The sequence below is a fragment of the Choloepus didactylus genome, chromosome 6, assembly GCF_015220235.1.
Source record: "Choloepus didactylus isolate mChoDid1 chromosome 6, mChoDid1.pri, whole genome shotgun sequence".
In the NCBI taxonomy this organism is placed as follows: domain Eukaryota; kingdom Metazoa; phylum Chordata; class Mammalia; order Pilosa; family Megalonychidae; genus Choloepus; species Choloepus didactylus.
In genome coordinates this window covers 17,478,633-17,550,721 of record NC_051312.1, presented here as the reverse complement: position 1 = coordinate 17,550,721, position 72,089 = coordinate 17,478,633, and the positions used below count along the sequence as shown (strand labels likewise).

The 72,089-nt window shown below is 36.7% G+C and overlaps 2 pseudogenes; both read right to left on the bottom strand.

The window, feature by feature from the left end:
* Window positions 1-37,807: 37,807 nt before the first annotated feature.
* LOC119538850 lies at window positions 37,808-38,746 on the bottom strand (annotated as a pseudogene).
* A 12,247-nt stretch (window positions 38,747-50,993) lies between these two features.
* On the bottom strand, window positions 50,994-51,933 carry LOC119538304 (annotated as a pseudogene).
* Window positions 51,934-72,089: the final 20,156 nt, after the last annotated feature.

Genomic DNA, 72,089 nt, shown 5'->3' with positions numbered 1-72,089 from the left:
TGAGTGTTTCCATGGAGATGTGAGCCACCCCTCTGTTGGTAGTAACTCTGGATGATTTCCATGGAGGTGTGACCCCACCCATTCAGTGTGGGCCTTGATTAGTTTATGAGAGCACTACATAAGCTCAGACAGAAGGAGCAAGCTTGCTACAGCCAAGAGGATTGCTTTGAAGAATGCACAGGAACTGAGAGAGGAGCTTCAGCTTGCAGAGTCATTTTGGGGATGGCCATTGATAGCATACTTTTGCTCTGCAGAAGCTAAGAGAGAACAAAGACCCCAAGAGCAACTGAGAGTGGCATTTTGAAGAGGAGCTGTGGCCTAGAGAGGAATGTCCTAGGAGAAAGCCATTTTGAAACCAGAACTTGGAGCAGACCCCAGCCACATGCCTTCCCAGTGAACAGAGGTTTTCTGTACACCATTGGCCATCCTCCAGTGAAGGGACCCATTGTTGATGCATTACCTTGGACACTTTATGGCCTTCAGACTGTAACTGTGTAACCAAATAACCCCCTTTTATAAAAGCTGATCCATTTCTGGTGTTTTACATTCTGGCAGCATTAGCAAACTGGAACCCCTGGTAATTTCCCTGTTGGAAATTAAGGGAGCATAATATTAGAAAAAAGCAGAAAAGGTGATCAAGGAATTGACAAAAATGCAGGGAAGCAACCTAGTACCTGATGACTGACTGATGCCAGTGACAATCAGGAAAAACCTGGAGGATATGTGAACATTTCTTAAAACTTCTCAGTGGAAGTTAGCAAGGAGAACCTAGGAAAATATTAGATATATAGATTCTTGCCAATAGGGGCTTGTGCCATTAAATTTGAATATTAAAATAAATGGTAGCCAAATCTTATAGCCACAGGCTGGCAAAATTAAGGACTTATGGGTTCTATTTAAAATATTTCAAATTTAAATCCAGAAAAATATCTAATAAGAATTACCCTATTAAGCAAACTATGCAAGAATGTAAAATTTGTATGATGACACAGAAGCTGGACCAGATGACAACACAGGGAGTTAGTTAGTCCTCTACAACTAGTAATTTAGTTAGTCCTCTACAACTAGTAAATATCCAGGAACAACTAGTAAATAGTCTGGAACAACTGTTGGGGGGCATCCATGACTGGACACGCATTGTACATTAGCCTGGAATGGGTGGTACAGCTGAGATCACAGCATAGAACTGTAAGTAAAGTTCCCAAACTGCAGAGCTAGTGACCTTCCCCCACTGGCATGGCAGACTGAGCTGAAACACTTCCCTGTGGAAAAAAGTATAAGGTTAGCTGTAGTAAGGGAAAGTAACTCAACCAACTCCAACTGCAGTTTTAATTAACAAATTTGGACTACTGAATACAAGCTGCAAGCACGAAAAAACCAAGAACAAGCAGGAAAGGAACTTGAGGTTCCTCCCAGCAGAGAGGAGGCGGGGCTGTCAGAAAAAAATAAATAAATAAAAACAGAGGCTTTTGGAGGAAACTGAGCTCAGAATACTGGACAACAGCTGTGTCCCAAGAAAAGGGGGATAGAGAACTGGGTACCAACACTGGCTGACCAGAAAAACTGGGGAGCTGGGGACTGGCTCTGAAAATAGGGGTTCTTTCTTTTCCCTTTTCTTTTTCTCTCATTCTAAATAGCTCATTAGAGAAAGCTTCAGGCATTTTCAATTGCCAGCATTGACCCAGACCAGTGTGGAGTTAACAGAGTCAGAGAGACAAAGGAGGAATTCAAATGTAGAAGATAACCCCCTAAAGGGTGTATCTTCTCTAAGAAAAGGGGGATGGAGCCCAGCTCAAGTGTCTGCCCTCCCTCAGATAATTCAGACCCCAGGGCCTGGGGTGGGAGTGGGGGGACAGAAACAACTTAATCTTGGCTTCTGACACCCTTGGCCCCTGGCCAGGACAAGGTCCACTGAGAATTAAAGGGATCACACCTCTTTACACCAGTGGGGAACTACAGGCTGACAAGCATAACCTTCTGGGCAGGATAGGAAAAGCACATAGTCTAGAGGCCTCACAGGAAATTCTGACAATCTTCTTGGGAAACTTGATACTGAATACCGCCTCCTCCTGAGACCTGGACCAGTCTGGTCAGGAAAATCTGATTGTAATCAAGGAAACCAGATGTCTAGACAACAAAAAATTATAAATTACACTGAAAAAAAAAAAAAAAAGAAATGGCCCAGTCAAAGGAAAAAATTTACACTTCAACTAGGATACAGGAATTTAAACAACTAATTATTAATCATATATCTTAAATCAATTCAAAAATTGAATCAATGAGTTGAGGGAAGATATCATAAAAAAGATGAAGAATATGAAGAAGATATTGGGTCAACATAAGGAAGAACTCAAAAGTTTGAAAAAACAATTGGCAGAATCTATGGAAATGAAAGACATTACAAGAGATGTAAAACACAATGGAGACATACAACAGCAGATTTGAAGAGGCAGAAGAAAAGATTCATGAACTAGAGGACAGGACATCTTATATCTTACACACAAAAGAACAGATAGGGAAAAGAATGGAAAAATATGAACAATGTCTCAGGGTAATGAATGACAATATGAAGCACCTGAATGTGCATGTCATGGGTGTCCCAGAAAAAGAGAAGGGAAATGGGGCAGAAACAATAATAGAGGAAATAATTACTGAGAATTTCTCATCTCTTATGAAAGACATAAAATTACAGATCCAAGAAGTGCAGCGTACCCAAACAAAATAGATCAAAATAGACCTATGCCAAGACACTTAATAATCATTATCAAATACCAAAAACACTATAGGGAGCCCTACACACAGATAGGAAAAGACAGGAGAGAGATGTTTGGAGCACAATATTGGGTGATGGTAGCACAGTAATATGAGTGCACTGAACAAATGAGAATGGTTGAAAGAGGAAGGTTGGGGGTATGTAGGACACCAGAAGGAAAGATAGAAGATAAAGATTTGGGCTTTAAAACTTAATGAAACCTAGAATAGTCAATGACTATGATTAAATGTACAGATATATTTTTACATGACGGAGAGCAAATAAATGTCAACTTTGCAAGGTGCTAAAAATGGGGTGATATTTGAAAAAAAATACAATCAATGCAAACTAGAGTCTATAGTTAACAGTAACATTGTAATATGTTTCCATTAATTGTAATAAAGACAATATACCAAAGCTATATGTCTATAAGCGGGGGATATAAGATAGGGGGCATGGGATTCTTGGCATTGCTGTTGTTGTCTGACATTTTATTGTATTTTCTTTTAATTTTATTTTTTCTTTTATTGCTTTTTAGTTGTCATTTTGTTTCTTTGTTTCTCTTTTTTCTTTTTACTTTTCTTCCCTCTATCTTTTTCTTTGTGGAAGAATGGAAATGTCCTTATATACATAGTGGCTCTACATGCATAATTATGCGATTATACAGGGAATCATTGATTGTTTTTTTTGGGATACAATGTATGGTGTGTGAATAAAAAACATCAAAAAAATAAACAGAGGGATAAAAGTGCTAGTGCAAATATGGAGAAAAGGATGTAGTTAGTCAATGGTGGGAAAGTAGAATGGTACAGCCCAACAAGAGGGTAGTGTGGTGGTTCCACAGAAAGCTAAGCCTGGGGTTGCCATATGATCCTGCAACTCAGTTGTTGGGTATATATTTGGAAGAACTGAAGAGGAAAATGAATGTGCATTGGCACAGTGGGGTTTATGGTGTCAGTATTCATGATTTGCAGTAGATGGAGATGGCCTTAGGGTACATCAACTGATGAGCAGAATGGCAAACATTGGTGTATACATACAATGGAATATTGAGCAGCTACAAGGAGTGAAGTTGTGAGATGAATGGACATTGAGGACAGCATATTGAGTGAAATAAACCAGAAATGAAAAAGAAAAACACTATAATGCCTAAATATATTTTGTAAACTCTGAGAATTGAATCTGAGAGCTTAGGTTGTCAGGGGAAGGCTTATTGTAAATGTTCCTAGATTGTAAGCTCTTACAGCAGTTACATCTATTCCTTAGTTGTGATGGTATTTCTAAATTCTGAGATGCTGAGTTTTTGTGTATAACCTGGTCATACCCTGGAACTTTGGGTATTTGTGTAACATCTGAGATTCATTGTCAGAGTCCAGCAACTATGAATGCCAGCATTACCCCATACAGCAAATGTTAAAGAAGCTGTAAAAGAGATCAGAATTCAATTAGAGATATAAATGAAATGGACTTCGGTAAGTCTAAGATAAATCAGACTAAATGATAAAGGACTATATTGACAGTGTTTTCAAAACTTAAACTTCTGTGTGAGACCAAAAGAAGAGATGTTAACTAGGTGAAAAATCTATATATTTTTTTTTGTAACACACCATGTAATTTAACTTGCATGGTCGGTTTATTCAAACAACATAATTCCATGGAATGTTGAATAGAAAGTGGAATCTGGTTGGTTTGTACAGGTTAGTGTGAAGCCCCAATACATCCCATAGTAATTTGGGCAGAAAATAAAAATGTATTTGCAAGGCCACCTTGAGGGACTGGGGGAAATTATATAGTATTTAAATTTCCCCACCTGGGGAATTAATGATATTCTCACAAGCAATGTGTGCCACCAATTTTGAAGGCCAAGCCTGGGATCTTGGGCCTTGACCTTACAAAGTTTGTTACTGCAAAGCAGAGGCTAAGCTGACTTAAAATTGTGCCTAACAGTCACCCCCAGAGAAACTCTTTTGTTGCTCAGATGAGGTCTCTCTCTCTAAGCCAACTCTGCAGGTAAACTCACTGTCTTCCCCTCTACATGGGACATGACTCCCAGGAGTGTAACTCCCCATGGCAATGTGGGACATGGCTCATGAAGATGAGCTTGGTACTGGCATCATGGAATTGAGAAAGCCTTCTTGGACCAAAACAGGGAAGAGAAATGAAACAAAATAAAGTTTCAGTGGCTGAGAGACCTCAGATGGAATTGAGAGTTTATTCTGGAGGTTATTCTTATGCATCATATAGACATCCCTTGTCAGTTTTAGTGTTTTGGAATAGCTAGAAGGAAATACCTGAAACTATTGAACTGCAACCCAGTAGCCTTTATTCTTAAAGGTGATTGTATAACTATATAGCTTACACTATGTTACTGTGTGATTGTGAAAACTTTGTGGCTTCCACTCCCTTTATACAGTGTATGGACACATGAATAGAAAATGAAAAGCTGGCTACTTTAGGCCATTATTATCTCCCTACCACTTGGAGAGTTTCATTGTGCCCTGCCCACCCTTCCAAAGGAAGTGGGAATTGGTCTAGTAACAGGTAGATGCAGGTTACTAGCAGTAGCAGTCACACAAGCCTGGTGGCTCTGGTTTGAAAAATACACATGTAATTGTACACACAGGGATTTAATAATATGAGTTGACTGGTTAAATTAAGCTTTATGTTTCCAACAAGGGGATATTTGTGTTATTTTCTGGTGGGATTAGCATGTCACTAAGCAGGCCTTTTGATATATTAAAAATTTTTAAAGCAATACAAATTCAGATTTTACTCATATTTGTAGAGTTTCTGGGTCTTTCTGTTTTACAGTATTGCTTGCTGGCTTCAACTGTCTTCTTTCCATCTCTGCCCTTTGAGGAGTTGGTGAAGGCCTGGATTCACACAATTGTAATTTTGCATTCTGGGATCTTTTTCCATAAATGCAAGATATTCCTTTCCTTTAAGATTTCTGAAGAGCTGTATTCTTTCCTTTTATGATTAAAAAAACCCTACTTTGATCCATAAAAAAATGATTGTGGTGATGAATGCACAATTATATAATGGTACTGTGAATGATTGATTGTATACCATGGATGGTTGTATGGTATGTGAATATAGCTCAATAAAATTGACCTTTTTAAAAAAAAATTCTTACTATGTAGCTACTATATGATGTTAACAAAGTATTTGTAGGCAACTTGAAAAATGCTCATGGTACATTATTTGAGAAAAGAAATGAGATAGTATAATTTCAAATTTGTAAATATATGCCCTAGTGAAAACTGCAGAAAAGTAGTAAACATGCAAGTATTTTTTGAACATGAACAATGTGGCAGGCGCATTTACTATGTCCCAAGTGATTTGTGGTTATTCTCTCAACTGTAACCCCAAAAGTCAAATCAAAGGCATTATCCTATATAACTCTAAAGGTCCCTTCTACTTTTAAATCTGAAATTAAAACTTGAAATGTGATTCATGGAGGTCTTAGAGACAGGAGACTATACTTGTTAAGAGACAGATTACTTGACTTTGAATCTTGGCATTACAGTGAGTAGTGAGTTACTTAACCCTTGCATGTCTCAATTTTCACATCTGAAAATAAGCATAATACCAACACTTTAGAATTAAGTTCATATATGTAGAGTGCTCAGACCAATGTGTGGATAGGACAAGCATTATATAAATTCATTTTAATTGGATATTGAAGAGGCCCATGATAAAACAGAGAAATGGGACCAGCTGAGAGAATTTCCCACTAGTTTCCTTTATCCAACACCCTAGAGAATAATTACTGGAAAATATTGTCTTCTATTAATTGCTTCTTCTTTCTCCTCAATGGACCCCCAAAAAATCATTTAAGTGAATTGCTAGATGGAAGCACCAGTTCTGAAACACTTGTATGCTCTATTGAAGACCAAGGGCAAGTCTATGATACAGCACCAAGAGAAGGCAGTGCTCCCAGATTTAACCAGGTACAGGCATATCATTGGAGAAATGTCTATTCAAATCTTTTCCTCATTTTTTTCAATTGGGTTTATTGTCCTTTTATTGCTGAGTCGTAGGATTTCTTTATATATTCTGGGTATTAAACCATTATAAGTATTTTGTTTCCAAATATTTTATCCCATTGAGTAGGTTGTCTTTTCACTTTTGTATCAAAGTCCTTCAATGCACAGTTGTTTTTTTGTTTTTTGTTTTGTTGTTTTTTGTTTTTTTTTAATTTTGAGGAGGTCCCCTTTACTTTTTTTCTTTCATTGCATGAACTTTGGGTATAAAGTCTAAGGAACCATTGTTAACACAAGATCCTGTAGATGCTTTCCTACACTTTCTTCTAGGGGTTTTATAGTCCTTGTCCTTATATTTATGTTTTTGATCCATTTTGAGTTAATCTTTTCATGTGGTATCAGATAGAGGCCTTCTTTCAGTCTTTTGCATATTGATATCCAGTTCTCCCATGACTGTCATTTGAAAAGTTTATCTTTCCCAGTTGAGTGAACTTTGCAGCCTTGTGAAAAATCAATAGGATATAGGGTCTACTTCTGCACCTTCAATTCAATTCCATGGTTGATATACCCATCCTTGTGGCAGTAGGCAGTACCAAACTATTTTAACCACTGTAGCTTTGTAATATGTTTTACAGTCAGGAAGTGTGAGTGCTCCAACCTCATTCTTCTTTTTGAGTGGGAGGCAGGGCAAGATGGCAGAGTGGTGAGGTGTGGATTTTAATTACTCCTCCAGGGCAGTTGGTAGAAAGTGAGGAACTGCATGGACTGGACAGTGCAGAGCAATTTGACTTTGGGTACACTTCATAGAAAACTCATAAATGTGTGGAACAGCTGAGATCAGCAAAATCTGTAAGTTATTGTGGCCAGGGAATGCGCACATTGGTGCTGGGAACCAGGAGGGAGAACCACACTTGCAGCTCTGATTGAAAACTCAGACTGCTGATCAAAAACTCCAGACATAGATAGACTGAGACCAGACACCTGAGAATCTGGGAGTAGTCAGCCTGGTAGAAAGGAGATAGGGCTAGCAAAAACATCAAAAAAAAAAAAAGAAAAGAAAAAGAAAAAAAGAAAAAAAGAAAAAGAAAAACCCAGAAATGAAAATGGAGAACTTTTGGAGCTCAGGTAAACCTAATACAGTGAAGGGCAGGGCTCAAACAGAATCAGGCACATATGCAAATCCAGAGGGCAAAGACCCTTGTCTGAAGAGCTGGTTTCTTTGCTTTCTTGATTGCTCCTTAATGGCCCTTATCTCTTTGCATCCTAGCATTTCAATAGCCCATTAGATCTGCAAGGGGGACCCTTCATTTTTTTTTTCTCTTTTTCTAAAACAGTTACTCTAAGAAGCCCATTACAGAAAGCCTTAAGGACTTGCAATTTGGGCCCAGGCAAGAGCAGAGCCAAGGTAGCATTGAGAGACAAAGCAATAAGTCTAGTGGCTGAGAAAGTATGCTAAACACCATAACTTCCCAAGAAAAGGGAAGCATCCCCTTACAGCCATCTACCCAGTGGGCTGGGAATGCTCCTGCCCTGAATTGGCACCACAGCCCAGAGTTTCACAAATAACCCAGTGTGACACAAAGTGTTTCCAGCAACACATGCACACACCATAATATCTGGCATGGACAGTAGCCCTTCACACACCCACAGCTAAATGTCCCAGAGCTGAAAAGGAGGAAATTAACACGGCCCATACAGGCATCCTTTCAGCAGGCTGGGAATGCCCCTACATAGCCCTGTGGCCCAGAACTTCCCTTAGGGGATGGTGCATGCTTGTGATGTAGCAGCCTTCCCTCAGCAGAGGCCCTAGGAGGATACAGCTTAGGAGACAGAACCTCTCAGAAGTCCCATGAAACATACACCAATACAAAGGACTTGGTCAGTGGCAGAGACAAACTGTGGTGAGACTGAACTGAAGGATTAGACTCTTGCAATGGCTTTAAATCCCCAGGAACACCTGGGAGATTTGACTATCAAAGCCCCCCTCCCTCCCTAACTGCTTGGACACACTCCCCACATTCAGGGTTGGCAGCACCAACTACCCACGCAAACTTGCACAAATTGGATGCCCACAAGACTCAGACCCCAACTCACCACAAAGACAAATTACAGAAGAACTGGCTGGAGGGGAATAGGTGGCTCGCTGATGCCACCTACTGGTCAGTTAAAGAAAGTGTACTCTAAGCTATAGATCTGCCAAATTAGAGATGTGTTTGAATCTGCCTAGGTATCCTAAATGAACCCTATCAAGTTAAGCAAATGCCAAGAGGCCAGAAACAACAGAAAATTTTAAAGTGTATGAAAAAACCAGATGATACAAATAACCCAAACCCAAACACCCAAATCAAAAGATCAGAGGAGACACTGTACTTGGAACAATTAATTAAAAAAATTAAAGACAAACATTGAGAGCATGGCACAGCATATAAAGGACATGAACACCCTAGAAGAGCATAAAGAAGAAATTTCAAGAGTAAACAAAAAAATACATGATCTTATGGAAATAAAAGAAATTGTTGACAAAATTCAAAAGATTCTGGATACTCATAGTAGAAGACTAGAGGGAGATGAACAATGAATCAGTAACCTCAAGAATGACAGAACAGAAAATGAAAGAACAAAAGAAAAAATGGGAAAAAATAAAAAAAAAATCAACATGGACCTTAGGGATATGATAGATAACATAAAACATCCTCATCTTTGCAGGACATTTTTGCCCAATAAAGAATATTTGCTTGACAGTTTCTCTTTCAGTACCATAAATATATCTTACCACCCTCTTCTCTCCTCCATAGTTTCTAACGAGAAGTCAGTACTTAGTCCTCATTGAGGATCTCTTGTATTTGATGAATACGTTTTACCTTACAGCTTTCAGAATTCTATCTTTATCTCCGGAATTTGACATTCTGATTAGCATGTGTCTATTGTGTTTATTCTGTTTGGAGTAAATTGTGCTTCCTGGGGATGTATATTTATGTTTTTCATACGAGTTGGGATGTTTGGGGCCATTATTTCCTCAAATATTCTTTCTGCCCCTTTTCCCTTCTCTTCTCCTTCTGGGACACCCATGACATTTATGTGTGTGTGCTTCATGCCATCACTCAGATCCCTGAGACACTGCTCAAATTTCTCTATCATTTTCTCTATCTGTTCTTCTGACAGTATGATTTCAATTGTCCTGTCTTCTTCACTGATTCTGCCTGTTCAAGGCAGCTGTTGTATGCCTCATATGTATTTTATTTTAGAGTAAACAGTTGGAAAATTTATTAGGTACACATGTGAGAGGAACATGTGGGTGCTCCACAAAGACAGATATGAGAAAAGAGAAAAGTCCCAGCAATGTGGGGCCATTTGCTTTTATAGATTAGCTTTTCTTACTTCCTACCCACCCTCTTTGTCTCTCATGTATTTTTAATCTCTAATATTGTGACTTTCATTTCCATAATTTTTGTTTTTTTTATACTTCCAAATTCTTTGTGAGTACACATTGCCCTTTTAATATCCTTATCCCTTTATAAATATGTTAAATCATTTCCTTCAATTGATTTGGGAGATTTTATGAACATCTTTGATTAGTTGCTCTAATTTTTAAGTCTCCTCAGAAGTTTTAATTTGTTCCTTTGTCTGATCCATATCTTCCCACTGCCTAGTGTGGCTTGTAATTTTTTTCTGAAAGCTAGACATCTAATTATCTTGATGAGTTAACTTTTAAACTCTTTTCTCTCTTGTCTAGTTTTTGTGTTAAATCTCTTCTTTGAAATTTGGTCTAATTTATTCTAGATTTTTGGAATAGCCTTGTTTAATGGTTTAGATTTTCTCAGCCATATGAGTTTTTCTGGTAAAATAAACATATGAGACACATGTCATTTTCAGGCAGAGACAGTTAGCCTATGTTATGTATGTTCCTTCCAAATGAGGGTTTTATATGTAGGTGCTTTGCCACCTGCAATTTTTTTAAAGTTCCCATCAGTGGCTGATTGAGGAGAATGAAGATGATGGTGATGATGATGTTGATGATGGTGATAATTATGGTATGATACAAGAGAAAGAACACTTGCTAAACATGGGTTTGATGGACATATGTGTTAAAAATAAATGAACCTTTGTTATAACTAATTTTTCATAAGTATTATGAAAATATGTATAGGTAGTGATATGCTACTGTAAAATAAAATAAAACCTTAACATTTGTATCTGTCTTTAAGGCTGTAGAGTAGGTGACAAGAAATCTTTATCATAAGCTGGAAGGATAGAACTTCATGACTGACACAATAAAACATTTGGAAACACCAATACTTGTGACAACTTGCAAGAGAAATTAAGTAAGTAGCGAATATATAGATTTAGTTGAAAACATGAAAAAAAATTGTATCACATGTTATTTGGATGCATTTACAAAGTTTTGTAATGTGAAAAGTTTGCAGGCAAAAATGAAAGAAAATAGAATCAAGAAATTTGGGGACTTGGAATTAGAAGATAAAACTTACTTGTCATATGCACCCAGTAAAGGTAAAAGTTAGAAGGATTCTGAGCAAGAAAGTCCAAATAAGCTGAGTCTTGCAGCAAACACCAAATCAAAGATTCAGCCATCAAATCCAGTGACATAAATTCTAAATGTTGGAAGTATTTGCTCAGTAAATCTTTGAAATTGGACACAATGCTTCATGGAACAGAAAGTTAGAGAGTTAAGGTGTGATTCCCTTAGAGAAGACTAAACAGATCAAGTTATCTACAAAGAAGACACATAAGTGTGTGAGAAAAGAAGAAGAAGTAGGAGAAAAAGAAGGAGAAGAAAGAAGAAGAAGAAAAGATAACAGAACAGAGTTCTGGAAAAGAATTGTGGGTATAGATACTTGTCTTTGGAGCTGACTCAAATAAGTAGTTAAGAAGTCGACTGTCAATCTGGACTAATACAAAGATTAGTCTATTTGAGACTTAAAAGAGTCATTAAATTGACAATTAATGGTCAAGAGTCAGACAGAGAAAGCTGTTCAGCCCCCAAGGAGTACATATTAAATTTCCTTTCCAGATGTGGCAAAGGAAGTTAAATGGCAAAGGAGGGACCTTCCAAAAGGTGAAGCTGAGAGCCCTGGATAAATAGACCAGGAAGAAAGGAAAGAACCCATAACCACTACACAGTCCACAATCGCAGAATGGGATTTTTTTATAAGATATTCCTAGTAGAATTTTGGACTAGTTTTAGAACAATGAGTGCTGTATATTTTCTCATCTATCTCTTTCTGAAGAGGAGTGTTTATTGTTATCCTCTCCATGTTACATGATTCAATGTTACTGAATGTGTGGAAAACAAATAACTTACCTTTTAGTTAGCAGGTCTCCAGACCAGGTACACCTGGAGCTGATCCTGAGTCTGTTAGACATGTCTCCATAACACTTGGAGACAATCATGACCTATAATATGAGGTAGAGATGCCAGAACTTTCATAATGTTGAGAAACAAGTCACAAGTCTCAGGAAGTGGGGATGTTAGCTTGGATTTATCATACAAAAACTGAGAACATATCACCAGACTATGTTTTTGGTGGAGGCTTGGCAGAGGACAATTCTTTAAGGTAATAAAGATGCACTAGTACAGTATAATCAGGTATATTTGAGAAGCTTGGTGGTGATTTTCCTCTATAGAATGGGGTTGGCAGTGGAATTCTGATTTGTAATTGAGCTTACAATTTTCATTGGCCAAGACTGGATGTTATTTTCATAATTTTCATATTATGGTATTTTGATAATCACAAGCTAGGTGTGAATAATTACCACAATGTTAAGAGAAATCACTAAGAATGAAAGATAAAACCTAAATCATCTCTCGCTCTTCTTTTTCATTGTTTTTGTTCCTTTTATAAGACTATGATAAAGGAAAGAAATAGTTGGAGAGAAGGAAGAGATTTTGGAAGAAAAGTGGGGGTCTGTCCCAGCTCAAGGGGCATACCTCACTCAGAGAACTCAGACCCCAGGGCCTGTGGGGGAAAGAAAAAAAAAAAAAACATAAACAGCTTAAGCTTGGCTTCTGACACCCTTGGTCTCTGGCAGGGACAGGGTCCACTGAGAATTAAGTAAACTGTACCTGTTTACATCAGTGGGGAGCTGTGGGCTGAAACCCACCAGCTGCTGGGCAGGATAGGAAAAGCACAGAGTCTAGAGGCTTCACAGGAAAGACTCCAAGACACTTTGCAATCAGATTATCAAATATCAAAGACAAAGAGAGATTCTAAAATTCTATAATGAATACAGCTTCCTCCTGACACCTGGGCCTGCCTAGTCAGGGAAGATATGACTGGGGTAAACAAGGAGACCAGATACTTAGAAAAAAGAAAATTACACATCACATTAGGAAAAACAAAAATGTGGCCCAGTCAAAGGAACAAACTTACAATTCAACAGAGATACAGGAATTGAAACAACTAATCATTAATCAAACAAATCTCCTAAATCAATTCAAAAATCAAATCAGTGTGTTGAGGGAGATATGGCAAAACAGATGAAGGATATAAACACGACATTGGGCAAACATAAGGAAGAATTTGGAAGTTTGAAAAAAACAATTGGCAGAACTTGTGAAATGAAAGGCATAATGGAAAGATGTAAAACAAAATGAAGACATACAACAGCAGATTTGAAGAGGTAGAAGAAAGGATTCATGAACTGCAGGACAGGGCATCTGAAATTCTATGCACAAAAGAATAGACAGGGAAAAGAATGGGAAAATATGAGTAGCATCTCAGGGAACTGAATGACAACAGGAAGCACATGAATATATATGTCAAGGGTGTCCCAGAAGGAGAAGATAAGGGAAAAGGGGAATAAACAATAAAGGAGGAAATAAAAACTGAAAATTTCCGATCTCTAATGAAAAACATAAAATTACAGATCCAAGAAGCCCAGCATACCCCAAACAGAATACAACCAAGTAGACCAACTTCAAGACACTTTGTAATCACATTATCAAATATCAAAGACAAAGAGAGATTTCTACAAGCAGCAATAGAGAAATGATCCATCACATACAGAGGAAGCTTGATAACACTGTGTGTGCATTTCCCAGTAGAAACCGTGGAGGCAAGAATGCAATAGTATGATATATTTAAGATAATGAAAGAGGAAAAACTGCCAACCAAGGATTCTATATCCAGCAAAACTGCCTTCAAAAATGAGGGAGAATTTAAAATATTTTCAGGCAAACAGACATTGTGACAGTTTGTGAAAAAGATACCTGCTCTCCAAGAAGTACTATAGGGAGCACTACAGGCAGATAGGAAAAGAGAGGAGAGAGAGTTTCAGAGAATGGTGTAGAAATGAAGACTATCAGTGTGGATAAAAAGACAGAGACAAAAAATAAAAATAAAAGAAGAGATGAAACAAAAAATTCAAATGACAAAATGATAAGACAGTAGACATTACATTGAGTGAAATTAGCCAGAAACCAAAGGACTGATACCATATGTTCTCAATAATATGGACTACCAATTATGAGCAAAATTTGAGAGTTGGAAACAGAGGTTACTAAAAGATAGAAATGGTTAGAGATTGGACATTTGATGCTGAAAGAATAAAGAAGGTTCAACAGGATTGACTGTATACATCCAGAAATGGATAGCACAATACTGTGTGAAGGTAGCACAATATTGTAAGTACCCTGAACAGAGATGACTGTGAGTATGGTTGAAAGAGGAAGGTGAGGGGCATGTATGACACCAGAAGGAAAGATAGAAGATAAAGACTGGGACTGTCCCCACTACATCCCAGAGTAATTTGGGCAGAGAATAAAAAGTATTTGCAAAGCCCCCTTGGGGGCCTGGAGAAAAATGTGGAAACATTAACCTTCCCCACCTGGGGAATTCCTGATATTCTCACAAGGATTGGGTATTGCCATTGTGGTTGGCCAAGTCCTCAATCTTGGGGCATGCCCTTATAAAGCTTGTTATTGCAAAGGAGAGGCTAAACATACTTATAATTGTGCCTAAGACTCACCCCTAGAGAACCTCTTTGTTGCTCAGATGTGGTCCCTCTCTCTCTTTCTAAGCCCACTCAGCAGGTGAACCCACTGCCCTCCCTGCTATATTGGACATGACTCCCAGGGGTGTAAATCTTGCTGGCAACATTGGACTTGACTACCAGGGATGAGCCTGGACCTGGCATCATGGGATTGAGAAAGCTTTCCTGACAAAAAGGGGGATGAGAAATTAAACAAAATAAAGTTTCAGTGGCTGAGAGATAATTGAAGTTGAGAAGTCATTCTGGAGGTTATTCTTATGCATTATATAGATATCCCTTTTTAGTTTTTAGTATACTAGAATAGCTATAAGGAAATACCTGAAACTGTTGAACTGCTACCCAGTATTCTTGATTCATGAACACAGTCATATAACTATATAGCTTATACAGTGTGACTGTGTGATTGTTAAAACCTGTGGCTCATACTCCCTTTATCCAGAGTATGTGCAGATGAGTAGAAAAATGGGGACAAAAATTAAATGAATAATGGGGGGGGGGAGTAGGAAGGAGATGTTTTGTCTTTTTTACTTGTATTTTTATTCTTATTTATATTTTTATTTTTTGGAGTAAAGAAAATGTTCAAATATTGATTGTGGTAATGAATGCACAACTGTATGATGGTACTGTGAACAACTGATTGTACACTTTGGATGATTATATGGTATGTGAATGCATTCCAATAAAATTGCATTTAAAAAAGAAACAAAGAAATTGAAGACACTAGGTACCTGCACAGGCTATGTGAGGCTTAACACGGAGTCTTGGTTGACAGTCTATTTGAGAAATAGCTGGTACCCCAGCTGCAGGTTCTAGGCCAGCTCTTCCCCTCCTCCAGCACATAGGCAACCCCACCCCCACACCTCTTTCTCATTCTGTGGAAGACTGGAAATGTATTCTCTGAGAAATGGAGCTAGGGACTATGGGATTAGGGCCATCTAACATATCTTTAAAGAATGCTGTAATCAGAGGAATTAGGATTATCTAAGAATGGTAAAAAGAGAGATTCTCCTTGCCTATGCCCCTCTCCCTGCCACACACCTACTTCATTTACATTCCACTTGCAGAAAACTCTGAGTTGAGTTGATATCTCCAGGGCAGGGGCTCCAAGAATTCCTATGTGGAGATGAACCTGCACAGGAGAAAAACCAATGGATGCTTGTAACAGGGGCTCATCAGGGCAACTGTGGATCCCCTCCAGATCTTGTGGGGTAAAGCTGATCAGAGTGAGGCAGTGTTAGAATTAGGGCCAGGGCTGACTAATGAGCAAGGGGCAAATTCCAGGAAGGGATCAGGCTCAAGGAGAAAAATATCTCTGGGGAAAATGGGAGTAAACAGCACCTGGTCCATGAGCAATTTATCTCCAATCAAACATCAGCAAAGGAAAAAGAGGGGAGGGCAATAAAATACTAGAAAACTGTAGAAGGAACTGAAAAACTGTGAAAGCAAACCTCCTGACAGTGGTGTACACCTCTCTCCTCTGTGAGTGTGACCCCACACCCCTTTTGAGTGTGTACTCAATAAATTCTGCCTGCTGGCTCAGTCTGTGTCATGTTCTTATACTCTTTCTTGTGTCATGGCCCAAAACCTGGGAACTCAGGGCTGGCAGTGAGGACAATAAATACCTGACCACGAACACCAAGCTTCAATATTCTTTCTTAGTTCCACATTCCACAATCTGAAAGGACAGACAAGAATCATTAGAAAAAGCACTTAAAATATACAAACATTAAAAAACCCTTACAGATGGCAAAAAGACAGTGTTTTTTTTTTTTTTATTGAGATTGTTCACATACCATTCAATTATCCAGCTATCCAAAGTGTCCAATTGATTGCCCATGGTACCATCATACAGCTGTGCATCCATCACAATTATTTTTTTTCAATTTTTAGAACATTTTCATTACCCTAGAAAAGAAATAAAGACAAAAAAGGAAACTCAAATCCTCCCATACCCCTAACCACCACCCCTCCATTATTTATTCATAGTTTTGGTATAGTACATTTGTTACTGTTGATGAGAGAATGTTAAAATACTAACTGTAGTACATGGCTTACAAATGGTATGTATTTTGATATATGCCCCTCTATTATTAACTTCTAATTATAGTGTCATATGTTTGTTCTAGTTCATGAGAGAGATTTCTAATATTTGTCCAATTAATCATGCATATCATCCACCACAAGATTCACTGTTTTATACATTCCCATCTTTTAACCTCCAACATTCCTTCTGGTGACATACATGACTCTGAGCTTACCTTTTCCACCACATTCACACACCATGCAGCACTGTTAGTTATTCTCACAACATGCTACCATCACCTCTGTCCATTTCCAAGTGTTTAAGTTCACCCTAGTTGGGCATTCTGCTCATAATAAGCAACCACTCCCCATTTGTTAGCCTTGTTCTATATCCTGGTAACTTACATTTCATGTCTATGAGTTTACATATTATAATCAGCTCATATCAGTGAGACCTGGCAATATTTGTCCTTATGTGCCTCTCTTATTTCACTCAGTATAGTGCCCTCAAGGTTTCTAAAACAACTCATTTTTAAAGATGGTTTTGTTCACACACCATACATTCAGTCCTAAGTAAACAATCCATAGCTCCCTGTAGAATCACATATATATGTATTCACCACCATCACCTCATCTACATAAGGACATCTCCCTTTCTTCCACAAAGAAGGAGGAACAGTCAAAGAAGGTAGAGAGATAAAAGAAAAAGAAGAGAGAAACAAAACAAAACAAAACATGACATCTAGGAAGCAGCAAATGGAAAGATAGCATTAAGCTAAAGTAAAATAAGGTCAGGCAACATCACCAATGCCAAGAGTCCCATAGCTTTCCCTTTGCCCCCCAAAGCCATGTGCATTTAGCTTTGGTATTTTGCCTTTTTTATATTAAAGGAAGCATAATACAATGTTTCTGTTAATTATAGTCTCTAGTTTGCATTGATTGTATTTTCCCCCAAATCCTACCCTATTTTTAATACCTTGAAATATTGACATTCATTTGTTCCCCCTCGTGTAAAAATATATTTGTACATTTTAACACAATTGTTGAGCACTCTAGGTTTCACTGAGTTATACAGTCCCAGCCTTTATCTTTCCTCTTTCCTTCTGGTGTCCCACATGCTCCTAACCTTCCTCTTTCAAACATACTTCAGTCATCTTTGTTCAGTGTACTTACATTGCTGTGCTACCATCATCCAAAATTGTGTTCCAAACTTCTCACTTCTGTCTTTTCCTTTCTGTTTGCAGTACTCCCATTAGTATTTCCTTTAGAGCAGGTATCTTGTTCACAAACTCTGTCATTGTCAGTTTGTCAGAAAATATTATAAGCTCTCCCTCATATTTGAAGGACAGTTTTGCCAGATATAGGATTCTTGGTTGGTGGTTTTTCTCTTTCAGTATCTTAAATATATTACCCCACTTCCTTCTTGCCTCCATGGTTTCTATTGAGAAATCCACACATAGACTTATCAAGCTTCCTTTGTAAGTGATGGATCACTTTTCTCTTGCTTCTTTCAGCATTCTCTCTTTATCTTTGACATTTGATAATCTGATTAAGTGACTTGGCATAGGCCTATTCATATATATTATGTTTGGGGTACACTGCACTTCTTGGATCTATAATTTTATGTCTTTCATAAGAGATGATTAATTTTCATTGATTATTTCCTCTATTATTGCTTCTACCCCATTTCCCTTCTCTTCTCCTTCTGGGACACCAGTGACATGTACATTCCTGAATTTCATTTTGTCATTCAATTCCCAGAGACATTGCTCATATTTTTCTATTTTTTCTCTGTCTGATCTTTTGTGTATAGGCTTTCAGGTGTCTTGTCCTACAGTTCCTGAGTGTTTTCTTCTGCCTCTTGAGATCAGCTGTTGTATGGCTCCATTGTGTCTTTCATCTCTTGTGTTGTGCCTGTCATTTCCATAGATTCTGCCAGCTGTTTTTTCAAACTTTTGATTTCTATCTTATGTATGCCCAGTGTTTTCAGTATATGCTTCTTCTCTTTTGCCATATCTTCCTTAACTTTTTGAATTGATTTAGCATTAGTTGTTTAAATTCCTGTATCTCAGTTGAAGTGCAAGTTTTTTCCTTTGACTGGACCATAACTTTGCTTCTATCAGTGTAGATTGTAGTTTTCTGTTTTCTAAGCTTCAGGTTTCCTTGGTTGCCCCAATCAGGTTTTCACAGACAAGTACAGGCTCAGGTCTTGGAAGGGGGCAGTAGTATCCAGTTTCCCTGAGGGTATCTAAGAAGACTGATACACCTGTAAGGCCTTAAGTCACTCTGCTTTCTGCCCAGCAGGTGGTGTCTCTCAGCCTATAGCTACAGACTGGTTTAAGGAGTTGTGGTCCATGGCTGTTTTCCCCCAGGTTCTGGGGTATCTGTCTGAATGGAAAGCCAGTGGTAGAGCCGGCGTCCACCTGTTTCCTCTTAGAGAAGATACACCCCCTGGTGAGAGATCATTTGCATTTGAATAGTTTCTCTGACTCTGCTATTTCCATCCTTGCCTTGGTTAATGTTCTGAATCAAAAATGCTGAGGTTTTCCCCACTGAGCTGAAAAAGGGACAGAAAGCTCCGCTGCAGGGGCAGTCAGCAGCCACCCTCAGTTTCACCTATTGGCCAGAGATAGCACCTTGTCCTCTGGGCTTCCCCTCCCTCTGAGAGAGGTCTTCTGGGTCTCCAAGATCAGTCATCACCAAAAGCATCTGTCTGCTTATTGGGGATTCATAGCTTGTACTGAATATTCCACATTTGTTAATTAAGACTTCAGTTGGAGCTGGGCTGAGCTATATTTTCTTGCTTGGAGAGTGCTGTTCTTTATTACAGTGAGGCTTTGCAGTTTGGGCTACCATGGGGTGAGGGGGCTCTCAGCTTGGATCCACAGTTTCTACTTACAGATTTTATACTGTGATGTCAGGCATTCCTCCCAATTCAGATTGATGCATGATGAGTGGACAGTCATGCTTGTCCCCTGCAGTTATTCCAGATTATTTACTAGTTGTTCCTGGTTGTTTATTAGTTGTTCCAGGGGGATTAACTAGCTTCCACTCCTCTCTATGCCACCACCTTCTTCCATTCTTTATTGTTTTTATTTCTTTTCTGAAATAATGGATGAAGAGAAATATGATGGAACTGTGGGCAATTGATTGTGCACATTGGATGATTGCATGGTATGTGAACAATCTCAATAAAACTGAATTAACAAAAATATATGAAAAGTTGCTCACCTTCACTGGCTCTTAGGGAAATGCAAATCAAATCCACTATGAGATATCATCTAACACCTACTAGAATGGCCATAAAAACTTAAAACTACAAGTTTTGGTGAGGATGTGGAGAAAGAGGTATACTTATTCTCTACTGTTATTAATGGTTCAAATGTTGTAGAATGGTTCAACTGTTCTGAAAAGCAGTTTGGCAGTTCCTCAGGAAGTTAAATATAGAATTACAGTATGATCCAGCAATCCCATTACTAGGTATATATGCAGAAGACTGAAAGCAGAGACATGAAGAGCATCTGAACAGCAATATTTTTATTGGCATTATTAATGATTGCCAATTGATGGAAACAGCCCAAATGCCCATCAACTGATGAGTGGATAAACCAACTGAAATACATACATATGATTGAATATCATGCATCTGTAAGACAGAATGAAGTCATGATACTTGTAGCAACATGGATGAACATTATGAACATTAGGTTGAGTGAAATTAGCCAGTGAAAAAGGACAAATACTGTATGTGAGCTAAGTATCATGAGGAAACTCTGAGATATGAGTTAAAACACAAGTTATCAGGAAGTATAAGACAGCAGAGATTGAACATGTGATGCAGAATGAGTACAGAATGTTAAACAGGATTGATTGTAAAGATCCAGAAACAGATAGCACAATACTCTCTGATGGTAGCACAATATTGCAAGTATAATGAACAAAGCTGAGTGCAAATACGGTTGAAAGAGGAATTCTGGGGGCATGTAGGGCACAAGAAGAAAAGATATAGGATAAGAACTGGGACTGTATAACTTAGCAAAAAGTAGAGTGGATAATGATGGTGATTAAATGTAGAAATAAAAGAAAATTCTTACATGAGGTTGAACAAGTAAATGTCAACATTGAAAGGTGTTGAAAAGGGGATGGTGTACAGAAAAATACAATCGATGCAAATTAGGGTCTATATTTAACAGTAACATCATAATATTATTCCACTAACTGTAACAAAAGCAATATACAAATGCTAATGTCAATAGAGTGGGGATAAGGGAGAGGTTTTGGATTAATCTTACTGCTATTGTTGTTTCTCCTTTTGTAAATTCTTTATTATTTTATTCTTTTTCCTCTTCTTTCCTTGTGGAAGAAATGGAAATGTTTTCATATAGATTGTAGTGGTGAATGCATATCTACATGATTATACTGGGAGTCACTGATTTTTCACGAAGGATGGTGTGCCAGTTTGAATGTATTGTGTCCCCCAAATGCCATTATCTTTGACGTAGTCTTGTGGGGCAGACATTTTGGTGCTGATTAGATTTGCTTGGAATGTGCCCTACCCAGCTGTGGGTGATGACTCTGATGAGATATTCCCATGGAGGCATGGCCCCACCCATTCAGGGTGGGCCTTGATCAGCGGAGCCATATAAATGAGCTGACTCAAAGAGAAGGAACTCAGTGCAGCTGTGAGTGACATTTTGAAGAGGAGCAAGGTTGCTAGAGAGGAACATCCTGGGAGAAAGCCATTTTTGAAACCAGAACTTTGGAGCAGATGCCAGCCACATGCCTTCCCAGCTAACAGAGGTTTTCCGGACACCATTGGCCATTCTCCAGTGAAGGTACCTGATTACTGATATGTTACCTTGGACACTTTATGGCCTTAAGAATGTAACTGTGTAGCCAAATAAACCCTTTTTATAAAAGCCAATACATCTCTGGTGTTTTGCATTGCACAGAATTAGCAAACTAGAACAGATGGATTATATCGTTTGTAAAAAAAACTGTTTAAAAATAAACAGAAAGAAACAAGTGCTAGAGAAGATGTGGAGAGAGAGATATATTTTCTATAGCACACTATCTAATTTAACCTGTATGGTTTGTTTATTTAAACAATATAATTACATGGAACGTAGAATAGAGAATGAGATCTCATTATTCTGTAAAGATTAATGCAATACTCTGATATATCCCAGAGTATTTTAGGCAGAAAATAAAAGAATATCTGCAAAGTCCCCTTGAGAGACTTGGGGGGAATGTGGAAGTGTTAAACTTCCCTAGTGGGGAATTCCTTGTATTCCCACAAGAATTAGGGACCTCCAGTTTAATAAGTCTAACACTTGATCTTGGGTCTTGCCCTTATGAAACTGATTCCTGCAAAGCAGAAGTTAAGTGAACTTACAATTATATCTAAGGGTCATGAAATTGACCTCTTTTTTTTTGCTCAGCTGTGGCCTCTCTCTCTCAGACAACTTCGCATGTAAACTCACTACACTTCCACCTATGTGGGACATGATGCCCAGTGTTGTAAGTAAACCTGGTTATGTGGGACATGACCCCAGGGGTGAGCCTGGCCTGAGCATTGAGAATCCCTTCTGGACCAAAAAGAGGAAGAGAAATGAAAGAAAATAAATTTTAGTGGCTGAGAGATTTCAAATGGAGGTGAGAAGTCATTCTGGAGGTTATTCCTATGCATTACATAGATATGCCATTTTAGTTTCTACAGCATTAGAATAGCTAGAAGGTAATACCTGAATCTGTTGAGCTGTAATCAAGTAGACTTGATTCTTGATGTTCATTGTATAACTGTATAGCTTTTATTATGTGACCATGTGATTGTGAAAACCCTATGACTCACTCTCTCTTTATCCAGTGTATAGGCAGATGAGTAATGAAATAAACACAAAAGTATATAAATAATAGGGATGGATAAGGGGCATGGATTGTTTTGGGTGTTCCTTTTTATTTTTAGTTTTATTTTTTTCTTTAATTTGTAGTAATGAAAATACTCTAAAATTGATTTTGGTGATGAATGCACAACCATATAATGATACTGTGAGCCACTGATTGTATACTTTGGATGGATTATATGGTGTGTGAATACATCCCAATAAAATTGCATTTAAAACCTTACTAAGACAGCCCTTCTGTAGAGATGCTACCAAGGGGAAAATCTCTGTATGCAGGAGAATAACATGTTATGTTTATGAGACTAACACAGGGAATATTTTAACTCAACATGTTTTAACTTACACTGTAGAGAAACCTGACACATGTAGTGAATGTAAGATAAACTTTAGTCAGAGCACTAACTTTTCTTCACAACTAAGTATTCAGTTGGGAAAGAAGCCCTATAAATGTAATGAACATGGGAACAAATTCCTCTGGACCTGTCAGCTTTATATACACCAAAGAATTCACTCTGGAGAGAAACCCTATGTCTGTAATAAATATAGTAGAACTTTTAGTCATCCTTCATCCTTCAGTCAACATAAACAAATTCACTGGAGAGAGACCATATGAATGTCAAGTATGTGGAAAAGCCATTTGTCAACCTTCTGGCTTTAGACATCACATAAGTGACACTGGGGAGAAAAGCTATAGATGCAATGAATGTGGCCAAGATTTCAGGCAGAACTCTCATCTTTATATACACAAACTAACTTACATGGGAGAGAAACTCTATGACTGCCTTCAAGGTAGAAGAGTATTCAATCATGCTTCAACCTTCACTCAACCTAACATAATTCATACTGGATATGAACAATATAAAGCCTTTAGTCAATGCTCTTATCTCAGAGGTCAGAGAGAAACCACATTATGTATTAATGACTGGAGAAGAATCTTCAGCCACAGCTGACCTAGAGAACTTGCACAGGGGAGAAATTCTATGCCAATGTAATTGATGTTGAAATACTTTTTTATCATTTGTCTTTAAACAACATGAATGAAACACACTTGGGTAGAACCCTGTGTCTTTAATCACTTAAGGGGAGACCCCAGCTGAATTTCAGCCTTGGCATGCACAAGAAAACTTATAGATGGTATAATCATGAAACTCTTGTTTTTCAGATATGAACTCTCTAGAGAATCAGTAGATATATTTGCTGGCAAAGTTATCAATTAAATAAACATGAGAAGTCCTTTTCTTGCAGAGAACTCATAGAATATCTGAGCTTTCACACCATATCAAATACTCTCAATGCAATGAAGAAAAGAAAATCTTCAGTGAATGCTACTTCTTTTTTCTATATTGATGTTCTCATACTGAGGAAATACCAATACTAAAACCAGTGAAAATCTAGAGTTCAAATAGAAACTCTCAGACTAGGAATAAAACTCTATCATGAATGATTTACTATGTAATCCGGTCATGAATTCAGAATTTTGCCTAATGCTCTGTTACTGAAAAAAATAAGATAAATACTTAAGATTATGAAGTTATGTGGAAATGGCAAATGCAGAATTTTGTAACAAGTAATAGGCAAAGACATTAAACTAATTTTTCAATGAATTAGTATTTATAGATATATATGAAACATGAATTGATGAAATAATTATTAAGTTTCTAGTTTTTTGTACATTTCTTAACTAAACTATTATAACTGGGGACATTCAGAAAATAACTTAATGTTAACTGAAATTACAGAAGGCAAGATTGTCAACAACTATTTACAGTTAGTATATGTATTTAATAGCAATGGTGAAAAACATGGGTTAATAATCAGAAAGTTGTTGAATAAAACCTCATGGTACATAAAAAAGCAGTTACTTTAAATGTTAGTGGATTGAACTATCAAGGAAAAAGGCAGAGATTGAAATAATAGAAGAAAAAACAACGACTCAAGAATATGCTATTGGACACCCACCTTAAATTCAAAGATCCAAGTTGATTGAATGTGAAAAGATGGAAAAAATATATCATGCAAATAGTGAACAAAAGAGAGCTGGGTTACTACACTAATATCAGACAAAATAGACTTTAAGTCCCAAATGTTACCAGAAACACAGAAGGTCATTTACACTGATAACAGGAATTCAAGAAGAAAACATTACAACTACAAATACATATGCACCTATGAGTAGAGCCCCAAAATATATGAAGCAAATATTGACAGATTTAGAGGACAAAATGATTGGTTCTACATGATAGTGGAGGACTCCAAAACACTAGTTTTAAAAATGAACACATCTAGGCAGAATATCAATTAGAGAATAGAAGACTTGAACAATACCCTAAACCAACTAGGTATAATAAACATATATAAAGAATACTTCATCCAACAGCAACAGAATAGGAATTCTTTGCTAGTACACATTGATCAATAGATATGATAGACAATATCTTAGGTCCAAAATAAGTGCAGTAAATTCAAAATTACTGAAATCGTACAATGTATTTTCACTGACCACAATGCAATGAAATTAATAATTAATTAAAGACAAAGAATTGGAAATTTCACAAATAAATGGATATTAACAATGCCCTCCTAAAACACCAATGGGTCAGAGAAGAAATCATTAGAGAAATTATAAAATATTAGGTGAATGAAAATGAAACATAACATGCAAAAAATTAAGGGGTGTAGCAAAGGCAGAGCTAAGAGAGAAATTTATAGCACTAAATGTTTACATTAAAAAGAAGATATACCTCAAATCAGAGCCCTAACCTCACAAATGGAGGATTTAGAAAAAGAAGAGAAACCTAGAAACAAAGCAAGAAAAATGAAGTAAATAAAGATTAGAGCAGAGATAAATGAAATAGAGAAATAAGAACAACAGAATCAACAAAATCAAATGTTGATTCTTTGAAAAATCAATTGAATTGACAAATCTATAGTTACACTGACAAAGAAAAAGAGAGAAGATGAAAAAAACTAAAATCAGAAATGAAAAGGAGGATATTACTATTGAGAACCTGAATAATAAGGACTATAAAAGGTGTTCTAGTTTGCTAATGCTGCCGGAATGCAAAACACCAGAGCTGGATTGGCTTTTATAAAAGGGGGTTTATTTGGTTATACAGTTACATTCTTAACGCCATGAAGTGTTCAAGGTAACACATCAGCAATTGGGTACCTTCACTAGAGGATGGCCAGGGGTGTCTGGAAAACCTCTATTAGCTGGGAAGGCACGTGGCTGGTGTCTGCTCCAAAGTTCTGGTTTCAAAATGGCTTTCTCCCAAGATGTTCCTCTCTGGGCTGCAGTTCCTCAAAAATGTCACTCTTAGTTGCACTTGGGATATTTGTCCTCGCTTAGCTTCTCCGGAGCAAGAGTCAGCTTCCAAAGACCATCTTATTTGTCCTCTCTCAGCTTCTCCAGAACAAGAGTCTAGTTTTAGTGGCCATCTTCAAACTGTCACTCATCTGCAGCTCCTGTGCTTTCTTCAAAGTGTCCCTCTTGCCTGTAGCTCCTCTTCAAAATGTCACTCACAGCTGCAGCTGCACTGAGTTCCTTCTGTTTGTCAGCCCACTTATATGGCTCCACTGATCAAGGCCCACTCTGAATGGGTGGGGCCATACCGCCATGGAAATATCACAACAGAGTTATCACCTACAGTTGGGTGGGGCACATTTCCATGCAAACAACCTAATCCAAATGTTCCAACTTAATCCCCACTAATATGTCTGCCCTACAAGATTGCATCAAAGAATATGGCTTTTTCTGGGGGACATAATACATTCAAAGTGGCACAAGAGGATACTATGAAAAACTGTATACCAATAAACTGGATAACCTAGATGAAATGGACAAATTCTTGGAAACACATAACTACTACACTGACTGAAAAAGAAATAGAAGATATCAACAAACCAATAGCTAGTAAAGCGATTATATCAGTAATCAAAAACATCCCACAAAGAAAAGCCCAAGACCAGAGGCTTCACAGGGGAATCTTAACAAATATTCCTAGAAGAATTAATGCCAAACCTACTCAAACACTTCCAGAAAATTGACGAGGAAGGAACACAGCCTAACTCATTCTTTGAGGCCAATATCACCCTCATACCAAAGCCATATAAGATACCACAAGGAAAAGAAATTGCTGACAAATAACTTCTACAAATATAGATGCAAAATTACTCAACAAAATATAAGTGAATCAAGCCCAACAGCACATGAAATGAATTAGACACCATGATCAAGTGGGATTCATTCCAGATATGCAAAGATGGTTCAACATAAGAAAATCAATTAATGTAATGCACAACATTAACAGGATGAAAGGAAAAATCCACATGATCATGTCGATCAATGCAGAAAAGGCATTTGACAAAATACTACACACCTTCATAAAAACACATATAAAACTAGGAATTGAAGGAAATTTCCTCAACATGGAAAAGGGCCTATATGCAAAACCCATAAAAACATCATACTTAATGGTGAAAAGGCTTTCCTTCTATGATCAGGAACAACAAAAGCATGTCCATGGCATCACTGCTATTCAACATTGCACTGGAAGTTCCATCCAGGGCAATTAGATGAGAAAAATGTAATATATCCATATTGGAGTAGAAGAAGTAAAACATTTCCTATTTTCAGATAACATGATCCTATATACAGAAAATCTTGAGAAATCCATAACAGAGCTCCTAGAGCTAATAAATGAATACAGCAAAGTGGTGAGGTACAAGATTAACAGCAAAAAACTCAGTAGTGTTTCTGTACACAAGCAATGAACAATCAGAATTAGAAATCAAGAAAAAAATTCCATTAGCAATAGCAATGAAATTAATCAAATATCTAGGAACAAGTATAACCAAGGATATAAAGGACTTGTCCATGGGAAGTTAAAAAAAAAAATGTCAAAAGAAATTACAGAAAACCTAAATAAATGGAAGGACATTCCATATCATGAATTGGAAGAGTAAACATTGTTAAGATATAAATGCTACCCAAAGTAATTCATAAATTTAAGGCAATCCCAATCAAAATTACAATGACCCTTTTTGTAGAAATGTAAAGCCAATAATTAAATTTTTTGGAAGGGTAAGGGGCACCAAATGAAGCTCACTTGAAAAAGGAGAATGAAGTTGGAGGACTCACACTTTCCAATCTTAAAATGTATTACAAAACTACAGTAATGCACATGGCAGGATACAGGCACAAGCACAGATATATAGAAGAATAGAATAAAATTTAGAGCTCAAAAAACAATCCTTATATATATGGCCAGCTGATTTTTGACAGGTGATAAAGATCACTCAATTGAGAAAGAATAGTCTTCAACAAATGGTGCTGGGAAAACTGGATCTCCATCTGCAAAAGTAGGAGGAAGGACCCATACCTCACATCATATACAAAAATCAACTCAACATGGATCAAATATCTTCATGTAAGTGCTAGAACTATCAAACTCCTAGAAGAAAATGTAGGGAAGCATCTTCAGGATCTGTGATAGGCAATGGTTTCTTAGAATTTGTACCCAAAGCACAAGCAACAAAAGGAAAACTAGACAAATGGGACATTAGGAAAATTAAAAACTTTTTTGCCTCAAGGGACTGTATCATGAAAGCAAAACAACCTACACTGTGGGAGAAAATATTCAGAAATCAGATATCTGAAAGTGGTTTACTATTCAGAATATATAAAGAAACCCTTCAACTTATCAATGAAAAAGACAAACAACCCAATTAAAATATGGGAAAAAAGACTTGAATAGACTCTAAAGAAGTTATACTAATGGCCAGAGAGCATAGGAAAAGATGCTCAACCCCTTTACCCATCAGGGAAATGCTAATCAAAACTACAAAAATACCATTTCACACACATTAGAATGGCTACTATTAAAAAAAAAATGAAACTAACAAGTGTTGTAGAGGATGCAGAAAATAGGAACACTCATTTATTGCTGTTGGCAATGTAAAATGGTGCAGCCACTATGGAAGACTGTTTGACAGTTTCCTCAGAAAGCTAAATATAGATGTACCATATGAACTGGCAATCCTGCTTCTAGGTATATACCCCCCCAAAAATGGATGCATGGATTAGAACAGATATTTGCACACAGATATTTGCACACCAATATTCATAGCATCATTGTTCACAATTGCCAAAAGATGTAAGCAACCAAAGTGTCTATCAATCAATGAGCAGATAAATAAAATGCAATATATGCATACAGTGGAATATTTTTCAGCCATGAAAAGGAATGACGTGCTGAGATATGCAACACCATGTTGAGTGAAATAAGCCAGATACAAAAGGAAAAATATATGATCTCACTGATTTGAAACAATTACAATAAGCAAATTCATAGATTCAAAATCTAGAATATAGATTACCATGGGATGGGGTGAGGATAGGGAATGGGAAATTAAGACTTAAAATGTACCAGGATTTCTGTTAGCCAATTCTTGTAGTTTTCTGTGTATAGTTCTTCTGTGGCCTTGGTTAAGTTTATTCCTATGTATTTGACTCTTTTGGTTACCTTTATGAATGGAATTTTTTTTCTTGCTTTCCTTTTCATGTTGCTCATTACTAGTGTGTAGGAACACTACTGATATTTGCATGTTCATCTTGTACCCTGTCATTTTGCTGTATTCTAGTAGGTTTGCTGTAGATTTTTCTGGATTTTCTACATACAGGTTCATGCCATCTGAAAACAGTGTGAGTTTTACTTTTCTTCTCTAATTTGGATGCATTTTATTAATTTTTCTTGCCTAATTGCTCTAGCTAGAACTTCCAGCACAATGTTGGATAACAATGGTGACAATGGTCATCCTTGTCTTGTTCCTCATTTTAGGGGGAAAGATTTCAGTCTTTCTCCACTGAATATGATGTTAGCTTTGAGGTTTTCATATATTGCCATTAGCATATTGAGGAAGGTCCCTTCTATTCCTATCCTTTTGTGTTTTTTCATCAAGAAAGAATGCTGAATTTTTTCAAATGCCTTTTCTGCATCAATTGAGATGATCACGTGGTTTTTCTGCTTTGATATCTTGATACAGTGTATTACATTAGTTGATTTTCTTGTGTTGAACCAGCCTTGCATACCTGGAATAAATCCCACTTGGTCATGGTCTATTATTCTTCTAATGTACTGATAGATTTGATTTGTGAGCATTTTCTTGATTTTTGCCTCTATATTCATTAAAGAGATTGGTTTAAACTTTTCTTTTCTTTTAGTATTTTTGTCTGGCTTTGGTATTAGGGTGATGCTGGATTCATAGAATGGGCTATGTAGCTTCCTTCATCTTTAATATTTTTTGAAGAGTTTGAGCAGGAACAGTACTGATTCTTGAATGCTTGGTAGAATTCACATGAGAAGCCATCTGGTCTTGGACTTTTCATTTTTGGGAGCTTTCAGATCACTGATTCTATCTCTTTACTTGTGATTGGTTTGTTGAGGTCATCTAATTCTTCTTACATCAATGTTGGTTGTTCATGCTCTTCTGGGCAGTTGTCCATTTTGTCTAAGTTATCTAGTTTATTAGCATATAGTTGCTCATAGTATCCTCTCATTATCTCCTTATTTCTGCAGGATCAGTAATTCAAGCCAATTAACTCAGGACATTCCATTGCAGTTTCATCGCATACAACAGAAGTAATCTCTCCAGACAGAGGAGTAAGAGCTGCTTCTTCAGGGGAAGTGATTATGGGTTTAGTAGGCACTGAGGTTGGATGACAGGCTCCTCTGGGCAGACTGGAGATTGGGAATCTGTTTCCTCAAGGCAGGCTGGAGGTTGGGTAGCTGACTCCTCAGGGCAGACTCGAGGTGAAGGGGCTGTTTCCTCAGGGCAGTTCATTCCAGGCATATCTAGCAAAGACTCAGCAACCCCTACTATCATTATTATCAACCCATATGTCCCCATCCCAAGTTTTAGGATCCCATTCTTTTCCAATCATTGCCTTTACTGTAACAGCAGATACCTCGTGAGGTTGAGATTTTAGTTTACATTGGGAATCTACTAATTACACAATGAGACTCTGGGTCTGGTTTTCAGAAATCTCAAGTTTGTGACCATGGGAAATACAATTTTCTTTCAGGGCACACATGGAAACCTTTACATCTGTCACATGGTGTTTAAGTTTCACTGCCGCCCAGAGCCTTGCTTCATACAAGAGTATGATTAGGAGAATCAAATGGTGATAGTTTGCATATTTTCATTGCCAATACATGGCATGTGGTGTTAGTGCCATATCTATTATTGAAAATGAAATCATTAATGCCTTTGAAGCTAATCAGAGTAGAAAATGAGTTGTAAAAGCCCATTTTAAGATTCTGTTTCTCAAGAATTGCTCCTGGTATGAAGATGTATTAGTTAGTGTTCTCTATGGAAACAGAACCAACAGGAAATAATCTGTGAATATGAGATTTTATGAAAATGTGTCATGCAACTGTGGGGATCCATGAGTCTAAATTCCATAGGGCAGGATGCACAAGTCCAAATTCTGTAGGGCAGGAAGTGAGCTGGCAACTCTGATGAAGGTGTTTGATGAACTCCCCAGGAAAAGCTGGCATGAAGAAGAAATGGAAGTTCTCTCTCTTCTCCCTTAAAAGTCTTCAACTGACTGGATTAAATCCAGCTGATTGAATTATCTCATTGTGGAAGACATGACCTTCCTTGATGTATTCAGCCACAGATGCAATCAATTGACTGATGATTTAATAAAGGTTTTCTAGTTTGTTAACCAGCCACAAATGTCCTTATAGGAATGGTTAGGCCAGTGTTTGCTTGACCAGACACCTGGTCACCATCACATGGCCAAGTTGACACATGAACCTAACCAACAGAATATATGTATATATATATTCTCTTCCCCACTCCTCTCGTGTATCCTCATGGCCTTTCCTGGTTGTTGCTGTCTGACACTGAGTCAATTATTGCATCTTTTACTAATCTCACAGCAGTTCCTCTTCTTGTACTTTTTTACTGCCTTAATCCTCAAAAACAGTTGCTGACACCAGGCTGAGTTATTATTACTGAAAATGTACTGAAAGCTAGGCCAACAGCAAAAATATATTTCTACATGACAAGTAACCAAAAAGTGGAGATGACATATGAGTGGTCTCACTTCCAAAGGCCATGCCCACCCACAAAGTCTGGAAGCAGCCATTTTATTTTTGGTCTTGGGCTGCTTCGAGGTAGCACTCACCAGCATTCCTCTCTTCTATGGGACTCTCTGGAATAAATCTGACTTGCCAAGCATTTAGGTCCCAAATGTCTTAGGTCCAGATAAAAGAAACAATTTCACCACTACTGCTTAACCTCTGAAAAAACAGCTGAGTTTCAATTTCTGCTTTAGGATTTGGGTGCAGGAGTAGAATGAGGTAAGTGAGCAAACTAGGGTGTAAAGTTAAAGAGGCACTCACTCTCTGGATCATGCAAGTGTAGGAAGCCTGCTCCTTCTCTTCCTTGGATTGATCACTGACAATGAGAGGAAGCTGGATATTCCTTAATTGCCCCTCCAGATTCATTCTTTGTCCTCCTCTATCCTTCAGTGAAACCTGGGAGACCAAAATAGCCACAGCTCAATGAGCTCCCTGACTCTTTCCTTCCAGGTGAGAGGCCCTGACAGAGCAGAGGAGGGGAGGAGCCTGAAAGCAGGGTGTTCATTTCTGTAGTTCCATCTTGCTTTGCCCACTTGAGGTGAGCGAGAATGTCACACTGTCCATCAGGCTTTTATGCAGTGTTCAGGAACTCTTCCTTCCCCTTGACCATTCAGACTTAGATGTAATAAAAATGCTCTCAACTGTCACCATATCCACTCCTACCCAATCCATTTACATAGTCCTTTATTTGAATTCTACTCAATCTCACCATTTGAATTTGCTATCTATTTATTTCCAGGACCTTGCATGGTTCAAGGAGCATTTATTCCTTTGAGGGGATACCTCACTTCCCATCCAGGGGGGTAGTTCTCATCACAGGTTAAATGAAATAATCACAATTCCCTATTCTGTCTTCAAAAAATTATGTAAAGTGTACCATATTAGTTAAGATTAAGTTCAGCTACAACTGACAGAAAATCACTGTTCCAGTTTGCTAGTGCTGCCATTATGCAAAACACCGGAGATTGATTGGCTTTTATAAAGGGGGCTTATTTGGTTACACAGTTACAGTCTTAAGGCCTTAAAGTGTCCAGAGTAAGGCATTAACAATAGGGTACCATCACTGGAGAAAGGCTGTTGGCATCCAGAAAACCTTTGTTAGCTGGGAAGGCATGTGACTGGCATCTTCCTTCTCTCAGATTGCATTTCAAAATGGTGTTCTCCAAAATTTCAGTGTCAGCTTTCGATGGCTGTCTTCAAAATGTCTCTGTGAGTTGCAGCTCCTCTTCAAAATGTTACTCTCACTTGCTCTGAGGACCTTCTGTTTGTGATCTCTTTTTATAGGATTTCAGTGAACTCATAAAGAGCCACACTGAATGGACAGGGCCACATTTCCCTAGAAACATTCAATCAAGAGGTCACACCCTAATCAAAGATGTCTACTCACAGTTGAGGGGGTCACATTTCCATGGAAACACTCAATCAGAAGACTCCAACCTAATCAACACTAATATGTGTGCCCCCACAAAATTGAATCCAAGAACATGGCATATAGGGGAACACAATACATCCAAACTGGCACAATCATGAATTAAAAAAGGAAGAGATTATATTTTTCACATATACACATGGACAATCGAGGACTGATAAGGCAGTGCCATGTTAGTTAGTGACCCAAGCTCCTCTGTCTTGTTTCTACGCTGTCCTTAAATGTATGGTTCCTGGGTTTAATTTTTGTCCCCCTGCCCAATGAGTGACAAAAACTCCTTATTTTGTCAGTATTTCATCTGAAGCCTGTGAGTAAACAAAGGCTTCAAGGGGGAGGAAAGCTTTACTGTCAAGCAGACTCCCTTCTTTCTAGGGTCATGTCTCCATTGCTTGGCTGACTTCAGAGTCATTCAATGGCTTCAAACAGATTTTCAGTGCTTTTCATACAATGCATTTCCTAGTTGATCTGCATGATGGCCCACTACATTCTGGAAAACCTGCCAAAAGTAAATAAACAAAATTTTAAAATGAAAATTTTTATCATTTTAAGGAGAGGACTTCATGTCACCCTGAATCGCAGACTTGCTGCTCAGTGTGAAAACTCAATGACACTGCGGATTAACAATTGTGATGAGAAGGCAATAGCATTTTTGAAAATGCACATTCAGCAATTATATTTTACTGTAAAACAAACCATGCAAATTTAGTGGCTTACAACAACGATTTATTTAGCTCACTATTCTGTCAGCCATTTGACTAGGATCAGGCTGGACTATTTCTCCTGTTGGTCTCAGCCTGAGTCACTCATGGTTCTTTTGTTGGTCAGCAAGACAGCTCTGCTTCTTGGGCTGGCTGCCTGTTGGCTGGGGTAATGGGAGTGCTGACTGGGTCACATGTTTCTCAACATCCATTAAGCAATCCTGGGCTTTTTCACATACCAGCTTGGGGAACCATGAGCAACAAGCAGGCAAGACCCAATGCACAAGTACTTTTCAAGCCTCTGCTTGTGTCATGTCTCCTAACATCCCTTCTGGCCAAAGCAAGTCACATGGCTAATCTCAGAGTGAGTGTGGGAGGGGAACACCCAACATGTTGATGTGTAGAGGCACACATAAATTGGGGCCATTATTGGATTGATCTCTTACAGCATGGTTGGGTAAAAGGTATATATGCATAAATAAAGTGATGAACTTTAATGAACACTGTTGACTGCCAACTGCTCATTTATTCTGCCCTTTCTTCCTTTTGAAAAGCACTCACTCAAAGGCTTTCAGAGATTTGGGTTCTTTGACCTTCAATTAAATACAAGGGAAATATCTGAGTTGGTATATTGAATGTCAAAGCCAAATTTTATGGTATGACCCAAGCAACTTATCTTAATTTTCTTGGCTCCCAATATTACATTCAAGCCACTACAATTTGCTGCTTACTCTACATACTTAGAATGCTCTTCTTCATTCTAAAATTATTCTGCAAAACCAGCCTAAATTTCTTCTCTTGGAAGAACTGGCCATTGATCCCTTGCTAATTCTCCTGACTTCTCGTTATTCTCAACCCCCTTAGCTTATAGGTTTTTTTCAATCTCCCTGCACTGAACTACCCTAAAAACAAGAATACATTATTTATATTTATATGGCATTGCACCTAACTAAATGGGGATGAGAAAATTTTCTTATTTTTCTTTTAATCTTTTCTACATGCCTTGATGCACTTATCTAGAAAAACCTTAATGATGGACACCATATTGCACCCTAAAATTTATTATATGGCCATATCTCTGTTTAATTACTGTGATCAAGTTAATGCATACCATTTATCCCATAGACTGACCCTACTTTAGAGTATGTAAGCTAAGAGTGGAATCTGGAACATATCACTAGTCTAAATGTTTTCCATGGGAAATTCTGTACAACTATGTTTTAATTTTCCTCAATTTTTTCTTCTAAAATAATACCTTATGAGAATTCCCATCAATATTTCTAGATAGTAGTTCTCAGCAGAAGCCCATGAAGGCAGTTCTTGGAAGGCAGCTCCCAGGTACAACACTCATCTACAGCAGCTCCTGGTAGGTAAACTTACCTCATCTACCACCAGCTACTATTCATAACCTCCCTCAGCTCACCTGAAACCTTCAGACCCAGATCTCTGCAGTATTATGAAAATATCCACCACTAACATCAAGCTGAATTATCCCTCATATTGAGCCTTAAGGACCTTCTAGAAACAGACTTTTCATAAATTCTAACACTTTCCTAAGACCAATGCTACAAAATATACACCTAGTCCTGGATGGAGACTACATATTCTTTATTCATGTTGCCCTATATCTTTGGTGTTCTAGTTTGCTAATGCTGCCAGAATGCAAAACACCAGAAATGGATCAGCTTTTACAAAGGAGATTTATTTGGTTACACAGTTACAGTCTTAAGGCCATAAAGTGTCCAAGGTAATGCATCAGCAATTGGGTACCTTCACTGGAGGATGGCCCATGGTGTCCGGAAAACTTCTGTTAGCTTGGAAGGCATGTGGCTGGTGTCTGCTCCAAAGTCCTGTTTTCAAAATGTCTTTCTCCCAGGACATTCCTCTCTAGGTTGCAGTTCTTCAAAAATGTCACTCTTAGTTGTACTTGGGGTATTTGCACTCTCTTAGCTTCTCCAGAGCAAGAGTCTGCTTTCAATAGCTGTCTTCAAACTGTCTTTCATCTGCAGCTCCTGTGCTTTCTTCAAAGTGTCACTCTTGGCTATAGCTCCTCTTCAAATTGTCACTCACAGCTGCACTGAGTTCCTTCTGTTTGTCAGCCCACTTATATGGCTCCACTGATCAAGGCCCACCCTGAATGGGTGGGGCCATGCCTCCATGGAAATATCAGAGTTATCACCTACATTTGGGTGGGGTACATTTCCATGCAAACAACCAAAGGATTCCAATCTAATCAACACTGATACGTCTGCCTGCACAAAATTACATCAAAGAATATGGCTTTTTCTGGGGGACATAATACATTCAAACCAGCACACTTGGTATAGGGAGAACCCTCATATTCTCTCCCATAGAGTCCACAATCCTTCTCTCATTCCTGGCCTTGTGCAAACTAATGAAAATATTGCAAATGCCCCTAATACCTCCTCACTTACGATTCTTGTTTAAACAGAATAATCCATGTGACTTGTCCAAATGGAGGCCTCAGAAAACAATAGGAATTCAGATATTCCCAAAGATAAGTAAATATAGTGACACCTGCTTTATATTACCTTGGAGTAGTTTTAGAAATCTGGCAAATCAAGTCACTTTTGTAAGACATCATCTTCCCCTTTTTAAAAGAAAGCTACAATCACATGTTTATTTCATGTTCAGATTACAGACATGGGTAACTGGCCACAGTTGAGAACCCCAACTATCCCACTAACTATATATCTTTTCATTGCACTTCCAGGAAAATATTAGCATAAAAATAATATTCACTGTAATAAATTCATCATATAACCCCATATACCCACAAATAGCCAGGTCCCAGAACCTAGAATAAAGACAAGAAGAAAAAATTATACCATCTTTCCATACTAGTTCTTAGTCCCTGCAGCATTGGATACACATTAAATCTACACTGTGACCCTAATGCAATGAATTATTACCTGTGAAAATCTACCTCCTCACACTAATCTTTCACAGAAATTTGAAATATTAGAAATGATCTGATAGTGTGATACCATCATCAATGTCAACTAAGCTTAAACATTCTGGTTTTAGTGGAGAGAGCAACAGAGGTCTAAGTACCAAAATATCAGATATTACCATTGGATGGGACATTGACTTTGATTATCAACTCCCTTAATAATTCCCACTGAACTATGGATGTCAGGATTCAGTTATGAAATTCAGAAGCCAATGATACTGATGGCTTCCTACCTCGTGATTTAAATCATATTCCCCTCATAGGCTATGGCTGATGGAGATGAACAAATGACCAAAAACAAACTAGATGATTAGCACTGAGAAAATCTTAGGCAAAATTTAGCTATTGAAGACTGGTCTTTACAGGAAGCACAACCAGCCAATTGCATGGCTTTTTTTCTGTCCAGTGGTACATCCCCTCCCTCTGGTCATTCTCATCTGGTCACAGACACAGAACAGTCAATGGTCACCCCCATGTCTGGCTTATTTAGGTGAGAAGGTTTAGGTGAGAAGGTTTCTGGACTCCTGAGGGACTCTGGAACAATCAATACTTAGGTAAAGAAGACTTAGATTCAAAGGGCTCTTTTCTCAGAAGCAAAATGATTCTAGACCTTGTGTTTCAGAAATTATTAGGGTTAGCATGCGGCCACTCCATAAGCTGGATAAACGTAATGAGGTGCCAAGACTTAAATATAAGATGATTCTGTGGCATCACTTCAGCTTCTGGTCCATGATGAAATATTACCTGATGTATGTGATGCAAATTATGTCTTTATACATGTGAAATATGAACTTTATTAATTTCCATTTGTGTGCATATTATTGTGGGTTAAGGTGATTGATTCTGACCATCCAAATCTATCACTTATCTCACAGTCTGTGACTTTAGCAGTGCCTTCTCTTCTTTTGCAAACTCTCCAAGGCATCTATAATCTCTCTGTTCCTCAGGCTGTAAATCACTGGATTCATCATGGGAATGACCACAGTGTAAAAGACTGATGCAAATCTGTCAGTGCTGGAGGAACCACCAGAGCTGGAACTCAAATAGACAAACATACCTGATGCATAGAAAAGGGAAACAGCTGTCACATGAGAAGCATAGGTTTTGAAAGCCTTGGATCTGCCTTTAGCTGAAGTGATCTTCATGACAGAGATGATAATATAACCATAGGACATCATGATAATTAGGACATTTGCTATTCCAAATATCATTATATATATAGCAATCATGACTTGTACAAAGAAAGTGTCAGTGCAGGACAAGATTAGCAATTGAGGCATGTCACAGAGGAAATGGCTGATAACATTTGGCCTGCAGAAGTGGAGCTGAAGCAAGGCACCTAACAGGGAAAAAGAAGCAGAGAGCCCAGCCATGTAGGCTCCCAGTGCCATCCGACCACAGAGGCTGGGAGACATGATGGATAAACAGAGCAGCTGCTTACAAATGGCTGCATATTGGTCATAAGCCATGGCTGTCTAAAAGACAACATCACTCAGTCCCGTGGTTGCAAAGATGAAGTACTGGACAATGCAGCCTACAAAGGTGATCATTTGCTGCTTCTGGAAGAAGTTGGAGAGCATCTTTGGGGCTATGGAGGTAACATAGCAGATATCTGTGAAGGACAAGTTACTGAGGAAGAAGTACATGGGTGTGTGGAGGTGGGAATCCATCCTTATTAAGATGATGAGGCACAGGTTCCAGGTCACAGTCATAATGTAGATCAACAGGAATATAACAAAAAGCACTGGTAAGATCCTGGGAAAATCTGAGAATCCCAGGAGGATGAAGTGGGTGATCCCTGTAATATTTTCTCCTACAATCATTGCCTCAGTGCTTCTAAAATCAGAAAGAAGAAAAGGGACTACATTGCTGAGCCAGGACAAATGATGTCATTATCATTTTCATATGTACTAGTCTTTTCCTCCAATGATCTCTTGAAACTACATACTTTGATACACTTTCTAGTGAAAAGAACCCATCTTTTCACATCAAAGTAGTCAAGAAAAAGTTATTCAGTGTGTCAAGGTCAATATTAATTTATGTGGTCTCAAGAGAATTAACAGATTTTTAAAAAGCTGAGTGGAAGCTGTAAATCCTGGCATGTTACATATGCTACAATTATTGAACATAAGGTAGAGATCAATAGTTATAATAGTTTTTCAAGACCTCTACTAATTCATTATATAACTGTTATTTTGTTATAGTACAAATATAGGTGGCCTCTTCCTAGAATTATTTTGAAATTGACTTTCTGTTCTATATTGTTAATGAGATTTTTAAATTAAAGTCTTTTACTTTTAAGAATTATTTCCCTCTTCCTGACAATTTGACAACATATGCTTCATAATGCATAAGTTGTTTATATATATAAGAATATATTTAATAAATCTACAAACTGGCCTGAGAAATAATATCAAAATTTCAACTCTGATAAATTTGGTAGGGCAAAAGCTTGTGTACCCAATACATTTATGCAATCAGCCCTCTATGAAAGCTTTCATTTTAAGCATTCAAGAGGTTGGTGAGTTCAGGTCACTAAGGGCTCCAACTATCTTCTTAATATGTTAGTGTGTTTTGTCTATTGGAAAGTAGCTTTGTACTGTGGTTAAGCATTTGGGCTTTTGAGGTTGAGCTCTGATATGGTTTTGTTTTTTATGAATATGTTCCAGTGCCTTAAGCACACTAAATCCAGATTTACCCATAATAAAATGAAAGCCCATGAACATCAAGGTTATGGGAGACCTGTAAGAAGAAATGATGCAAGTGCTCAACACAGTTCAGTACATCATACCTGTTCAATCATTGTCGGTCATCATTATCATTGATTGCTTCAAGATGCCCACATGGCTAATAATTCCTACTGTGGATAGGAATGTTAGTCGGCACTGAATTTAATGGATTATTTTTTGAAAATTCCTGAGACAACATCTTCCCTGTAGACAGTATGGAATTGCTTCTAGGCAGGTTTGGATTCAAACCCAGTGTGCTTGCAAGACAAACCACATAGAGATATGATGATACAAAGCAAATGAAGCATTTGGTATTCAGTTTGAGTTCAGGTAAACTGGGTCAATGAAAAACCAACATTAAGCTATGATAGGCATTAAGAAACAAAAAAGGAAAACAATAAGATTTGATTTCCCAAATACTACAGAAGTGTAATTCTTTTTTCGTAGATGTAGTAACTATGATTTTGCTGACTAACATAGTCATGATAGATAACACCTGTTGGTCTCGCTCCATTCCAAACTCTCATTCCTTGAGATGAAAGAGAAAATCAGTGGCAAAAGCCAAGAAAATGTTTTTAAAAATTAAAAATTATGAAAGATTTGAACTTTCAGGTATTAAAAAGATTATCCTGTGAACTACAATTTCTATAATATAAATATATTTTAAAATTATTATAGATTTAAATAATTCATTATATTGTAGGAATAGACGTGTCAAAAGACATGTAGAGAAGTAAAGAATAATTTCAAGGATTGGCTATAATTTAACATAATGACATTGTTAGTATCTTACATTGGAGGGAATAGCATAAACCCTTTCTTATTGGTGGGAGACCTGGCTTACTATGGATAAGACAAAAAAACAATAGATACTCATTTATGTAATCTTTAGATGAGAAAGTTATTTCTGATATATAACACCATATAGTAATGTATAAAAGAAAAACTACTATAAAAATTCACAACTTATAATGGCAGAAAAATTTACTTACCTAAAACACATTTAAATATAATTGATGAAATGAAATAAAAGATCTAAAATTTTAAAAAGACAATATGGAATTGTCTTTAACATTTTAAAAACATTTTAATTAAAAAATTGTCAACACTCTCATATACTGTTGTGGAGTGCACAAAATTGTTCCAAACACACACACACACACTCACACATACAGTATACAGCCATTGAGAATATCAAATGTTAAAAGAAGTGGGTGTTATGATTTATTGTTCTCCTATATTTTGTCAATTTTCTAGAATTCCTATGTGAATAATAACCAAAAGTTATTAAAATATATAAATCCCCAAAGCATATGAAGAAAGGAAGACTAGATTTTCCTGACTTCTACTTGTAGTTTGAGTGACTTTGAGCACATTATTAACCTCTCTGTGCATCAGTTTCCTCATCTATAAAAACGGATGAATAGTTACCACCTTATAGGGCTGTTGCAGGGATTGAAAGAGAGAAAGGGCTTTAAACAATAAGAACAAAATAAACATTAGCAATTATCTTTCCCATTATCATTCTTCTCTGAATAAAAGGAAAAAGGAAGAAATACTCCTGAAGCATCAAGGAGATTTTCATAAAGACAGACTCTATTCTTAGCTGAAGGAATATTAATTAATTATATTATTTATTTGTATCTTGTATTGTTTTATCTACCAACCATGTAAATTCATGAAGCAACATTTTAATCACCACCAATAAACACCCTCCAGTTGCTGAAACTCACTATAGAGGGTTCTTGGAGTGGATGAGATATTTTACTATTTAATGGTAAGAATACTGAAAACCAATATTTATAAAACTAAAGAAAATATAGTTTTTGCATTAATAAATGATTCCTTCTAGCAGATTGAGATGTGAAATTAAGAGTAACTCATTTCTCTGTCATTTCAATTCCAGCTTTAGGAACTTTGGAAATCATTCTCTCTGTTTATACTCAGAATACAATACTGCCAGTACAAGCCCTCTGATATGCTAACCAAGATGAGTTATACTCAGTGAAAGTATTTTAAAAATATATACTCTCCCAGACATTCTTCTCCAAACACCACCATAATTGTTCAAAAAGTGAGGATAAGTTAAAATGTTGACCAATCAATTGCACTAAAGTCCTTCATTTATTAATGAAATTCACTGAGAAAGGCAGCCATAATTAAATGTAGTTCATGTAATCAGCCATACCTAGACAGGTGAGGAGTTGTAAGCATTGCTTACCTTATTCATGATAAAATTACCCTAAAACATTCTGATAAAATTAGGTAGACAAGAAGAAAATGAAAAAACAACAACAACAACACCTCATAGACCCTCACTCTCTTTGATGAATTCCTTTGCATGCTTCATTGTAATATTGGAGAAGAAAACATAACTGAAATAAGAAGAGGCTGGAAATTTTACTGTTTGGATATAGCTAATCAAAACCCTCTGTAAGCCTGATCTAATGAGGATAACATGAATTCCCAGGTTGTGCCTGGTAAAAAATGCTGTCTTATTCTGACTGAATAAAAACAACACAAGTAAAGGAACACAGAAAGGGATACTTAGACCAACACTACCTCTGACATCTGTGTTCCCAGTCTATTTTCTCCAGGTCCTCAGGGTCTTCTAAGATGAGACTGGAGAGATATCTGAAGGATTTTTGAAGACCTAATGGAATCATCCATGAGTACTTTGTCATATAATTATGCAACATTATGTGAACATTGACTCAGTTTGTCTGTTTCAACACAGAAATTCTGAATCAATGATATGTACTTCAATGGAAACCAAATAGTTATTACTTCAAAAACATACCCTCAAGGGTAAAATTAAATTAAAATTGTCCTTGGAATGGAGGAAGTTGGCAAACTTAGACATGCATTTTTTGCTCTTAGAAAATTCCCTTGAAACCCAGTAAATTATTAGGTTAGATTTAGCTCATTTTTTGTGATGTCAGGCACAGTCTCATTTAATTCTAGATGCTCCCAATCCCCACTTAAAAGGTTAAATAATAAAAGGTAACAAAGTACAGAACTAGAATTCAAACCCCACCTGACTCCAGGATATTACAAGATAATTTGATATTTGAGAATATTTTTTTCATGGAAGTTTAGAAAACTAAAAAACATTCTTTGAGAATTCAATTAAAATGTTTAATAGAACATGAGTAAGAGTTCTAAGTGCAGTGTGTGGAAGTGATGGTTCCACAAAAATAGTTGAAAACAGACAAAGGACCACAAAACTTGCTCCAATCAACCAATGTCAGCTGAATTCTGGCTCTCAGACTCACTGATTATGTGGCCTTGGGAGACATAACATCTCCAAGCCACATGTAGCTAAAGGCAGTAGAGCAGCACTCAGAGAGAATTAAAATGGATTATGCTTAAAAAGCATTTATCAGAATATGTAGTATAGAGAATGCCTTGCATTAATTATAGATATACTTTCTGTTTTCTGATCTGAATTTCTTGCTCACATATTTTGCTAAACTTTAATCTTTCATTTAAAGTCTACTTAGGTCATAAAAAATATTAATTTTTGGAAGGAGCTCACTACCCTACAGGAAGAATCACTCAGGTATTGAGATAGGATAGAATTCACTGGCATCACTATGTCCTGCCTTCCAAATTTGGCTCAGATCCTATAGGGATCGTTCGAACTTAAAATTGCTTATTTCTTTCCTGTAGGAAGCTTTCAGGTGGCCTTATTGCATCCCATTTTCTGCCCTTTTGGCCATGAAAATAGCTGTCCACTAATAGCAAGAAAGATTTGCACAATGGGACATCCTCTTAAATGTGTGGATAACGGCGGTGGTGAAAAGAGAAACGTCAATTAGAGAGGGCAAACTCCCCTGGAAATTGCTTTCTGGCGTCATGGTTGTCATGGAGCTTTTCTCCCTACAGGTTTCATGCCCCACTGTGCCTTGTCCCTGCTGGATTCTTTGATCAATTCTTCTGCTCCAATTATGATCTCATAATTGTGGGCTTTTCTTTGTCATTTCTGAAGTCATTTGAGCTGGAAACTTCCAATACCCTCAATTTTCAGTTGAGGAAATGGAAGCCAGAAAAGCTAAGGGATTTGCTTAGGATGACACCACTAGCTAGTAATATAGCTTGATAATAATAAATTATATGCATTTGTACACTTCATTGTTTACAAAACACTTTCATCTTAGTTATATAAAAACTTGTTTTCAAATACCTACTTGATATCACAGCAGCCTGAATAGCAGATAGGACATTATTTCCTGTGCATAAATGAAGAAATTGAGGCACCAAGGAATTCAATTAGACTAATTTATGCCAGAAGCACCACAATGCAGTTTCTATGATGAGCTTTCCAATCAACCAATGTAAGCTGAAATCTGGCTCTCACACTCACTGATTGTGTGGCCTTGGGAAACATTACATCTCCAAGCCACATGTAGCTAAAGGCAGTAGAGCAGTGCTCAGAGAGAATTAAAATGGATTATGCTTAGAAAGCATTTATCAGAATATGTAGTATACAGAATGCCTTGCATTAATTATAGATATACTTTCTGTTTTCTGATCTGAATTTCTTGCTAACATATTTTGCTGTACTTCTAATCTTTCATTTAAAGTCTATTTAGGTCATAAAAAATACTAATTTTTGGAAGGAGCTTGCCTACCCTTCCATTTGCTGGGTATACAGAAATACATAGATATCATTCTTGGTTTCATTTACTTCAGAGAAACTTACTAGTAGGAAAAATGTAGAGTGGAAACCATGAGTTAATTATTTGATTTCTCCCTTCCTAACACAATAGCACTTAAAATTTCCCCCGATGGTGACAGTGTGATTGTGAAAACCTTGTGGATCACACTCCCTTTATCTAGTGTATGGATGGATGAGTAGAAAAATGGGGTCAAAAAACTGAATGAAAAATAGGGTGGGGGGTATGATTTGGGTTTTCTTTTTCACTTTTTTTAATTCTTATTTTTACTTTTTCTGGTATAAGGAAAAAATTCAAAAAATAGATTGGGATGTTGAATGCACAACTATATAATGAGATTGTGAACTGATTGTACAGTTTGGATGATTATATGGTATGTGAAAATATCTTAATAAAATTGAATTAAAAATAAAAGTTCCCCTGATAAGGATTGAAATGATTTCATCCTTTCAAATGAACAGCTTCTTAAGACACTTTTGAACAAATAACACCAAGAGTAGGACATTTAGGCATAGTGGCAAAACAACAGAGGGAATATATTTGGTCAGAAAAGACCATTTATGCTTCATCAATCAGACTTTTTTGAGATTTGAGATAGATCATTGATATAAAAGTCCTCAATATTCCTTTTTGGGAATTGGGAAGTTGAAGTACTCCAACTTAATTAACTCCCTAATCTTAAAATTTATTGCAAAGCCACAGTAATCTTAACTGAATGCCACAGGCAAAAACACAGACTTGTAGGTTACATAAACTTTTAAATCATTTGGAAATTTGCCAATTTTTATATTAATAATTTGTATAATGATGCACAAAGCTTATGGACAAATGTTAGAATAGATTTTACACATTATTTTACCTAAAATCTTTTAAAATAACTCTTTATTTCTGGCTATTTTTTGGTTATTTTTTTATTTTCTAGGCATTTAATTCTCTTTGAATATGTCAACATATAATCATAGTGACTATAAATAACAAATTTTCTTTACTTTTTAAAATTTCTTATTGTAGGTATATCTGTATAGATCAAAACATCAAAAATAATGTTAAATAATATCATTGACAGTAGACACTTTGGTTTTGTTCCCTATTTTACTGGGAATGCATTAAATATTCCACTGAGGTGAGATAAACTTTATATAGCTAAGGAAGATTAGTTCAGTTACACTCACTTGTGGTCTCAGATTCAATGCATGTGAGGCTTGTTTCCAACACCTTTATTTTTTTTTTATTTTTCTGCAGTAATGGAGAATTGTCATTCATAAGGGTCTCAGGCAAAATAGTCACTAATCAGTTGAAAAATGTGTTCATTTCTTCCTCCAATTTCCGTAAAGCAATGAGGGAGTAGTAACACACATGTCCTGGTATCCACACAGCAAGGACCATGTGGGATGGGCTTTGTTATGGTCAATATCAGTGTCGTGGGTGTGTGGCGGGGGAGAGACACCAGGGATTTAGAACATCAATTTATATTTATTGTTGAGACATTTTCCCATTATCTCTTTGAACAGTGGTCAGGACATTTACAATGGCATTAAAAGGTTCTATTGTGGTGTTCTAGGCACTATTGCAAGAAACTTTTTCATTTAAGAATATGTTTTTGAATCAGGGTTGGGTTAGGTGATTTTTAAATTACTTTTCTGGGCTTATTCTTTGTTTAAAATTTGGTGCTGAAATAAGTTCAAAATATGATAATTTAGCCACAATTGAGTCCAAAAGTTAAATCTTTTTCTAATTGATCACTTTAGCCTGCTGTAAAATTCATTTCTGGTATTTTATTTACTATTTTTAACAGTCACATTCATAAATGGTGACTCAGGAATTGTTCTAGAATTGCTTCTTTATTATAATTGTAATATTGGACACCAGGATAATATTAAAAAGCATCAGGATATTTGTTTCAAATGTCAATAGAATGAATTAAGTGAGCTGGAAATCTGGCTTTAAAAATTACTTCCAGGATTGATTTGGTTTTATTGAATTAGCCAGACTTGTATTTCCCTTTCTCCCCAACTACTTTCTGTCTGTTTCTCATAAATCTATACTTTGTCAAAATGGACAATTTTCTTGGATAAGAGAAAGGCAATTTAAAATACACTGCTGGTATTAATAATTTTAATGCACTGAAATTTTAGGGTAATATTGACATAACCTGTCCTTAAACACATCAAAGTCATTCAGCCTCATATCCTTATAGAAAGTTATTTGACAACTTCAGTGTTTATCATCTGGTATTGTTAAATTTTTGTTTATGGTTATTGGGTCAATGTTATTAATATGTTTTTCCTGAAAACTGTCATCCATTTCTCCCATTTTTATTTTAAATATTATCTTACCACTGTGGATGCCTTTAAAATTTAAAATCTCTTTCATATTTAGTTCTTTCTCTAAATTTGGATTTTCTTACTTTCTTGAAAATTCCATTATCTATTTTGTCTATTGTCTTGAATATCAATTTCAGCTATCCATTTTTTTCTTCTATTGCCCAATGTATTTAAACTTATCATTGTTTCCTCATTTTTCCTTATGGTTTATACTCATTCTTTTTGCAATTCCTTCATTCAAGTGTTATTTACTTTATATTTCTTCTTTTCAAAATAAAGTTACTGTAAATTTAGCATTGGCCACTTCTTATAAGTACTGGATTACTCTATTCATATATTCCTGGATTATTAGGAGTTAATCTGGCACCTTGCATATAAAAGGTAATTTAGTGGGGAGGTTCTGATATCTATGACCCCGAGTTCAAATTCCGACTCTTCACTGACTAGCTTTGTGAATTTGGACTAGTTTTTAAATTCAAGTGTCTTAATTTCCATACCTGGGAAACTGCTATAACAGAATTTAGCTCAATTTAAGCAACTTCAGTGCTCAAACATGGTAGGTACTCAAATAATAATATGTAACTTCTATATATAATGCTTGTTACATGCCAGGGACACTACTCTGAGTTTCCTTAAATCATGGTAAACAAGGTAGATGTAATCCTCCTTTATAGATGAGGAAAACTGAAGTGCTGAAATGTTATATGGCTTGCTCAGCATCTGACAGTAAATGGTTGAGCCTGGATTTGAAACCAGCCAGTATGGGTATGGAGAAAAGTTTAATTTTTTAATTTCAAAGTATGCTGGTTTAACAACTCCTACATAGCAAACCACTCTAAATCTCAGTGCTTATAGCAACAGTTTGTCACTCATGAATTTTCAGGTCAGCTGTAGATGGGCTGCAAATCAGCTGATTGAGGCTGGGCTCAACGGATAAATCCTCTGAACTTGGTTTACTTTGGCTGGGACAAATCTGACTCTCCTTATCTTCAGGGAACTTGTTCTTACCCAAGCTTGTTCTTTTCAAGGCAATGCAGAAGCACAAGTGGGTGAGTGGAAACAAGCAAAGCCATTAAGGCCTAAGCTCAGGAATAGCAGGATGTCACTTCCACCAACATTCTGTTAATCAAAGCAAGTCACATGGCAAGTCCCAGTTCAAGTGTTGGGAAATACACTCCACCCATCATGGGGTTGTAGCAAGAGTGTGAATTAGGGAGGCTTGAAAATTGGGGCTAACAATTCAATCTGTCATACAAAGTGACCTGATTTGGGTTTTGTTTTTTTTTCCTTTTACTTGTTAATACACCTTAGTAAAACCTCCCATCTTGTCCAGAAATCTCCAACAATTATCTTTAAAAAATACAAGACATTTTCACTTTTTAAAAAAGTGCAAAATATGAATGCAACATATTTTATAACTCTAATCATTCCAATGTCATTCAAACATCTTTCATGTTTGTTCTTCTTGATTGTAGAGAAGGTAGCACAATTTTTATCATCCATCACCAAAGGACTGAAAACTAAATGTTCAATTTAGTGTGAGCAAACCCAGCTGCATATTACAGGGAGATGAAATAAACAGGAAAATGAGTGAAGCCCATGCATGCCTCCAGTGTGTTCTGCCTTCTTGATAGGCTCTATCTCTCCTTCTCTATTATTTAGAACTTTTCCATACCTGTGTGGCATTGAAGTTGAAAAATCGTGTGATACCCGAGATTCTAGGTGTTCAGCGTCTACTCAACTCACAATATCCTAGAATAATTTTAATGAGAAATTAGTGTGATCTTTAGTTTCTAAGGATTAAAAATAGAACATCATTGAAAATATTTGAAAAAATGAAATTGTTCCATAGCTTTAAAAATTATTACCTTGGTTTAGAAGATTATGTGGACCAAAGATCAATTATGATCTTTATGAAAATAAACACAAACACTCACCTACAGGATTTCAATTACTTAGGCTTTTTGCCCCTTAAATAAATCCTAGTTGTTACACTAAGATACAAGAACAAATTTTATGGTCTGACCCAATCAACCCTTCTTAATTTCCTGAGCTCCGGATACTACATTCAGCCTATTCCACTTTGCTATTTACTCCAGCTATTTGGAATGCTCTTCTCCTTTCTAAAATTAATCTGCTAAACCAGATTAAGGTCCTCTTCTTGAATGAAATGTACACTGACACCTTGCTAATCCCAAAACCTTTCATTCTTATCAACTCCTTAGCTTGTAGATCTGTTTGAATCCCCCTGCACTGAATTATGCTTGAACTGTCGAGTTTGTTATTTTATATCTATGGTCTCTCTCCCAACTAAATTAGGATAAGCAATATTTGTTATTTTTCTTTTCATACTTACCTTGATGCATTTATCTAGAAAATATTAATGGCAGCTACCATATTGCACCATATTATTTATTATAAGGACGTATCTATGTCCAATTATTGTCATCAAGCTAAAGCAAACTTTTAATCCCATAGGCTGACCTTAATTAGAGTATGTAGTACAGCTAAGAGTGGAATCTGGAACATACCTTTGTCTAAATGTTCTCTATGGACAATTCTATGCAATTAATTTCTTTATTTTCCTCAGTTTTACCTCTGAAAGTAATTAATACTTTAGACAGTAGTTCTGAACAGCAGCCAATGGAGGCACTTCTTGGAAGACAGAAGCTCCAAGACAACACCCTTATCCACAGCAGTTCAAGAGGGTTAAACACAAGATTTTATGAGCAGCTTCTATTCATCCCCTCCCTGAGCCCACCTAAGCCCACCAGAGACTGATCTGTGCAATACTACGGGAACACTTACCACAAACACCAAGATGATGTCTGACTCCTACTGAAGCCTTATGGACCCTATAGAAACAGACTTTCTCATACATTCTTATACATTTCTAAAAAAAAATTGTACAAAAAAAAATACCTATCCCTGGACTGGAGCCACCCAACCTTCAGTCATGTTGTACTATCTCCTTGGCATGGGGTGAACCCTCATATTTCTCCCATAGTATCCACAATTCTCCTTCTCTCAATCCTGGCCATGTGCAAACTCATGAAGATTTGGCAAATATCTCCGATACTTCTTCACTTACACAATTTATGTAAACAGAATAATTCATGGGACTCAGCAAATTAAGGCCCAAGAAAATATTAAGAACCAAATGATTCCCAAAGATAATATGTGAACATAGTTATCATTGGTATATATCAATTTAGCTAAGTCTTGAATATTTGGCATAACAACTATCAGTATTGCCAAAATGAAAGCTGAAAGCACACATTTTACTTCACATTAAGAATACAGATATGGGTAACTGGTGAGAGTTGAGAACCCCATTGATCCCATTATCTATACATCACTTCTTTGAACTTCCTGGAAAATATCACTATTAAAATATCAGTCATTATATACACTCATGGTATCATCCCATACAACTAAAAATCTCTAGGACACAATACATTGAACACAGACAATAAGAAAGAATTACACCAATTTTCCATGGTTGTTTTTGGCCTGTACAGCACTGAATATTCAGGAAATCTATTCAATGACCCCATTAAAATGATTTCTTATGCATGAAAATTTATCTCCTCACTCAACTCTTGCACAGAAATTTGAAATATTAGAAATAATCTGATGATGTGATCAGATCAGCTATGCCAACTAAGGTCAAATTTTCTGGTTTTAGTGGGGGGAGAAACAGAGTTTAGAGTGCCAGAAAATGAGATTATTACTATTGAATGTGACATGGACTTTGAATACTATCTCCCATCAGAAATGCCTACTGAACTATAGATGCAAGGATTAAATCATCAGACACAGAAGAAAATGACATTGATGTATCACACCTCTCTTCATCACCTCTCTCAGTTCATTCTCATCTGGTCAGAAACACAGAGCAATCAATGATCACACACATGTGTGTACTGTATAGCATCAGAATATTTACAAAATGAGGTTTCCAGACTCCAGGGGAACTCTGCCTCCACCAATTCCTTGATGAAGAAGATTGAGAATGACAGGGTCCGTAAATCAGAAGCAAATAGAAAGGGCTTCTAAACCTCATGTTTCACAAATACTTGTAGCAAGATTAATAAATGTAGTCATCACTTCTGATGTACAGTGATACATAATGACTTCAAGGACTTAAAGATATGATGTTTCTATGGCATCAACTCAGCTGTTAGTCCACAACGGCATATGATCTGTATCACATAAAGCCTCCTTTGTGCATATAAAGTATGAATTTCATTACTTTTAATTCATGTGCATATCATTGTGGGTTAAAGTGATTGATTCTGACTTGCCAAATCTATCACTCATATCACAATCTGTGACTTAGCAGTGCCCTCTCTTCTTTTGCAAATTCTTCAAAGCATCTTTGATGTCCCTGTTCCTCAGGCTGTAGATCAAGGGATTCAACATAGGAATCATCACAATGTAAAAAAATGATGCAAATCTGTCAAAGCTTGGGGAACCACTAGAGCTGGAACTCAAATAGACAGAGACACCTGATATATAAAAGAGTGAAACAGTCATCAGGTGAGAAACACAGGTATTAAAAGCCTTGGACCTGCCTTTAGCTGAAGTGATCTTCATGATGGAGATGATAATATAGCAGTAGGATATCATGATGATGAAAACATTTGCTATTCCATAGGTCACTGTTAATATAGCAAGCATAACTTTTACAAACAAAGTGTCAGTGCAGGACAAAATTAACAATTGGGGCATATCACAGAAGAAGGGGTTGATGACATTTGACCTACAAAAGTGGAGCTGAAGCAAGGCACACAATTGGGAAAACAGAAGTAGTGAGTCCAGCCAAATAGGCTCCCAGTGCTATCTGACCACAGAGGCTGGGAGACATGATGGATGAATAGAGCAGTGGCTTACAAATGGCAGCATATTGGTCATAAGCCATGGCTGTCAGGAGACAACATTCACTCATTCCCATGGTTGAAAAGATGAAGTACTGGACAATGCAGCCCACAAAGGTGATAGTTTGCTGCTTCTGGAGGAAGTTGGAGAGCATCTTTGAGGCAGCGGAGGTAACACAGCAGATATCTATGAAGGACAGGTTACTGAGGAAGAAGTACATGGGTGTGTGGAGGTGGGAATCCATCCTTATTAAGATGATGAGGCACAGGTTCCAGGTCACAGTCATAACATAGGTGAGCAGGGATGTAACAAAGAGCACTGCTAGGACCTTGGGAAAATCTGAGAATCCCAAGAGGATGAAGTGGGAGACCTCCATAATATTTCCTCCTCCAATCATTGCCTTGGTGTTTCTAAAACCAGAAAGGATACAAAGTACTACATTGTTGACCAGGAAAATGATATAATTATTATTTTCATATATGCCACTCTTTTCCTTCAATGTTCTTTGAAAATAAATACTTCGATGCTCTTCTGGTGAAAAGAACCCCATTTTGTCCTCAAAGTCATCAAGAAGTAGCTTCTCTGTGCTTTAAGTTTCAAATTAATTTACGTGGCCTCATGAGAATTAATAGCAATATTTAAAAAGCTAAGTGGGAGTTAAGAAAACTGTACTGTTAGAAATGCTATTATACATAAGTTAGATATCATGATTAAGTCTCTTAAAAACCTCTGTGAATTTATTATATTTGCACTCATATATAATAAAATACATATGTGTCATCTTCTCAGAATAATTTTGAAATATACATTCTATCCTATATTGTCACTGAGATTTTAAAGTGTCTTCCTCTACTCTTAAGAAGAATTGTTGTCCCTCTTTATGACAATGTTTCAAACTTTACTAAAAAGGTATTTAATACAATATTCTGCAAAATGGCCTGAAATACATCATAATTTGTAACTCTGATCATATTTTGGCAAGACAAAGCACCTAATAAAATTATAGAATCAGCCTTCTATGGGGGCCTTCATACTAAGCATTTTAAATAGAAATCAGTGCAGTTCACAATTGGCCCCAATTGTCATGTTAATGTTATGGTATTTTGCCTAATGGAAAACAACACAGTACTGTGGTTAAGGGTTTGGGCTTTAGTACTTCGGTTCTGATACCCACTCACTTTTTGAAGATGTCTCAGTGACTTAAACACACTAAATCCAGATTTACTCATAGTAAAGTGAGGCCAAGAAGAACACCTGATCTACAAGGTTATTGGAGAGTTATCAGAGGAAATGATGTATGTGCTCAACACATAGTTCAGTATATAATAACTGTCCGGTCATTGTTGTCCATCATTACATTTGTTGCTAAGAGATGCCCATGGTTGACAGTTCTACCTGTGGAAAGAAATGTAGGTGGTGCCAGAGTTCACTGAATTAATTTGGGGAAATCCTTGAGACAGCATCATTCCTGTGGACAGATTGTTATTGCTTCTAGGCTGGGGTAGATTTGGAACTAATGTTCCTACAAAACTAACCAGGCAGGTCTATAAAGACAGCAAAAAACACAAAGCATTTTCCATTCTGTTTGACTGAGTTCAGGTAAATTGGGTCCATGGAAAACCAACATGAAGCTATGACAGGCATTGTGATACAGAAATGGTCAAAGTAAATATTTCATCTCCCAAATAATACAGAGATATATTCTTACTTTTTGTAGATATATTCTATATGGTTTTGCTCACTAACAGATTCATAATTGACAGAACTGGTCAGACTTGCTTCATTCCTACCTGCCATTCCTGGAGATGAAAGAGAAAATCAGTGATAAAAGTCAAGAAAATTTGAAAAAGATTAATAATTATGGAAGAGATGAACTTTCAGGTACTAAAGATATGATTTCAGTAAATCTAAATTGATCTAATGAATAAATTTTTAAAAGGCATTATAAGTTAATATAATTCATTATTATTGTAAGAATAGATGTGCCAAAAGAACACATAGAAATTAGGAAATAATTCCAAGGATTGGCAAAAATTTAGTGTATGAAAAAGTTAAGATTTAACACTAGTGGGGAAAGCATAAATTCTTTCATAACAGTGAGAGACATGGCTCATGTATAAGAAAAAATAGATATGCATTTATGTAACCTTTGGATGGAAAGCTATTTATGATATATAACACCACCAAGAGAAAGTATAAGAGAAAAAAATTTATATAACAAGTTACAGCCTGGTTATGGCAGAAAACTCACATATGAAAAGCATTAGAAATATATTGATGAAATGGTAATAAAAGATGCAAATTTTTAAAACACATATAACTGTCATTAATGTAAAAATATTCTATGACTAATGAACAATCGTTACTCTCATATACTGCTCTTGAGTGCCCAGAATGGTTCTATAAACACACACATCATTTGACGCAATTAAAATGGAAAATGTTAAAAGCAGTTGGTGAGATGATTCATTTTTCTCCTGTATTTTGTCAATTTTCTATAAATCCTTAGAGCCTAGGATGAGAGGTACAAAGAAAGGGAGAATAGAATGTACTGACTTCCATTTACTTGATGTATGAGTTGAGAAAGTTATTATCTTCAGTGTGCTTCAGTTGCCACAGATATAAAAAGAGACTAATAATAGTTACTACCTCTAGGGTTGTTGCAGGGATTAAGAGACATAAAGGGTTTAAAACAATAAGAACCCAATAAATGTTAATAATTAACTTTCCCATCATCATTCTTCTCTGAGAAAGAGGAAAAAGGATGAACTATTATTGAATCATCAAAGAGCTCATCATAAAGAGATTTCCTAAATTTGATGAACTCTAAGTTTAGACTGAGGAATATTGTTAATGAATTACCACATTTATTTGCAGTTTATATTGTTCTGTCTACCACCCTGTAGGGATGCACATCTTAATCACCACCATTAAGAACCCTCAAGCTGTTGAAACTGACTATATACAACTTGTGGATTAATTGAGATGTTTTACTATTTAGTGGTAAGAAACTGAAAACTAGTTTGCGTAAAACTAAAATATATATATATTTTATGCAATAATAAATGCTTCCTTCACACAGATTTGGATGTGAAATGAATAGCTCATTTCTGTATCATTTCAATTCCAGTTAGGAATTTTGGAAATCATTTCCTCTGTTTACACTAAGAATGCAATGTTGCCAAAATAAGTCCTCAGATAAGTTAACCAAGATGAGTTAAATTCCATGAAAATATAAGTTCTCCCAGACATTATTCCAAAAACACCACAATAATTAGCCAAATTGGTGAGAAGTCAAACTGTTGACTTATCAGTTGCACTAAAGTTCTTCATTTATTAATGAAATTCAGTGAGAGAGGCAGCTATAATTAAATGTAGTCTATGTAATCAACTCTACCCAGAAGATGAGGACTTGAGCATTGTTTTCCTTATTCATGATACAATTATCCTAAAACTTTCTGTTAAAATTTGGTAGACAGGAGGTAAAAGGAAAGAGTATACACTAACTCTCTTTGATTAACCCCTTTGCATGTTTTACCGCACAATTTGGAGAAGAAAAGGTAACAAATAAATAATGATTGGAGATTTTACCATGTGGATCTAGGTAATCAAAACCTCTTGCACAGCTGATCTAATGAGAACATTCTCAGTTTCCTAGGTTGTGCCAGATATAAATTGAGCATCAAGAAACCAGGGAATGTTTCTTAATGAATAAGAACAATGTTAAGTAAAGGAAGGTAACAAGGGACAGTTGGATCAAAACTACCTCTACTTGGAGTGGGCATCTCCGATATCTGTGTTCCCCGGTCTATTTTCTCCAGATCCTCAGAGTCTTCCAACATGACACTGGAGAGACAATGAAAACTGAGAAATGGACTAGTGGAATCACACATGTGTACTTGTTATGTCATTATATAACATCTTATCAGCAGTGACTCAATTTGCTCTTACTACACAGAAATTATGAGCCAATGCTGTGTTCTTAAATGGAAATCAAATTATTACTATTTCAAAAATAAAATCTTTGAAAGCAAAAATACAATTCAAAGAAGCATTGGAATAGATGAATTTGGGAAACATTTTTTTTTTAATGTTAGGATTTTCTCATACATGAGTACATTACCATATCATTACATAACATTATGTGAACAATGACTAGGTTTATCTCTTTCAACACAGAAACTTGGAATCAATGCTATGTTCTTAAATGGAAATCAAATTATTATTTCAAAAACAAAATCCTCATAAGCAAAAATTAAATTAAAAGGGTCCCTGTAGTGGAGAAGGCTGACAAATACAGACATGCATTTTTTGGTCTTAGAAAATTCCCTTGAACTGCAGTAAATTAATGTTTTTTATTTAGCTTATTATTTTTTTTTGATATGTCAGGCATAGTCTCATTTATTTCAGTATTCTCCCATTCCCCATTTTACAGGTTAAAAAAGAGAAGGTAACAAAGTTCAAGGTCACATCCTTAAGAAGTTGCAGAACTAGAATCCAAACCCCCAACCCATCTCAGGATATTACTTACTTTTCTCTTTGGGATTATTCTTTTCATCAAAATTCAGAAAGCTAAAAAATGTCTTCAAGAATTTCGTTAAGGCAGTTAATAGAAAAAGAGGAAGATTCATAAGTGGGGTGTGTGGGAAGTTAGGGCTCTACAAAGATAATTGAAAGGAAGCCAGGGGCCATAACTCGTTCCACGTAGGTCCTAGTGGAAGAGCTACTCAGATGTTGAGACAGCACAGAATCCACTGGCCTCATAAGATCCTGCCCTCTGAATTTGATCCAGATCCTACAGGATTTTTTCCAAGTTATAATTTCTTATGTCTTTTTCATAGGAATTTTCCAGGAGGCCTTATTGCACCCCATTATCTGACATTTGTCCATGAAAACAGCTGTCCACCAATAGTAAGAGAGATTCCCACAATGGGGTATCCTCTTAAATGCGTGGATAAGGTTAGAGGTGAAGGAGAAAAGGCAATTAGAGGGAACAAACTCCCCAGGTAATTGCTTTCTGGTGACATGGTTGTCATGGAGCTTTTCTCCCTACAGGTTTCATGTCCCACTTTACCTTGTCCCTGCTGAATCCTTTCCTCACCTCCTCATGCTCCTATTGTGATCTCATGACTGCAGGCTTTTATTACTTGTTTTTGAAGCCATTTGAGCTGGAAAGGACCTACAGATAGTCTAGTCAATTTTCAGTTGAGGAAAGTGAAGCCAAAGAACCTAAGGGATTTGCTTGGGATGACACCTCTAGCTAGAAATGGAGCTTGATATTAAATTATATATATAGATATACATACATTTCACTGTTTACAAAACATGGTGATTTTAGATGGATAGATAAAAACCTGTTTTCAAATACCTTACTTGCCTCACTCATCACAGCAGCCTATATAGCAAATAGGACATTATTTTCTGTTCATAAATGAGGAAATTGAGGCACCAAGGAATTCTATAAAGCTAAGTTATGACAGAGGCACAACAATGCAGTTTCCATGGTGGACTTTGGAATAAGCGAATCTAGGTTGAATTCTGGCTCTAACACTTGCTGATTTTGTGATCTTGAGCAACATCACATCTCCAATCCCCTTGAAGCTAAAGGGACTCTTGGGGGCAGCAATTTAGATAGAATTAATATGGATAATGCTTATTAGAGTATGTAATAGTACATAGAATTTCTGTTTTCTGATCTGGATTTCTTGCTCACATACTGCTGCATTTCTAAGTTTTCATGTAAAATATCTAATATCATTCACACAAATACTGATTTTTGAAGGAGACTCACCTGCCCTTCTATTTTCAGGAATACAGATATAATTTAGATAATATACCATACTTGGTCTCATTTGTTTCAGACAAACATATCTACTAGGAAAGGACTGGAGTGGAGACAATGAGTTAATTATTTGATTAGCCCTTGCTAATATAACAGTACTTATCCATTCTCCCTGACAAGTATTGTAATTATTTAATCCTTTCAATGAACAGCTCCTTAAGGTACTTTTGAAGAAATAATAACAAGAATATGACATTTAGGCACAGTGTCATATATTTGGTGAGTAAGACCATTTATGTTCCACAAATCATACTTTGTGAGATTCAAGATAGATCATTGCCTAGACTGGAAAGAACGGCAGGTGTCAAAATGCTCCATATTCCATTCGTGTATTTTCTTACCTACCTACTACACTTGAGAGTGTAAAAAATCAAATCTTTGCAATAGAATTATATGAAGAATAAAATGTTGGAGAAATTATCAGAAAATAGGTATGAAACCTGGTCCATAAACTCTGGCATGTCAAAAATACTTCTTCGTTAGGAAAAAAATAAGTTCTCATCATTAGAATCTGAATCTCCATGTTATCCCTGGTTGTGGTTTCTCTGCAGACTCTTCTCAGTCTTATGACATTGGAATTTCTAGAGCGTTCAGAACTCTGTGGTCTATGTCCTGTCTCATTAGACACACTTCAACATTTTTCATTCCTGAGTCCTGGGGCAGACTCAGGGCTGCTACATTGGAGATCTTTGCTCTCCATTACATTGGCACCAGGACAGGGAATACAAGGCACTAAGTATTCAAGCTAAATGGTAACTAACCAAGGGAGTATTTTGGCATAAGACACAGTGTGCTCCACTCAAGATTGTATAGCATCATACCATGTTCCCCACAAAACACATCATTTTGAGAAGGACCCGCATGAGAAAGAAAATCATACATAGTCTTAAAAAACTGAAAATGGTTGCCAAAAAATAGCCTGGGATTTGTGTATAAGGGTATAAAATAGAAATCTCATAGATGTTTCTAGATAAAAGCTGAGACAATAATGGAGTAAAATATATAAACAAAGATATTTGTCAAATTGGCCATCCAAAACACCTTCCTTTTCCCCAATCATTTCCCAGCCACCTTGTTCAAAAAATGAAGTAAAAGAAAATCCTCATGAAGTATAAGGTCCTATACAAGAAAAGAATTTCAAAGATTTCATTCCCCTAAACCAGATTAGTCACTGCATCCTGGTGCACCATTTTAAGAAGGATTCTGAAGTAATGAGGAGACTAACTGAAAAGAAAGTCAAGCTGTCTGCTACCAGTATGGAGGGAATAATGGTAGGAGACAGGCAACATATTTATCATCCCAGACTTAGTGGTGGTTCTGCCCATGATGGTTCTGAACAAAGGGAGAATCTTGTGGGAAGCGAGCAGAATATTGCATCCATCATCATAATCATCTTCAGCAGCAGCAGCAACATTGAACATGAAAATATTTAATGAGCAGTTCCATTACATATTTCTCCTTGATATCATGAAGATCTGCACAGCTTTCTCTCCTGTCCATTTGTTCAGTATGGTAATATTAGGCCTCTTGTGTTAAATGCCAAGCACAAAAAGTATTCTGAAAATTGCCTCATTTTTTCTATCATATATCTCTTAACCCCAATTAGATGTATGTTGGATTTTCTCACTCTATCCTCCACATTACTGAAACATCTATTTTGGGTATTTCTCTAAGGCATTCTATTTAATTTTTGCAAATCTTTCTTGCAATTAATTAATTCTATCATAAATTGAGATACTCATTCCATCCATTGAGTTGTTACCAAGCAATGGGCTCACAAAAAAAGTCAGTACAATGACAATAGTATTGTGAGAAAAGAAAGGGTTATATTACAAGATCAACCAGCAAGGAGATGATAGGCAAGCTCAAGTCAGTGTCCCCAATCCAAGAACTAAGGGAAATTTATAGGATGAAAACAAAGGGCAGTGGGGATAGTCAGAGGGATAAAAGTGGCCTATTCTGAATGATTGTCTATGAGACTATTTATATATGGTAGAAATGTGCCAGCAGACCACATCTTATCTTCCTTTTGAGGAACCCCTCACATTTTATTTGTTTCTGAGGACTCTTCATCACATAACAATTATTACAAGGAAGGAGATTTTTATCCAAGTGTCTCAGGGGCCATTCAGGGGACAGATTTTTCTATCCATGCTCCAGTCTCCCAGGTGCAGATAAGTTTGGCTGCCAGTAAAATGACCTGAGAGAGAATTTTAGATATGGGAGAAGAAATCCTGATAAGCAGGTTCTGTACTTAATCTTCAATTTTAGTCATGATTCCTCACTATCTCACCCATGGTTTTGGAGTTTCAAATTTCAATCATAATATTTTGATGGTTTTTTTGAGTTTCCAATTTGTTCTTTTCCCTACCTGATATTCTATTTTCCTTCATCATACTTTCAATATCTTCCTTATTTGAACATATCAAATATATTTATTTACAATTACTCTTTGGTAATTTAAATATCTGTAGATTTACAGATAGGATTCTACAGTTTGATGTTTTTGCTGACCTTTTCCATGGTACTTTGCTTATTGGCTTGTTCAGTCATTTTTGCAGTGAGTTCATGTTTCTTTGAACCCTGCCTGATGGAATCATTGAGGCCTAAGTTTAAAACATGTTCCTTCAGAAATGAATTATCTTATTTCTTTAAGGTTCCTTAGAGGCAATACCAACCCAGAAACCCTTTAAACAAATTTTTGACTTGAAGTTTTGGCAGGCCATGAGAGTAATAAGATTTAGGCTGCAAGTATACATGAGTACAAATTTAAGGTTAAGAATTTTCAGGGGAGACTTTTTCACCTTTTCTCTGCCCCTCTCAGTCTAAGGCTAAGAGAAGTGTGTATGTCACTATCCCATTCCATGCGATAGGTTTTTGTCTGATTTGCTCTGTGAGTGTCACCTTTGGAAGTCTCTGCTTTATGTAGGGTATGAGGTTGTTTAATCCAACCTCACATGTTCTTTTTCCCCCACCATTTACTTACATACCCATCATAATCCAAAACTTACACCACCAGGAATTAGTAGACTCATCCCAGTCAAATGCTGCATCCAGCCCCATATGCTCTTAGGTTCATGTTCTCTTGTCATTTCTTTCTTCTGGGGAATTTCTTTGGTTTCTCACTGGATCAGTCATGAAAAAAAAAAGAGATGTGTTTTAGATTTCACCTTGCATTTTTAGTGGTTTCTCTGAACATATTCCCCACAATATTGCCAGAAACACCTATTTTTCCCTAAAACACCAAAAAAATTATTTGATTTACTTACATTTTTTTGGTACCACACATATGTTTCAATTTGCCTCAAAAGCAAGGCATGGTATTAATTTACTAGCATTTAAGGAGTGCTTACTATATTTCAGGTGTGATTCTGAATCCTTTTCTATTTTATCTTATTTTAATTTGTACAATAGAAGTTTTGTACTCTTAGTATTAGCATTTTCCATATGAAGATATTTTAGCTCAGAGAAGTGATCAACCCAAGGTCAAATCACCTACAAAGTGTACAACTAAGATTTAAAGCAAAGTACTCTACCTCCAGAGCCATATGTTTAACAGTTGCATTCCAACACCTCTCCAAAATGTCTTGATTGTTGCACTAGTCATATTGCTGAATATAGTTCAAGTGCAAAGCACTATACTTGGTGGTTTGAAGTATGCAAAGTTTCCCTTAAGGGGTCTGTATCCCAGTGGAAAGATGAGAAATGTGTCTGTAGCAGTTTAATGCAAGACAAGTGATGATATATGGCATGAGAGAAACATAAGTAAAATCCTATGAGTGATTGTCAACTGGATGTGGGCAGGAAGTTAGCAGTCAAAGAAGGCAACTTCATATTCTTACAAGAATTTCTCACAAAAGAGCTCTGGAATACTCACCCTATTTTGGAGTGATTGCTGTAAACACAGACCGGACAATGACAGTGTACTTGAGCTTGCTGTCAACAATACAACTACACGATTCTTCACATGTCCACTTTTACAGGATATGAACAAATAACCTCTAATGCTGCCCTCTTAAGAAAATCAGTCCATCTGAAGGAGAATATAGTCTGTTCTCAGAAAGAAGAATGAAGAGATGTTAAATGTTTTACAATAGGTGCTGGTTTAATAGAGGGATGGGAAATCTCGGTTATTAGATAGTAACCATTGCAAAGCCTGTGTCCACTGATACATAAAGATAAAATTACTGTGTCAACTCTTACCAGTGTAGAGAATTAGGTTAAACCAGTTGTGCCATTATTGATCTTACATGCATCTTTCTATTGCCACATCATTTTCCTCAATCTTCCCAGATTCTATCATTTCTAATCAATCCATATTTTTAGTTGACTTTTATTTATCAGGAACTACAAAGCTTTCTTCTTTACCTTTGAATAAAGCTCATCTTGAGATAAAGTTTTTTGACTCTTGGCATATATATTCCTCCTCCTCTTGTTTACCTCCATTTGCAAATGAAAAAGAAAATGGAAAGAGAACATGAAGAAGTGTCCTCTTTGAAATATATATTTTAATGTTCCTAAGGTCTTATACCAAAAACATATGTATAGAAATACGTATAGGAGAAAATAACATTTTCCTTTCATTCCCAAACTATTATTAGATGATAGCTTTAAAACTTAAACTGCAGTATGTGAGATTTTATGGCAAAACTGAGAATCTCCATATCCCAAAAAGTGAAATCCAATATAAATAATTTAACTTACAAACTTTAATTGACCTGAAGAAAAATGTAGCTGCCTGAAGCCCACTGATATTCAATTTTAATTATTTTCTCAATAAAAGACCAATTAAAAAAATAAGTAAATACATGTTGTTTCAACGTAATAGACCCTAAACTTTTAATAGGTTATGTAACTATATTCCCCTCAGAAAAATTCTACTTAAAACTTACATACCATATGAATCATTCATTTTATTTTTCATAAGTACTTTCAGAATAATTGCTGAATATCAGTTACATGACAATTTCAATTTAGGAAGAGTCAAACTATGAATGTGTTTATTAAAATCCTAAGGTGAACACATTCATTCAGCAAATATCGATTAAGTTTGTGCTATGGGCCGGGCACTGCTCAGATGCTGGAGCATGGAGGATCTTGTCAGGATAAGTGACAGATGCCAAGGTGACCCAGAGTGTGTGCTGTGAAACAATCTCCATTTCCCTCTACAGAACCCAAAACAGACAGGTGTGTAATGTCAGAGAAACAGAGACTCCTCCAACCCACCCTAACCTGGGCCAGAACTCCTGCAAGAGGAAGGGCCACCTTTGAGGATAAGGAAGAACACTGCCAAAGTCAGCTTTAGGAGCACATACCAAATACCAACAGGAAAAAAAAAAAGATAGGAAAGCATAACGTGTATTACACCTCATTGTAATGTTAATGATAAAGTTAAAGTAAATTAAATGAATAAAGAGGGTGAGAGTCCTCCTAAAAGGTGTTTTGCTGGCTAAAGCAGGAATATCTCATCCCTGACCTTCTGCTGGAAAACAACTCCGGATGGTTTGCCTAATGAAAAACAGAGCCTTCAGAGATCTGAAAGCTACACAGACTGAGAATGTTAAATGGAGAAGAAATTCTTGCTTTGCCTTCTGGAAAAAGCACAACTACACAAAAAGTGGCATCTAGAAATAGGACAGAAAATGCAGCAAATTATACACAGGTTTCTGTAAGAGAATACATGAAATAATTAGAGGCAAATTTGGCTGGTTGGTGTGGTGAGATAAGGGACTTCTCAGAACCCACCTCTTCTTGATTAGAATTACAGGACACCCCCCAGCTTCATCTCAGTGCCAGAAGGAGTCTCACTGAAGATTATATGCCAAACTGTGCCTCATCTTGAGGGGTGAAAAGACCCCTGACAAGCTACATCCTTAGCAAATAGTTGCCGGATAAATAAATATGAGCCTCAGTGTATGGTCAATCTGTGGATGGACCCCTTCTGACTTTGTGGATCAATTTTGCTCTTAAAGGATTTCCTAAGATGAAAACAATCCAGTCTTTTCTTACATAAGAAAGAGATTATACTAAAACAGGAAAAATATCCCAAGCAACTGTTGAACTGCATTCCAGCAGCCTTAATTCTTGAAGACAATTGTGTTACTATATAACTTATATGCTGTGACGTGACTGTGTGATTGTGAAAATCTTGTGGCTCACACTCACTTTGTCCAGTGTATGGACAGATGAATGAAAAATGGGGACAAAAAGTAAATTAATAATAGGGGGGTTGAAGTGTATGAGATGTTTTCAGTATTATTTTTTACTTTTATTTTTATTCTCATTTTTATTTATTTTTTTGAGCAATGAAAATATTCAAAAAAATGTGGTAATGAATGCATAACTATATGATACTGTAAACATTTCATTGTACACTTTGGATGATTGTATGGTATGTGAATATATATTAATAAAATTGTATTTAAAAAGAGCATTCCAAGCAATAATATCATTGTGATAATTTATGTATGTCAACTATTCTTTTCAATTCTGGTCTAAACTCTGTCAACTCAGTACTCTCTTTTTCAGTCCTTCCTTGGTGGCATCTGAGTTTGGAAGGGTCTTTCATGTCATTTCAGCTTTATAGCAACTTTGGTGTGGGTTGTCTTCTCTCCTTGCCAGCATGGGATAAAATACACATTGTTTTCTTTGATTCTCACCTGTCATCTCCTCTATAATACAGCATGAACTCAGGCTTGTGGGGTCTCTCCTGGAATCTAGCCTTTAATAGACTTTCTACTGTTGTGAACTTTCACCACAGTCAATTTTGTCTTGACAGTTCTTCAGGTTTTTTGATTTGATAATTTGCTTTCTCTCAGAATGCTTCTCAGAGGCCTGGAAAAATTCAGCTGCCTTCTCTTATCACATGGGGGCCTTGGTTGGAGCTATCTCATGTCTCTTTCTTCATGATTGGGACTACATCAAGTTTTCTCCTTTGAATGCTTCCCGTGCAATTCCACTGATATCCGCCATAGTCATGCATAGAATTCTTGCAAAATTTCTACCTTCCAGGTAAGAGGAAAGCAAGTTCTGTGGGCAGTAGCATCCCGCAGATTTTGTGGTATTCTGTTCCTCCCAGGAGGAATGAATGAAGTTGGAAATCAATAACAGGTAGAGAACTTGAAAATCTACAAATATATGGAAGTTAAATAACACTCCCTAAAATAAGCAGAGGGTGAAAGAAGAAATTGCAGGGGAAATCAGTAAATATCTCAAGATGAATGAAAATGAAAACACAAGATATCAAAACTTACGGGATGATTTCTGTGTATAGGTCCTTTATGTCCTTGATTAAATTTATTTTGAGATTTTTATTCTTTTGGTTGCTATTGTAAATGGAATTTTTTTATTGATTTCCTCCTTAGATTGCTCATTACTAGCGTACAGAAACATTACCGATTTTTGCATGTTGATCTTCTATCCTGCCAATTTTCTGAACTCATTTATTAGCTGTAGTAGCTTTGTTGCAGACCTTTTGGGACTTTCTACATATAGGATCATGTCTTCTGCAAATAATAAGTTTTACTCATTCCTTTCCAGTTGGATGCCTTTTATATCTTTGTCTTGCCTAATTGCTCTAGCTAGAACTTCCAACGGAATGTTGAATAACACAGGTGACAGTGGGCATTCCTGTCTTATTCCAGATCTTAGAGGGAAAGCTTTCAGTCTTTCCTCACTGAGTATGTTAGCTGTGAGTTTTTCATACATGTCCTTTACCAAGTTTCAAATAACTTTTCTGAATCAATTGAGATGATCATGTGGTTTTTCCCCTTCAATTTGTTGATACAGTGAATTTCGTTAACTGTTTATCTTGTTTTGAACCATGATTGCAAATCTGGAATAAAACCCATTTGGTCATCCTGAATAGTTCTTTTAATGTGCTGCTGGATTCAATTTGCAAGTATTTAGTTTTGATTTTTTCATCTATGTTCATTACAGAGATTGATCTGTAATTTTCTTTTCTCGAAATATCTTTGTTTGGCTTTAGTGTTAGGGTGATGTTGGCTTCATGGAATGTGTTAGGTAGTTTTCCATCCTTTTCAATTTTTTTGAAGAGTTTGAGCAGGATTGATACAAATTCTTCCTGAAATGCTTGGTAGAAATTACGTGAAGCCATTGACCCTGGACTTTTCTTTCTTGGGTGGTTTTTGAAGACAATTTCAATCTCTTTACTTGTGATTAGTTTGTTGAGGTTTTCTATTTCTTCTTGAGCTAGTGTAGGTTGTTTATGCATTTCTAGGAAGTTGCCACTTCATCTAAATTGTCTTGTTTGTTGGCATACAGTTGCTCAAAATGTTGTCTCATTATCTCATATTTCTGTGAGGTCAGTAGTGTCCCTCCTCCCATTTCTTATTTCATTTATGTACATCCCCTTTCTTTATTTCTTTGTCAGTCTAGCTAAGAGTCAATTGATTTTATTGACTTTCTCAAAGAATCAACTTCTGGTTTTGTTGATTCTATCGATTGTTTTTTTTTTTTTTTTAATCTCTCAATTTCATTTATTTCTGCCCTAATCTATGTTATTTGTTTCCTTCTGTTTGCTTTTGGGGTTAGTTTACTGTTCTTTTCCTAGTTCCTCCAGGTGTCCACTTAAGTCCTCTATTTTTGCTCTTCTGTTTTTTTAATATATGCATTTATGGCAATAAATTTTCCTCTGAGAACTGCCTTTGCTGCTATGCTGTGTTCTCATTTTCATTTGCTTCAATATATGTACTGATTTATCTTGTAATTTCTTCCTTTACCCACTAGTTGTTTAAGAGTGTGTTGTTTAACCTCCATATATTTGTTAATTTTCCAGCCCTCTGCTGTTATTGACTTCCAGCTTCATTCTTTTATGATCCAAGAAAGAGTTTTGTGTAATTTCAATCTTTTTAAATTCACTGAGTCCTGCTTTGTGATCCAACATGTGCTCTATCTAGGAGAATGACCCGTAAGCACTTAAGAAGAATGTATAACCTGCTGTTTGGGAGTTAAATGTTCTATAAATGTCTGGTAAGTCTAGTTCATTTATCATGTTATTAAACATCTGTGTTTCTTATTGATCCTCTGTCTTGGTGTTCTAGTCATTGATGAGAGTGGTGCATTGAACTGTCCAACTATTATCATAGAGGTGTCTGTTTCTCCCTTCAGTGTTGCCAGTGTTTGCCTCATGTTTTTTGGGACACTCTGGCCAGGTGTGTAAATATTTATGACTGTTATTTCTTGTTAGTGAATTATCCCTTTTATTAATACATCATGTCCTTTTCTTTGTCTCTTTCAAGTGTTTAACATTTAGAATCTCATTTGTCTGATATTTATATAGCTACCCCGGCTCTTTTCTGGTTGCTTTTGCATGGAATATCTTTTTCCAACTTTTTACTTTCAACCTCTTACCCACAGTTGATTGAGTCACATCTCTGTGGAAACAATGAAAAGAATAATGTGTGCTTTCTCAAGATTGCATTGAAGAACATGGCTTTTAGGGGACATAATATATCCAAACATGCACAAGTTCCAAATAACTTTCCCCTGCAGCTAACTCCTACATGCACACTGGAATGACTGCTATGTGAGTGTCAATCTAATTGGAGGAAGTCTGAAAAACTGAACTAGGAAGGTTGTCTTGGGCTTGCTATCTCAGAATTTGACTTGAGGGCAGAGAAGCACATTGCAGACATTAAAAGAGTATAAGAAATAATTAAGTTGAAGAGGCCTGGGGCAAAGGACAAACTATATTAAGTCATGAAAGAGAGAACCCAGGAAAGGATGAAAGTTAATTTGAAAGTGTTGGAAAGAAAGCTGCACCTGAAAGAGAATAAACACTCACCTAATTGTGAAGAAGACAAGAATTTATTCACTATCTTACAAGAATGGGCATGCAACCAAAATGTGGTGGCTGGCATACATTGAACAATAGAAAACAGCACAATTTATTTCCTAAGCCTGGCACACAGGTCCCTGCCCTGTTTCTCCATTGGCTGGGTACTCCAAAGTTTACAGCCTATCTAAGAGAGCTTACTAGCTTGCCTTTGTATTTGAATTATACACCCTATCTGAGAGGGCTAACTAGCCCTCTTTTTAATTTGAATTGTACAGCCTATCCAGGAGGGCTAACTAGCTCACCTTTGGCATTTGAATTTTACAGCCTATCTGAGAGAGCTAACTAGCCTGCCTTTGGTATTTGAATTGTACATCCTATCTGAAAAGGCTAACTAGCCCACATGAATTCCATTTCCTACATTCTGGTGACCCTAGTCTTTACACAGTTTTACCCATATAAGGAACTACTACCAATACTAGGCTTGCATCAGAGGCCCTTTCCTTCACCCTCTTCCCTCCCCTCTTAACCACAGAGCCAGTTTGAGCTAGTTTTGCAGCTTTTTATTTAGTGAGTTCTGTGCCATTTTGTTTGAAAGCTAAACTGAATTCTATTCTTACGAAAAGGGGCATGGGAGGTGTTCATTTGAACTCCTGAGCACTGTAAAAGGGGGATTCCTAAGGCCACTAGAAGCAGAAACCCAGGAGAAAGAAGCAGGTTCCATGGCAGCATGCAGGCTCAGATAAGACTTTGTACTTCAGGCTGATCTTCCTGCTAGGAGGGCTAATCTCTGAAGGAGACCACCAGGCAAAGCACAATTTAGAAGGACAGTGAAAGAAGTTTTGCTTTGCTTTGTTTTGATTAACTCCTGGCATTCAAGAAAATTTCTGTCATATCACAAGATGGATATAAACATACAGAACAGAAATTTCAGGGCCTAAGTCCCAGAATTAACACTAAATGTGTATAGTGTTACATGTTTTAAGACAAAAAAAGAACAAGATAAAAAAAATCCAGAAACCATCAACAAAGAGGATCAGACTTTGGAATTACTGGACAAAGACTTTATAAAAAAGAGCCTTGTTTTAGTTTGCTAGAGTACTCAAACAAATACCATGAAATAGATTAGATAAAACAATGGGGTTTATTTGCTCATGGTTTTGAGACTGGGAAAATGTAAAATCAAAGTCTCATGAAGGCCATGCATTCTTCCCAAAGACTGGCTGTTGGTAATCCTTGGTTCCTTTGTGTGTTGCATGGCAAGGCACAGGGCAGTGTCTGCTCTTCTTTCTCTTCTCTTTGGGTTTTGTTTATTCAGCTTTTTGTTTCCATGGCTTTCTCTCTCTGTATCTGAATTTCATTCTTTATAAAGGATTCCAGATTAAAATCCATCATGATTGAGGTGGGCCATGTCTTAACTGAAGTAACCTCATCAAGACATCCTACTTACAATTGGTTCAAGCACACAGGAATGGATTAAATTTAAGAACATATATTTCTGGAGATACATAAAGCTTCAAATAACCACAATCCTCAATAAGCTTATGGTGGTAAAAGAAAACAAAGAGGAAGAAGTAAAGAATATGAGGAAAACAATGGGCAAACAATATGGGAGTAACTTGGAGATACTCAGTAGGAACAGAACAGGAATATAAGAGTTGGATAAGAGGACTTAAATGAAAAATTCCCTGAAGTATTTTAAGTTCAGATTAGAGGTGGCAGAAGAAAGAATCCGTTACCAGGAAGACATTACAATTGAAATGATTCATGCTGAGCAGCAGAGAGAAAAAAGAATAAAAAAGAGCAAACAGAGCCTAAGAGATCTGTGGGAAACCATCAGGTGTACCAATATAGGCATTATGGTAGTTCCAGAAGGAGAAGAAAGAAAGTATTAGAAGGAATATTCAAAGAAATAATGGCAGAAAACTCCCCAAATTTAACAAAAGATATGAATATGTTACTGGATAAAGGTGGGTGGAGTCTTTGCCCAATGTGTTCAGATGACTAATTCTTAAGACACTGAGACTTCAAAGAGAAAGTTTATTGCTAGGAGTGAAGCAGAAGAGCAGGTAGTTTATCATACCAAAAATCTGTCTCCCTCAGTCTAAGGATTTCAAGATTTTTATGGATTCTAACAAGGGGAGATTAAGTCATTACAATTTCAATAATTAACAGAGGGGAAGAGAGAAAAAGTTATCAATTCAATATCAAGTGTAGGCAGAAAGGAAAGAAGACACTTTTCATCTCAATAGCAAGTGTAAGTAGCAAGGAAGGGAAACAGAGCTATCACTTCAATAGCAGGGATAGGCAGAAACAATTTACAAATGTAAATGAGTGAAACTGGGCTGGAACCAGTTAAAGTTGACTCAAGTTCCTCCATTATCATTAGGGCATTTTCACTTATAAATTCCTAAATTAAAAAAAAAATGGATAAAGGTAAATACAGCTTTTACAATTATAAAGGCACAAGATATGGGCTTTTACAATCATTATCAGAGATCAGGGCAGCTGTATCATAGTTCAGAGATTTCAGCTTTTCCTCTCTCTACTTAAATGTACCAGAATGAAAAAAGGAATACTTATGTAATAATTCAGTAGTCATAATCATTTGCTATGATTAAATAAATTTAATTAGTTAAATCCTAACTTCTTGGTTAAAATTATGGACATTCAATGAACTCAAAAGCCCCAAACAGTATAAAGTCAAAGATAACCATGCTCAGAGTAATCCAACATTGCAATTCCAAATAAAAGCAATGCATTACGTACAGGGAATCACAGTAAGATTAAGTGCCAACTTCTTATCAGAAACTTTGGAGGCAAGAAGGCAGTATGGCAAAATATTTAAAGTGCTGAAATGAAACAATTGCTCAACAAGAGTATTATATCTGACAAGAGTATCTTTCAAAAATGAGGGAGAGATTAAGACATTCCTAGATAAACAAAAGCTGACAGAGTTCATCACCACTAGACCTACCTTAGAAGCAATGCTAAGGGGAGTTCTTCAGACTGATTGAAATCAATATGAAGACATTGGATAAAAAACATAAAGAAGCAAGGACCTCCAATCAAGTTAATCATATGGTTAATTATAAAAATGCCAGTACTATTTTGTAGTAGTTTTTGGTATGAAAACCCACTTCTTCCTTTTACAAGTGCTAAAATGCAAACACATAAAAATTCATGATAAATCTATGGATTTGGACATATGATATACAAAGATAAAATCTGTAACGAGTACAAAAATGTGGTGGGTGGTTATGTGGGGGTATGCGTATACTATTGAAGTTAAGTTGGCATAAAATCAAGTATAATTTTTATAAATTTAGAATGTTAAATTTTAGCACAATGGTAAACACAAAGAAATATATGAAAAATATACTCACAAAGAAATGGGAAGGGACTCAATATGCTCAAAACAAAAAATCAAATAAATCTGAAAGTAGGCCTTAATGGAAAAATTGAGGGCCACAAAATGTGTAAGACTAACAAAGAATAAATAGAAAATGGTAGAAGAGAGTCATGCATTATCAGTAGTTACTTTAAGTGTGAATGGATTAAACTATTGAGTCAAAAGGCAGAGGATGGCAGAAGGGACAGCAAAGCATGACCCAAGTATACGCTTTTTATAAGAAACACACCTTAAATTCAAATACATAAGTAGGTAGAAAGTGAAAGTTTGGAAAAATATACCACGCAAGCAATAATTAAAAGACAGTTGGGGAGGGAAGTGGCAAGATGGCGATATAGAGAGGAGTGGAAGTTAGTTATCCCCCTGGAGAAACAAATTAACAACTAGTAAATAATCTGGAATAACTGTTGGGGGACAACTGTGCTGTCCACACATCATGAACCAACCTGAATTAGAAGGAATGCCTGAGATTGCAGCATAAAATCTGTAAGTAAAAGCTGTGGACCCAAAATGGGAGCCCCCTACAACCATGGCAGGCTGAATGGCAAAGCCTCGCTGTGGTAGAAAGTGGCAGTCTCTCAATGAGTGACTGTACCTCAGTCCATCTCCAACTGGGGTCTTAATTAACAAATGTGGTTTTCTCAATGTGTTTTGCAGATCCCAAATAGGCAGAAAGAGGCTTTTGGTGATGACTGATCTTGGAGAGCCAGAGGACTCCTCTGTCACAGGAAGGGGAGCCCAGAGAACTGGGTGTTACCTCTGGACAAGTGAAATTGGAAGCCCATGAACTGGCTTTGAATGGAGGCTTTCTGTTCCTTTTACTCTCTCTTAACCTAAGCAGCTCAGTGGAGAAATCCTCAGCTATTTTCAGTATGCAGCACTCTGACCCAGGCAAGGATGGAGATAGCAGAGTCAGAGAGACAAAGAACCTATTTAAATATTGAAATTCACTTCCTAGGGGGTGTATCTTCCCTAAGAGGAAGAAGCTTTGCCCAGCTCTACTATCCACCTTCCATTCAGAACCAGAACCCAGAGCCTGGGGGAAACAGGGAAAACAGAAACTAAGGACTAAGGGGGCTGCAACTCCTTACACCAGTCAGGAGCTATAGGCTGAGAGGCACCACCTGCTGGGCAGTTTAGGAAAAGCACAGCAGCTTGAGGCCTCATGGGTGTGTCAATCTTCTAAGACATACCTACAGGGAAACCTGATACTGAACCTCTGAGACCTGATCCCTTTCTGGTCTGGGAAAACCTGATTGGGATAACCAAGGAAACCAGACACCTAGATAACAGAAAATTACAACCTACACTGAGAGAAACAAAGATATGGCCCAAACTTACACTTCATCTGAGATACAGGAATTTAAACAACAAATGCTAAATCAATTCAGATAGGTTAGAGAAGATATGGCAAGAGAGATGAAGGGTATAATGAAAACAATGGGGGAATATAAGGTAGAAATTGAAAGTTTGAAAAAACAACAGGCAGAATCTATGGAAATG